General features: G+C 38.1%; 3 protein-coding genes across 7 annotated transcripts in view; all 3 read right to left on the bottom strand.

Moving 5' to 3' along the window:
* Window positions 1-1,047, bottom strand: part of IGF2BP2 (insulin like growth factor 2 mRNA binding protein 2) — a 74,890-nt gene extending 73,843 nt beyond the window's left edge. For both annotated transcript variants that reach the window (XM_015814147.1, XM_015814148.1), the window contains exon 1: window positions 791-1,047. In XM_015814147.1, the coding sequence (XP_015669633.1) occupies window positions 791-965 (175 nt within the window). In that variant the 5' untranslated portion in view covers window positions 966-1,047. The remainder of the gene's footprint in view (window positions 1-790) is intronic.
* A 14,579-nt stretch (window positions 1,048-15,626) lies between these two features.
* Window positions 15,627-40,780, bottom strand: TRA2B (transformer 2 beta homolog). Of its 4 annotated transcripts, XR_001548842.1 has the most exons (10): window positions 40,673-40,780; window positions 31,856-31,989; window positions 29,442-29,604; window positions 27,327-27,515; window positions 26,335-26,450; window positions 22,771-22,854; window positions 20,320-20,376; window positions 19,209-19,282; window positions 16,803-16,880; window positions 15,627-15,979 (listed from the first exon to the last, which is right to left on the bottom strand). XR_001548842.1 is itself a non-coding variant. In XM_015814144.1 (9 exons), exons 1-9 carry the CDS (start codon window positions 40,706-40,708, stop codon window positions 15,969-15,971), a joined length of 906 nt encoding a protein of 301 aa, XP_015669630.1. In that variant the 5' UTR covers window positions 40,709-40,780; the 3' UTR covers window positions 15,627-15,968. The 4 variants fall into 4 exon arrangements, 3 of the variants coding, with proteins under 3 accessions (XP_015669630.1, XP_015669631.1, XP_015669632.1); XM_015814144.1 differs by lacking the exon at window positions 16,803-16,880 and having other exon boundaries at window positions 29,400-29,604; XM_015814145.1 differs by lacking the exons at window positions 15,627-15,979; window positions 16,803-16,880 and having other exon boundaries at window positions 19,201-19,282; window positions 29,400-29,604.
* An 11,647-nt stretch (window positions 40,781-52,427) lies between these two features.
* ETV5 (ETS variant 5) overlaps window positions 52,428-72,089 on the bottom strand; it is a 40,595-nt gene continuing 20,933 nt past the window's right edge. Inside the window, exons 6-13 of the mRNA XM_015814143.1 lie at window positions 70,032-70,161; window positions 68,346-68,639; window positions 64,749-65,005; window positions 61,158-61,220; window positions 59,857-59,925; window positions 59,228-59,397; window positions 54,749-54,850; window positions 52,428-54,472 (exon numbers count right to left, since the gene is read on the bottom strand). Coding sequence (XP_015669629.1) covers window positions 54,251-54,472; window positions 54,749-54,850; window positions 59,228-59,397; window positions 59,857-59,925; window positions 61,158-61,220; window positions 64,749-65,005; window positions 68,346-68,639; window positions 70,032-70,161 — 1,307 coding nt within the window. The 3' untranslated portion in view covers window positions 52,428-54,250. The remainder of the gene's footprint in view (window positions 54,473-54,748; window positions 54,851-59,227; window positions 59,398-59,856; window positions 59,926-61,157; window positions 61,221-64,748; window positions 65,006-68,345; window positions 68,640-70,031; window positions 70,162-72,089) is intronic.

Here is a 72,089-nt window from a genome sequence, read left to right as displayed (position 1 = left end):
ACGGCGAGGTGCGCGTGTGAGTGAAGGGCCAACTACTCCAACCGGTTCTTCGTAGCGGCTTCAGGCCGGCCCGCTCAAACCCGATGGACGGTCTCCCTTCCTGGAGCTGGCCCAAGCGTCCCTCTCCGTCAATTCAAGCCCTGCTCTGCTCGTCCCCGGTGTGACTGGCCGGCCTCAGGGCTGCGCGTCACTCCGGGCCCCCGGGCAGATTTGGGGCTCTTTGCGCCGGGCTCCCGGCGAGTTGGGACAGGGCACCTCGTAGAAAGGTGCCCCAGATCTAGTGGGTGCCGGGAAAACTGAAGGGAGCGGTACCCCGCACTCGGGAGCCGCTCAATAAAATCGGAGAAAAAAATCAGCGAAAAATCCCTCCCTCGCCCGGCGGGCCGCCTGCTGAAGCGCAGCGCGCTCAGGGCGAACGGGAAAGGGCGCCTAGGCGCGGGCACCGGCTCAGAGGCTCTGGGAGCAGCACCGCCCTCCGAGAGGCATCAAGGATCGCTTCGGTTCGGTCAGGAGGGGGGGCACCGGGTCCCCTTTCTCCGTCTCTCGCGGGGGAGCTGAGTAAATACGGGAAACTCCCCCACCCCCCTGCGTCAACATCTCGCCCAAGCGGGGATTCTCCCCGAGACACTCGCTGCCCTGCCGGCTCCAAGGGGCCTGGTCCATCCAGACGGAAGGCGGAATAGTGGCCAGGAGCCAGCCCGGGGAGAGCGGGGGGGGAGGGGAGGTCAAGGCTAAGAGGTATCTCCGCACGCCCTCTCCTTAGCCCTGAGCGCCGCGTTTCCTGGCTTACCGGAGAGAGTTTCGATGGCGCGGATGGCCCAGTTCTGGTCCGGGTAGTCCACGAAAGCGTAGCCGGACTTGAGCAGGACCTGCCCGGTGAGGGGCAACTTCCTGTCCCCGAAGAGCTGCCGGAGCTCCTCGGCAGTCACGGCCGGGCTCAGGTTGCCGATGTATAGCTTCTTCATCGTCCGCCTATCAGGAGGGGGAGAGTCGGAGGGAAGCCAAGGCCGCCGCGGCCACCCCCTCCTGCTTTCCTACCACCCACCCACCTAGTGAAGCTCGAGACCCAGCACCTCCCCGCCGTCGGCCGGCCCAACCCAGCTTAGCCGCTCCTCCTAAGCTGCTTGCAACAGCGCCCCGCAGCCGGGCGGGCAGCGAGTAAGCGAACGGGCGGAGCCGAGCCCAGCCCCGCACAAGCCCTCCCTCCAGCTCTCCGGGTCCTCAGTCCCGCCTGTCTCGCCCGGGACAGACAGGGGGCGGCGGCGGCGGCGGCTGGGGCAGCGGTTATCCTGCAGAGACTCGGCCGGAACACGGACAGAGGGAGGTGGGCGAGCGGCGCCGCGGCCAAGCAAGCCCCACCTACCCCCCTCCTTCCCTCTTAGCCAGAAACACGTAGCCACGTGCTCGGTTGGGGTTTACCCCGCGCCCACCCTGCGCCGGATGGCTCTTCCAAAGCCCGCGCGGCAATTCTGGCCGCTGTTCCTCCCTCTCTCCCTCCCTCCCTCTCTCTCTCGTTAGCTTAAGTAACTCTCGGAGAATCGCACGTGAGTCAGGAAGCCCTCTCCCACACGAAGGTCCCCACGACCGGATGCCTTGAAACCGATGGCTCCGCGCCTCTGCTGCGGGGTGGACGGAGCGCGGTACTAGCGCTTCACCTACGGCCGGAGGGTATAAAGAGAGCGAAGGGCGGCGTTTTTTTTCCGGGCGATCTTTCTATGGCGCGTGCGGCGGGATCGCAAACCTCGAGATTTCCTTTAGTCTCCTGGGTGGCGAGCATGTTCAGAAGCGCTTACCTGGGAGAGAAGAGCCGGGGAGGGAGGGGGGATTTTTTTCTCTCCGTCCATCCTTGCGGTTTACGATCGGAGGTAGAAAGCAACTTTTCGAACAAGTCTCCCTTTTAATGCTGGGTCCGGTCTGATGGGCATTTCGCCTTTCTTCAACCAGGATTAGCCTATCAGAAGTGGCGAGGAGGAAAGCTATCTTGTTAACGATGTCGCAAGCGCCATGGCCGGGCACTTCCTGCTGCTCGGCCCGGTGGAAACTCTGAGGTGCTCCATGTCCCCCTGACTCGAGCCCCGTCTGTCGGCTGGAAAGCAGCTGGACTGAAATCGCAGTGCGCTCGGCGTAAAGAAAGGGATTTGGGGTAGGTGAGTGAGAACTCAGAGCCCAGCCCGTCCGTATTTTCATAGCCACAGCCTCTGCTCTACTCTCGGAAGCGACGGTTCCTCCCTCTTCCCCCCCCCTCCTCCGCCGTTGACCTTAGTGCTACGTGTTTCTGCTGTTCCAGAAAGGCAGAGCTGGGTCTGTCAACAAACGGAGCATTGCTATGAGTTGTATGTGACTTTTTTTTGAGACTTCTCTTAACGAGGACTTGGATAGAGACAAAATGAAGCATTCTGGGAACTTCCCTCTTCCACCATCACTTGTAGTATTTACCTGTATTATGGTATCCGGTGATTAAAAAGCTAAGTAGTAATATTAAAGCAACAATCAGGGTCTTGTCTAACTTTTATACCGCTTTTCAGGCTTGTCGGAATGTCTTTTTATTGCCTGTTGTCACAATTAGATGAGAGAGAGCCACTTTTTTTCTAGCAGAATATGTTCACTAAGCAATACTGCTGCCAAACACTGCTTCTCAAATTTGGACATTATTGACTATTTTTCCACCTCTGTTTTACCTTCTAGAGTTACTTGAAAATCTTTGTGGAAATAAAAAGTCAGTCTTTATTATTGAAACAACAGCATTGCCATACTTGGCTGATCCTATAAGATGTTATAAATCCTTAGTGAAGAATTTGACATTTTGCAGTCCCTGGATGTTTTATTCATTAAGAGTTTTATGTTCAAGGTGCTCAGAAGAACAAAAATTTTGCCCAATATCTCCTCAGTTAACAGAGCATAATGATGTATAAGATTTTGCACAAACTCTTAAGTAATGGGGGTACATGGGTATATTTCTAATGAAGTATGTGTAAAAAGTTGGTGAGATTGATGGCATCCAAATGTAGTATGTGAAATGAAGTTCAATATTAATGTCTGAAGTTGATTATTAGTTCCTACCTCCCATCAGAATTGAAAAAATAGATTGCATGTTTTTACTAATCCAGTAAACAATTTACACGGAACTCTCCACCTTTTCCCCCAAATATTAAAGAAGCTTGCTTTATCCAGAATAATAAATCAGAATTGTATTAAAGTTTTTAGTAGTTTCCTTCTCAAATAAGAAATGGAAGGATTATGCACCCACAAGTAGTAAATATAAATAATTTTGAATAAATTGTCATATTACTTTGCTTATTTATTTTTTATATTATGCCTTGGAACTTAGTTTATCTATGATAGAGATATAACAAGTTTTTGTTCTCTCCAAATTTCCCAGTTTTATTTAAGTTAAATTAAATTAAAAACCTGGCAGATGAGGAGGAATGATAAAAAAAAAAAAGCCAAACCCTAACCTTTTGCAGGAAATTATTTTTGCCTCCCATGTCATCCTACTTTCTCCTATTGTGTTCCTGTTGCAGCCCTGATTTCTTTGGCTTCTCAATGTCCATCCTCCTTTCCTATCTTTTTTCATTTCAGATGCCCCGTTCTCTTTCTCTTTGGCTTCTGGACACTGGGGAGCGCTTTCCTTTTTTTCTTTTTAGATGCTTAATTGAATGTATGGGCTATTTAATAAAAACCTGCTGCCAAAGCTGGGGCCACATATGCCACCTTTGTTTCTGAGCCTCTGCATACTACTGATGATGCACTTGCTTTCTGCTGCTGTCTCCTCTGCCAATTTCTTGTAAATGTGCTGCAGAGTCCTGGCCCTGTGCCCTCTTGTAGCCACTGGATACATAAGTTCATGCTATGCTTCTTTCTTCAGAGGTCACCTCTGGGCTTCATCAGATTGCTCCTTCAGATGGATGCAGCCATCTGTTCACAATTTTGTGATTATTCAGTCTGATGATGGTTACATCATGCTATGGGCTTTTGATTATTTCTTCCTAATGAACTAAATAGCTAAATGGTTTGTAGTTACTTATACATCAATATCTCTGTGTTTATATTTGTTACACATTTAATTTATTATACTTATTTTCAACTTTTCAAGAGAACTGCTTCCAAAGTTATATATGTGTAGAAAAAACTGACAGATGGGGGGGAGTGGCTGATTAGAACATCCTCCCTTCCAGAAGCCCTTTTGTTGATTTATATAGTTATTGTTGTAGAAATTAGCAACACTCTAATTTGCCACCCATATTGTGACTCTGTGTGTGTAGATAGATATAAATATAGATATAGATAGATATATGAGGGTGGGGCGGTACCTTCAAATTAAAGGACCTATATACTTCATTCCATCTATACTATTTTAAGAAAAAGAAAGCACATAAACATTACAGATATGTGACTATGGCAACAGTATTGTTGTGTGCTATTATTGTTCCCCATATTAGTTCTACATGGAAGGAACCCATCAACACATGTTAATTGGATAACCATGATATCCAATTCTACATATATAGAAAGGTAAGATAACACAACTAGGAAGAGGTATAATGTGTTCCCTTAGATCAGTGTTTCTCAACCTTGACAATTTTAAGGCATGTGGACTTCAACTCCCAGAATTCCACAGCCAGCAATGCTGGCTGTGGAATTCTGGGAGTTGAAGTCCACATACCTTAAAATTGTCAAGGTTGAGAAACACTGCCTTAGATAGATCATTATGGAGAATCAATATGAAGATTCCATTAAAAGATATTGTATCAATAGGAATGTATCCCAGGATTCCCTGCAGACAAGTGTGAAAAGTAGATCACTATATGAAACCACCCATTTATAAGGAAAAAATTATATTACCCTTGAGGAAAATGGCATGATGCCCTCTAGATCTTTGGGTTCTTAGACTATTGACCCCACTGATGTGGATTGAGAGGAAAATCTTTGGTCAGCAGTAGGATATGTATATTTGCAAAATAAGCAGAAATACTACTGTGATAATTCCATAGCTTAGTAGTGGATAATCTCCAGGTTTTCGTGAAAAATGTTGTACAACACTTTGGATTTGCTTTCAAAAGGGACACTGCATCATCTTTAAGCTCCTTTCCTGTGCCCATCATACACTACTTTCTGTTGTAATCAAGCTGAAAAAAGCTAAAAAATAAACAGCTTTGAGTCATGAAGGGAGCTGAGTCACAAGCAGTTAGTTTACTTAGAATTTATACTTTTCTTCCTTGTCTTCTCTATATAGGAAGCATGCCGTGCCAAGTTCCTTTGTGTTCTTTTTATGGACAATAAGAGAGGGTTGGTTGGTTGGTTGATTGGTTGGTTTACTACTTCAACTTGTGCTAAATCAACAAGGGTTACAGAACCAAAATGCTTACAGTACTAGCAGCCAAACAGTTTGACACTATTGAGCAATTATGAGATCATCTGAACAGTGTTGCAGTGTCCATCTCTTAATGAGATAAGAACAGAATGGTTGTCAAGGGATCAGAGTCTGAGACATGCTTTCATTAATCTAAAAGGGCCAATAAATGCCATATTACTAGTATTCTGATTTCATATCTGATTCAATGGGTGGCAAATAATGACAACAACAACAGGAGAGGCAAAAATGTTAAGACACTATTGGGATGCAAGCTCACATATACAAAAGGATGGAACTTGAATTGTGACACCACTTCCATTATCTTGCCTTTTTTGATTCCTCCATAGACACTACTGGGGTCAGATGTTAAGACCTTGCTGGAGTCAGTGAAGGTTCTCAGCTTAATGGAGAAAGCATTTATTTAAAACTGGTAACAGCTAAGGCTTTGCAGGTCATGGGTTGGGGAATCAAAGAAAACAATATAATGAAAAATAAACCAGGAAGTGTTTGTATCATGGTTAGGGATACGCAAGAAATGCCTTCAGTAGTTCATTTTGAGTTCAGTAAGTCTCATTTTTTTTATAAACACTCTTGAATCATAATGCATGTTTGTTTGCAATAAGATTGAGCAATTTTTTGTGGTCTGTGAGCTGTCAGCCCATTCAAATATTCCCTGTTCCCTCTTTCCTTCTGTTTAACCCTGTTCAAGACTGTTGGCATTATATATGTGAGTGCAATGTAATTAAGAAAATATTTTCTTGCATAGTTTCATTCAACCTCATGTATTCCAACAATTTATTAACCCTGAGGAATATAATTTCATTCCAAACAATTTTTATACAATTGTGATTATTTACATTCTTTTGAAGATAAGTCTGCAAATGTTCTCACTTCACCTTATCCTCCTTTCAAGCATCTGCATTAGTCTGAGGAAATTCCCACATTGTTAGTAACAGTTTGTTTAAAAAACCTGGAATTCCAAGTTATACAAAACAATCTAATAGCAGCCATTCAGCATTCAAGAATGCCTTTCCAAATGCTGCATCTATATCACATTAGATTCGTTTTCCACCCACATGCACTGTTAGTGGTAGTGGACTTTTTCATTTTTTTCCTACTTTTTCCTCCAGCAAATGGATTTAGTTAATAGATTTTGAGAAGTAATATTTGTTGTCATCAAGAGAAAAGCTACATTCCTAGTTTCAATCAGCTCACAAAAAACCACTGTATCTACAAATACAGACTATACTACTTTTTAGTATAAATGCATATTGCATCCCATTCAGTAACAGTACAGCAGAACTATTTACTGATACTGTAAGAAGTCTTAAGTTGTGCTATTAATACATGTCTTATTGCTTGGACTCTCTCATCAGATAATGGAAAGTGAAGATAAAATAGCATAAAATGTGGTATCTGATTAAATATAATTGTTTAATTTAATTATATCAGTGAATGTTTTTCTGTCTGAGGTGATACCCAGTACCATAAAGAGATACATTGAAGGCCTCACGCCCACAAGACCTCTTCTAGTCCTTCTACTTGAGATTGTGCTTGAAGTCCTGCAATATGAATGAAATAGTAAAGGAGGCACAATGTTCTTAGCTGGGGATGTTCAGCTGCTAATCTTTGAATGGAAACAGGACCCAAAGGCGCTAGAGAGTAAGAATTAGAGAGTAGTTTTTATTAAATGAAACACAAATGATTGGGGCATTTTTATGGCTTATACAACCCAGTTTTTAAATGTTCTATATCAGTGGTGGCAAACCTATGGCACGGGTGCCAGAGGCGGCACTCAGAGCGCTCTCTGTGGGCACGCTCACCGTCGCCCCAGTCCTAGGCCTTCATCTGGGTTTTATAAAACCTTTTCACTTTAGGCCTCCGCCGCCATATGCAAAAAAAAAAAGGTTCAATCAATCAGTCAATTTCAACTTCTCGCAAGAAAAAAAAAGATCTTGCAAAGTTGGAATTGATTGATTGAACTTTTTAGTCCCACCCAGTCTGCTGTTACCACCGCAGCCTTGCCCACCCAATGGGCCACACCCAGCCAATGGGCCACACCCACCTGGCACCCGACGATGCATAAGTGGGTTTTGGGTTGCAGTTTGGGCACTCGGTCTCTAAAAGGTTCGCCATCACTGTTCTATATAGTCCTCGACTTACGACCACAATTGAGCCCATTTCTGTTGTTAAGTGACAAATTTGTTAAGTGAGTTTTGTTCCATTTTACGACCTTTCTTGCCACCGTTGTCAAGTGAATCACTGCAGTTAAGTTAGTAACATGGTTGTTAAGTGAATCTGGCTTCCCCTTTGACTTTGCTTGTCAGAAGGTCACAGAAAGTGATCATGTGACCCTAGGACACTGCAAGCATCATAAATATTAGTCAGTTCCCAAGCATCTGAATGTTGATCACTTGATCACTTGATCATGGGGATGCTGCAATGGTCATAAGTGTGAAAAACGGTCATGTCACTTTTTTCAATCTTGTAACTTTGAATGGTAACTAAATGTAAATCGAGGATTACCTATACTTAAAATTTTCCCTTTCAATAGCTGAGAATAAATCCCATTGAAATCAGTGAAGAACCTTATCTTTATGTGCAGTGCATAAGGTAGAGCTGTAAGAAATAATTTCAAAGTATAGTTATTGCTAATGGCATATTTATTTACCAAATTTTAAAATCACCTATCAGATCTCCTTCACAGTGGAACTTATGTGCAGTGCATAAGGTAGAGCTGTAAGAAATAATTTCAAAGTATAGTTATTGCTAATGACATATTTATTTACCAAATTTTAAAATCACCTATCAGATCTCCTTCACAGTGGAACTCTGGGCAGTGTACAAATAATATGTTAAAAACATCAAAAATCATATATAAAATTTAAAAAGAGGCAAGCAATGTTAAAAATTAATTACATTAAAAGGTGGGGGGATATTACCAAACTTTCTATGTGAACCTTTCTCACACCGCCGTGCCATTGTAAAATAAGCTACTTTGAATGAATGATGTCTCAGGATCCTTATTTGAGGATGAGTTGTAATTTAGAACTCTTAGGTTTTCTTAATATCAAATTAATCTGTGTAATTTTTACAGAATTAATGTCAACTTCGGGTGGTGATGCCAACGTCATCTATCTGAGGCCATTAAGTTATGGATTAATCAGTATTTTAGCGTTTTTTATTCTTGTTAACATGATCTCACTCATTCTAGTATAGCTGCTATACACATAGAATGCCATCAAGTGTACTGTCAAGCACTGCTAACATTTTGATATACTATATACTAACACTTGTTCAGCTATTCAGAATGTTTGAACACCACATCTGCATTGATTTTATTCAGATGACAGGTATTCAAGTAGGAAAGAGCACAACTCTTATCAAAATGCCAATGTTATGAAGAACTAACCAATTATGGAGAAGACATAGAAGGCACAGGATGCTGTGCCTTCTATGTCTATATGAGTCAAAAGGGGGTGTCTTAATATCATGAAATGAGTTTCACAAGTTAATTTGGGCCCATACATCTCTCTGAAAGGGATGTTATTATTACCAAAAATGTGGTTTCTGTGTCTTGTTCATTATGAGAAAGTATCAGCAATTGAAATAAAATACAATAATTGTTTTAGTCCACATGAAAAAAAATCCAAGATACAGTACATTGCCAGGTAAATTCCTTTAACAGGACAAATCAAATGTCACAAAAGTGCATATAAGTGTGCCTGTTCCCTTACTATATTTTTTATTTTGCAGCTTTTAGATTATATGGTAAGTATATGACTCCTAAATATTGTATCTGAATACAGCACCTAGCAATCTTAGACATATAATGCATTATAAATACAGTAAATAAACTGACATTAATAATCTGACAATATTCAAACAAAGGGTTTCCAACAATAGAATCACATTTCTGGAAAATGAAAAAAATTACAATGCTAGACAGGCATATATAGTGAAACTTATTTTAACATTTATTTAGCCAGGAGACTACAATGTTAATACAAAGTAGTTGTTTGACTATTGATGATTACCAGTCCGATCTGTTCATGCTCCCTAAAGGCCTGAAGGTCTACTGGGTGACACTGAGAGGATGCAGTAATGGAAAAGAAACACTTTTTTTGCCTCCACCACCATCATAAAGTTGTATCAATTATGACAAAATTCTATATGAATTTTAACCTACAGCTATCTCCCAATATGCTGCACTATTCTCAGCTGATATGTTTGCCAAGGGCCGGAGTAAGATCTGCAGTATATGAGAGGATACATATATGTTGAATTCAGAGTAGTCAAATTTTTGACAGAAGTACAAATCTTACTAACCAGAAAACACTGCAGAACTTACCAGAATCAATTGGCAATTCATCAGCTTCCATGGGAGGAATTCTGAACCACACCTGAGACCATCTCCATCAACTCAGATAGGGAATCTGTTGGGTAGCTGAGGGGATGGTATACTAGAAGAATCTACATTTTTTTCTGAATAACTAAAAATTCTAGATTGATGCTTGAGTGGACAATACGCCTGGAGAGAGAAAGAGATTCTATGCATTCCAATAATTCCTCTGCCCTGACTACCTTTTCTGGTGCCATACTGAGCATTCCCTAGTTACCCAATTCAGGTGTTTGCATAACATGGTAGAGTGGTCCTCTCATGCATAGCCAAAGATGAGAAAGATCTTATCTGCCAATCAGAAGAGAGGAGAAGCACAAGATCTCTCACCTCCCTTCTTATTTGTCATGCTGTTCTTCCCAGTGTCATATTTTCCTTTTTATGGAATTACAGTAAGATTTAGAGTTTCCCAGAGAAGGAATGCCAGTTAAAACAACTGGCACTTGGCTGAGAAACACAGAACAAATGTTTGTTAAAATATGGGAAATGAAAATAGACAAAAAGAGAAATTGCACTCTCGTGTTGACAGAGGGCAAACAATTGCTTAAATGTCTTTATCCTGCTATGTAATAAAGATTTTTCTGTAGCTGTGCTACGTCAAGTGTCTCGGTAGCTTCAGCCAAGTCTAAGCTGGGAAGCCTGGCAACTCGAGTGCCCTTTCTCTTACCTCTAGATCAGGGCTTTTCAACCTTTTCACCCATTGTACCACTTTTAGGATATGGCAATATCCGAGTACCACCAGTCGCCTAGCAAGGTGTCAAAAACTTGATGACCAAAAAAAAAAAGTGATAAAGTACAGGTAGTCCTCGACTTACAACAGTTCGCTTAGTGACTGTTCAAAGTTACAATGACACTGAAAAGTGCCCCCCAAGCCACAGCCGAGCAAGACACCTGCCTGCCCACCCGGCGGCACTCTTCCTCCTGTCCGAGGTTTTCATTGTTGTGAGCATTTCTATTGAGGATTGGCAACGTAGGTGGTGGTGGGGGTGTTTGGTTTTTATTCTCCCCATCTGCTGGGTGGTTGCAACAGGTTTTGGTCATTTCACATGACCCTGGGACACTGTGACTGTCATAAATATGAATCAGTTGCCAAGCATCTGAATGTAAACCACAAGACCCTGGAGATGCTGCAACATTCCAGCTGATCGGCGCTTCTTCTGGGCTCAGCAGAAGTGCCAGGATCAGTGCTGCTTTCCAGCTCATTGGTGCTTCTTCAGGGCTCAGCAGAAGCACCAGGATCAGCGCAGAGCTCCAGCTGGAGCCTAGCGCTGATCCTGGCACTTCCACTGAGCCCTGACAGCCCCGAAGAAGCGCCGATCAGCTGGAAAGCGGCACTGATCCTGGCGCTTCTGCTGAGCCCTGACAGCCCTGCAGTTCCAGCCATCTCTCGCTCATGCTTGTGTGGTGCTACCACCAGTTCAGCTCATTCCCCTCCCCTGCTACCACTTTTCTAGGATGGTCGCGTACCACCTGCCAGGTGCCAATGTACCACAGGTGGTACCCATACCACTGGTTGAAAAGCCCTGCTCTAGATCAATGTTTCTCAACTTCAGCAAGTTTAAGATGTGTAGACTTCAATTTCCAGAATTCCACAGCCAGTTCTGATCCCAGACTAATGCACCCTGCTGAGGAATCAAAGCAATGTTTGCTAGTCTCCTACATCCTCATCAATAAAAATAGGAGAGGGCAGAGCTGAAATGTGTGAAGGACAAGGAAACAACCAACACACAACTTTTCTGTTTCCCTACAGTTCTGCTTCTGATTTTAAAAGAAACATCTTTTTCCTACCCCAAGAAAGGGGTGAGCTAAGGCATCTGCCTTTGCTTTCTGTGACAGTATTCATGCCTTCGCCAAGTTTGTTTCTGCTTGAGATGAATGAATATGTATCCCCACTCTGGGAAGCCAGTTATCATTCTGTAGGGAACCTTTGGAAATGACGTTGGAGAAGGCATCCAAAAGCTATTAGGACAACAACTGGTACTGAGAAATGTGCTAAGCCCATGGAAATGGAAAAAAATGTTAAGAGAAGAAAAAATACTGATTGGCTCCTCCTTGACTCCGTGGGCTATAGGAGGAGGAAGGAAAGGAAAAATTTAGACAGTATAATCCTTCTTGTGGAATCTTGTTTCTCCTTAACTATTCTACCTCATGGTGCTCTTACATTCTTATAAACTCAGGCTCTCATGACTGGAAAACTGCCTTCATCTCCAACCATTAGAAATGTTTGGCTACTTGAGAAAACAGATCCCCAAGATGCCAACTCTTAGTGCACTTCCCATGTTGTAAATTTTATAGCCAATCACTCTCAGTAGTTTTAAATAGAGGAGCTTGTGTTGAGAAAAGCCAAAGAGGAAGTTGGCATACTGACACTTTTTGATGTATCATGGGCAGAGAAACCTTATTAGTGCACCTGGATGAAATTTGGCCCATGTTATGAAACATGAGATTTGGAAGTTTGGCCGATGTAAGAAATGCCCACCACTTTTACTTGGATATTTAAATGCTGAATTGCAATGTGGTGGTTTTCTTTGAAGGCAGTGGCATTAGACTGATCTTGATATCTATGCATACTCCTTAATGAAAAGTGAGTCAACTAACATGAGCAAGCTTTTGGTTGCTATATCAAAACCCCACAGTCCTGGATCCAGCTCAGGGTTACTGTCAAGTCTGAGCTTGCAACTTTTATGTAACAAAGTAAGTTGGATGAAAAGGGACAGTTCTGAATTTAACAGTTACCTCAGAGAAATTTCCTTTGTACATGGTCACCTGGTACATAAAGATACGGTTCTGTCAAATTTATAGAAGTCATGTTTGCAGGTTGTACAGTAGAGATTTGACCAAACGTGTGATACACCACAATGTATTGATTTAAATCTATGACTGACTATTTTTGGAAATTACAAAAACTATGGAATAAACCCCTGGAAATTTTATTGCGGAAAAAGTAATAACTATGCCTAAAGATGCTTGATGTTTGGTTTCCCTTCACAAGGGATGAGGGCAGATGTAAAATGTTAACTGAGAGGTTGAACTAAGCACTCGGGTTGGAATATAATGAGATCATCCTCTCCTCACTAAAACACTGTGTCATAAATTTAGTTTCCTTGATTTGGAAAATGGAGAAAAATAATCCAGGTAATTCTGAGATGAGATTTAGTGCTGCGGAATTTAGAATTAAACAAAGTTGGCTTGGGAAACATAATTTCTGGTCTCAATAAAACATCCCTCCCCCCCTCCCCTGGGAAACAATACAGTTGGCAGGACTTCTGCTCCTTTCTGATCTGAAGTATCCACCAAGACAGGGTGGGCACCTATGGCAACGACTTATTGACTTCAACTTCCAGAATTCCTGAATCATCAATTTGGAAATCTCTTTTGGCTATCCAGAGATCATTGCCTTTGAAGAAGTGACACGAAACAACTCCAAAGATGGGCATGGCAATATTCAACCTGAATCTCTGCATTATTCCTCCTTCCTATCAGATTGGAAGACATTAGATTTATAGTAGATACTGTAGATTAGCAAGTCCAGTTTTGTCTAAATATTGTATTCTGACCCATTAAGAAATGTTTGAATTTGCATTAATTTTACTTTAAAACCTGTTTTTATTTTATTTTTTGCATTAAACAAGATTTTGAGGATTCTCCTTGTGTTTATATCAGCCAGATACTCTTTTAACAACTCTACTGAGCATTTTTTTGTTATCTGCAAGTATACTTCACAAGGGTGTTGCTGTGGGGCAAAATGACAGGAGAGAATGTTATATATGTTGTCTCAAATTGCTGAAAGTGAGATACAAGTCTAACAAACACATAGTGTACCATTTTAGGGGCAGAGGTGGGAGATAGAACAGCTCCTGCAACAGTTAAGTGCAAGCTATAAATGACTTATTAGCTTTGAAATGGTGGTGACTGCCCTCTGGTGGCCCTTAAAGATCCAGCTGCACTGGATAGCAATACAGTAATAATGCTGGAATCTCAAAAGGAAAAAAGTTACAACACATCCTTGCTTCCCAAAAGGCAGTTATTTGGATCAGGAGACTTTGGAATGGTGTGATGTGATCCTCTAATAGCAAATTGGAATTCTTCCAATTCTGAGGTGTCCCCTGAATAAATAGTTTTGGGTTGAATTGGGTTTTGGTATAGTTGATCCTTGAGCTAGTTCAACCTTGAGATGCATATATTCTTTTCCGTTGGCAAATATAGATCTTTGGCTTGCAATGATTCTTCTTACCAGTATCAAATATATTGTTTTGATTGTACAAAACCTTCTGATCAGGATACCTTAGATCAGGGCTTTTCAACCTTTTCACCCATTGTACCACTTTTAAGATATGGCAATATCTGAGTACCACGTCGCCTAGCATGGTGTCAAAAACTTGATGACGATGACCAAAAAAAAGGGGGGGAAAACGTGAAGTACTGGTAGTCCTTGACTTACAACAGTTCGCTTAGTGACTGTTCGAAGTTACAATGGCACTGAAAAAAGTGCCGAGCAAGACACCTGCTCACCCACCCGGCGGCGCTCTTCCTTCTGTCTGAGGTTTTCCTTGTTGTGAGCATTTCTGTTGAGGATTGGCAGTGGGGGTGGGGGGGGTTTGGTTTTTATTCCCCCCATCTGCTGGGTGGTTGCAGCAGGTTTTGGTCACTTCACATGACCCTGGGACACTGTGACAGTCATAAATATGAATCAGTCGCCAAGCATCTGAATGTAAATCACAAGACCCTAGAGATGCTGCAACATTCCAGCTGATCGGCACTTCTTCTGGGCTCAGAAGTGCCAGGATCAACGCCGAGTTCCAGCTGGAGCCTGGCGCTGATCCTGGCACTTCCACTGAGCCCTGACAGTCCTGAAGAAGTGCTGATCCTGGTGCTTCTGCTGAGCCTGACAGCCTTGCAACTCCAGCCATCTCTCGCTCAGGCTTGTGCAGTGCTGCCCCCGGTTCAGCTCATTCCCCTCCCCCGCTACCATTTTTCCTGGATGGTCGAGTACCACCTGCCAGGTGCCAATGTACCACAGGTGGTACCCGTACCACATTATAGATGTTATAATGGCTGTAAGTGGAATATATCTGTCTTCCGCAGACCAATTCATAGAAAAGTTAAATTTTTTATTTAAATAAGACAGGAAGAAACAAAAACGAAAATAGGAGGTTTGAACAAATCTGATAAAAAAATATTAATGAGTGTGCAGAAAGCAGAACTTTATTATACCCTGGGTGAAAACTGGTTAATGGGAGCAACAGTCAAATCTTGGTCAACTATTTCATGCCTTACATTGTGATGAGAAATTATCCCATTCATGCAATACGTGAACTGGCAACCTAAAGTGTCATTATCTTCCTGCATCCTTATAAACAAACTGCAAGCCCTAGCCAGTCAATGCTACCTGGATACAGGATGATTGTTCTGGAGACATGGATTGCCCTTCAGCACAGAAAGGCGAACAAAAATATTACAGTCACACATTTGTATTGTTAGACAAAACATAGGAGCAGCCACTTTTTAAATTTTTTAGAGATAAAATATTATTAGGTTAACCTCCTACACAACTCACTTTAGTTTCAAAATTATTTATGATCACATTAAATATATGCTCCTGGATTACTACTGGCTATCAATTTTTAAGGTTTTAGGATTATCTGTGCAGTCTGTTCCATAAATCTGCAAAAATACGTACCAATTTTGATACTAGCTGTGGAGTACAGTAGGGACTTTCTTTCACTGTTCTGTAAGGACAGCTTCTAGTGTATTCATGCACATTAGCAGATTCTTGCCATGCAATTAGTCACCAATCCACATTTGTATATCCCCTTTTACCCCTCTGATTGTACTTTGGCTAAATAAGAGATACAAACTTCAAAGTAAGTAAAAAAATGTTTATTATGCCACCATTTCAATGCATATTACACAGGTTTTGATCTTCAAAATACCCTAGAAACTGAAAAAATTGAAGAATTTAGATAACAGAAATCCTTCTGCAAAATTCAGACTAAACACATGCGAAAGACATACTTTTCTCAAAACACAATTCTGAACAAAGCACCAACTACACAAATATGCAGAATGGTACAACACTTTAAAACTTCACCAAAATATTCTCCATAAAAGGTGTAAAAGTCACCTAATTCACTAGGCACCATTCAACTGAACAAAAATAACAAGTATGCAATCACACTGCGGTGTTTGCAGCTATAAAGTCTTCATTTTCTCACTTCAATAGCGACCTGCAATGCCGAAAGAAAGAAGCCAGTTAGAATTTTGAATCTCTGCAAACCTGTCAAAAGACATTGTTATAAACTATACTATTTGGAGAAATAATACAGAATACTATTGGACACTATTGGAGGCATTTTCCCCTTATGCATAGATTCAGATTTCTTTTCCTATTTGCAAAATGTGCTAATAAAGGGGAAGTCACAATTTGTCAATTTACCCATAAATTGCTGTGCAATTTCCCACTATTTTGTAAATGTTTTGGTAATTTAGAGAATGTGTGTGCATAAATGATACAATGCAAGCAGACTTTGAACCATGCCTACATATTCAAAAGCAAAATGGGTTTATGCACTTTTAACTTAGTCCTTCAATCCAATAACAGTATTAATTTCTATTTGGATCAAAAGGGTCTCTTTAAAATATTACTTTTTAATGAAGTTAATGACTAATTTTAAAATGAATCTAAATTTAACCCAGAAAACAGACCTTGTTGGTGTGTTATTCCAACATATTCTATTTATTGAGATAACATTTGTATCAAGAATATAGGTCCAAAATTTTCACAAAGTCACCTAGGAACCCTTGAGGAACAAGAATAAGTACAAGTACACATGCATATATACCAATGGGGTTCATGGTAAAAGCTAATTAATTTAATAGTTAAAATATTTTCTTTCCAAAACAATGTTTTGGTATCAAAGTGAAGACAATTGAGAATAGGAGGTTCAGTTTAAAGTCAGACAAATACTTGGCAGTATTTGTGCTTTTTTTAAGTAAAAAACACAACTATTATTTTTTTTAATAACAGGACCAGGAAAAAAATATACTTACTAAAAATATTAGATTACCACACTGTCCACTGAAGGAGAAATGCAAAGTTTTCCCCCAATTATGTTATGAGGATTTGTTCTGCAAAAAACAGCCTCCAACTAGTAAAACTACTGCTTTATTTCATTTGGATACAACTGAATTAATTCAAACCTCTGATAAACATTATTTTCGTTAACTGAAGATAATGAGATAATGAAATGAACAGTGGACAAATGAGTTTAGTGAACCAGTATTCTAGAAATACTTTGCAAAACATGTTAGGGCAACACTGCTTATCAAAAGATTAAAGCAGGTAGACTTCCGATTTGCGTCGCAGTGAGACAGGACGCAGGAAGGCAGAGCCCTGCCTTCCGCGCCTGATTTCGCCCTGCTGGGGGCCCTAAAAAAGGCCTAAAATCGCCCGGAAGAGGAGGGGTGCCTTGTTTATTATGGAGAGATGGCGGTCTTTCCGTTCGATACAAGCAAACCCCTCCAAACTGGCAGGGGAAAGACCGGCTACATTCCTGTGGCCAGCCATTATCTGCTGACAACCAAAGAAGAAAAAAGCACTACTCAATACATCGTAAACAGCATGTTTGGAACTGGGTGAGAATATTGATCTTTTCTTTACTATTTTACAACTGAATTTCCTGGGAAAGGTTCCCAAGAAGCTAAAAACCTCCATGGGGGACAGAAACATATAATATTGAAGTGGAAGTAACATAAAGCTAGTTTTAATAATTTTGAGAACTGAGATAATTGTTAAGATTTTCTTTGAAAAAAAAAACCACATTGAGGTGAAATATAAGAAATCAATCTTTTGTTTTAAGAGTGAGAAATGGACTTTGAATGACATCTAGTGGTGGATTTGTGCATAGCACTATAATTTGCCTCCTGGCTGCTTGGTGATTCCTAGCTTGGGAGAATAGCTGGCAATAAAGGAAAATATTTTGGCATGCTTATTATCCTGACCTTCTTGGATTATAAATACCTACTGAGCTTGGACTTTTAACTCCAAGAGCTAGTGGGAGAGAAAGAAAAATTGGACCTTGGACTATGCCTGGCTGGGAGAGACTTTTGAGCTGTTTTCAGAGAGGTTGAACATTTTGAACACTTCGAACATTGTGGATTACTTTGCCTGATTGACAATTTTTGGATATTGAGACAAAGGATTACTATAAAATATTGCTTTCAGAACTGAACCTATATACTTTGGAGTCTATTGGATTTTAAAGGATACATATAAAGACTTTGATCTACTCTTACTGAGTCTGGTGATACTAAAGGATCTTCAGGAATGATGCCTCAAGAAAAAACAAACACCTTTCAGAAAGAAATATATTCTATGCTACAACTAATTCACCAAACAATTGTTGAATGCAAAGAGGACATAAAAAGAAATCATAATGAGACTAAAAACAATTTAGACAATATAAACAAGCAAATCTCCAAATTAAATCTACAACTAGAAAGTTCCCAGAAAACGACTAATAATCCAGAAATCAGAAGATGAAACGGAGGAAATGGATTTAAAGATGGAAGAAATAAAAGAAGGGAAATATAAACGACTATATACAAACAAAATACTGCAAGACTTAGCTATAACAATAAAAATTCAAAGACCTTTTACCCCTTAGCTCTGTAAAATATATCTGATGGCAAGGAAGATTTTAAAAAAGCGATTATAGAGCTGTTAAGGGAAATGTCACAACTTTGGAGACAGGGAATGAAAAGAGACATGGAGGGAGAAAGGAACTGGGAGTTGTTTAAAGAATACAAATGGGCGGAATTCCCCCCCCCCAAAATACCCTACTTAAATTGTCTTCCTCATGCCAAGCAATTTTTACAAAAATAGAAAGAAAATTCCTGGGCGATCTAATTGCCCTGGCTTGGAAAACAACTTGGCAAAGAAAGAAAACTAGAGTCACATTTAAAAAACAGAAGATTTGACCTTTTAGAGTTGGGGCATTATACATTTAAATACTTATTTGAATAAGATTAAAAGAACGGATGACCCTTAGATATAATTAGATTTTTATAATGAAAGATATGATTTAGAATTAAGATAGCATTTTTTTCTTTTTCTTTTATATGGGAAATATGGATAAGAGGATTGATTTGAATAAAACTTTTAGCTATATAAATGTAATTAATATTGAGAAAAATCATAACTGATAAAGTTATTTCAAATACTGATGGGAAATCAAACCTTAACAAGAGCACGAAAAACAGGATATGGATTAATAGTTTAATTCTTTGCTTGTAATACTATTCTTTGTAAAGCATAACTTTCAAATGTTTTGCACAGCTCTTAGTTCAAAGAGTTTATTATAGGTTTATAGCAAAATATTTATATACTGCTATGGTCCACATTAACTCTACTGGCCTGTAATGGCAAAATTTTATTCAGCTGAATGTGTTACTTACGAGGTGAGTAGGATCGAGACCGGGAACGGGATCTATAACCCCCTCGGCTATAATATGGAGATGGTGATCTTCTCCTGCACAAAAAATGTGACAGTGATGATGTGCATATGGATATACACACTAACTTGCACTGCAACCAATAACCTTGGTAGCTACACATATCAAGGATAGTACACAAGAATACTGAATCATCATGGATCCTTCAAATCTATAGTTTGTGTACTATTAAAACTCTAATGATTTTTAACTGAGTGAAATGGTACATCATAGGGCAACAATTTTTGAACCCAGGTATCTCAAATGTTTAATTTACAGAATGCACCCAAAGTCTGGGACCCATGATTTCCTGAGGTAATGAAATTTGGAAAAGTTGTGACTGCTCCAGTACTGGCTGCTGCTGTCATGTGTTGTCCATTTTCAATGTTCCATGACAGTTTCCCAGCCAGTTTCACAATCCTTTGCTCCCTCTCCCACCTAGCAGCAGCCATTTAGCCCCTCCTAAGGAAGGAAATCGGATTTCCAATGCTCCCTGCCAGATTTCCACAAAGAAACTCAATAGAATAGCTATCGGGAAGCTGAAAGTCGCTCCTGCTCCACTGCTTTTTTGTGCACCCTTGGTCATTCTTTTTCTGTTTAGGTAAGAAAATACATTCTGGAAAGATAACCCAAAGGGGCTGTTATTATTAAATGCCACTATTTTTACAATCTGCTTAATAATATTGTGCAGTAGACATCAAATCAGGTAAGCCAGGAAGAAAGTTAGAAGGTTAACCTTAGAGCTAGTTTTTAGTCCAAGCAGTAATGTTATTGCTACTGCATCTGAATTAATGTTACTTGAGTAACATATAAATGAACTACAACTGGAAATTAGAAATGATAAGATTGCTCAATATAATACATTTTAATTTTAAATGTGGCAGAATTGTGTTTTGTACTATAATATGTAATAATGATCTGCCTCCACTTCTTAATATAGCTAGATCAAAATATTTATTTGGAAAATAGGTAAAACAGTCCTCCACCAATGTTGGCTTTGAGGATACCCCTCCATATAGATTTTTACCACTGTCCAAAAGAGATTCCCATTTCACCATTGCTTGCATGTACATACCTGTACATCTGATCCCTATCTTGGGCAGCTCGCCATCCTCCTCCACCTCCACCTCCTCTGTGAAAGAGTAGCAGAATATTTTAAAAAACATTTGTTAAAACAACAGCATCAGAAACAACTCATAACCTGATCTTCCATGAAACTGCCAAGTCTCCTTTTAAAAGCCCTGGCCATAGTATTTTAAGGGGAGAAAAACTCTGCTCTATTTAATTTTTCTACACCATGCCTGATTTTACTAGTAATCCTCACTTAACTGTTCATCCAGAGACCATTCAAAGTTAAAATGGCATGAATAAATAGTGGTTACAGCTGGTCCTTGAAGTTACGGCTTTGCACAGCAACCCCATGATTGTGATCAAAATCTGAGTGCTTGGCAGCCTGCCTACATTTATGACTGCACTACACACTTCAACACTCCCACCTACCCCCCTCCCCCATCTCTGCCCTTTTGGTCTCTCTGCACTTCATTCCACCTACATCTATTTTCCTCAGCTGATTCGCCATCTCCTTCCTCTCATTGCTGACAAGGCAGTTGTTGGTCTCTTGTGACAGGAGAGGAGAGGTGTGAGGTTCCCCCTAACAACTGCAACCAGGATTAATAGAACTGCCATTGCTAAGCGGTGCAATCACCTAATGACTGGTTCAGTTAGCTACAAAAATTCCAATCCTGATTATGGTTGTTACGTGAAAACTACCTATATTCACTTTGTGTCTGAGTTGCCTTTTTTCTAAGCTAAAGAATCCCAAACATTATAGCCTTTTCTTATAAAAATTATGTTGGAGCATTCTATTATTTGGACATATTTAGACTTGCAACTTATTTTTGAATACTCATTAATATATAGCTGAAAAATTCAGTCATAGTATCCAGGAGCTGGCTTTTATCAAAACCCTTGCAAACAGAAAATCAATTCTGTTTAGATTTATAGGGCTGTTCATTTCAAGCACCACGGAAAGCTTACAATATTAAAAAAGATAAAAGCATATAGAAAAAAAGTATTTCCATGGCAATAACTACTGTTTTAGTGTGACTATTCTATCTGTCTGAACATAAGCGATAGTTTGGTATACACACCCTCACACAATAACCAAATATAAGCAATACTTTTATATTCAGACAATCAATTGTTCGTGGGTTATCAGTACAAATGATAAATAAGCAGTTTTAAGCACTGTTTAGTCTTGGTTCAGGCTGGGGCACACTAGAAGATGGTACTGTAGATGACTTAGCATGGAGCTATGCAAACCATCCTGGTTCTCCTAGATTTCTAGGCAATAGAAATCTTGGAATTGGGAGACACTGTAGTGGTTTTTCTCCTTCTGTGTCTAGTTTTCAGTCATGTGTTGAGTGGGAGAAACCTAGCCCTAAGGCCCTGCACATGGGGTGCCTTAAGGCTTGGTCTCCCACTGTTCTCTTTTAACATTTACATGGAACTACTGGGTAAGATCATTCGACAGCACGGGGTTATACATCTCCAGCTCTGGCTGGACTATTGTGGTGGTGAGTAGTGTCCAAAAGTTATGAGGGTCTGAATGGGTTCAATCCTAGCAACTTGAAGTGGCTTTAGATATTTGACCCCCTGCGATCTGCTGCTGTGTTATATTTGACTCTTGACAGTGTAGCACACCTCTGAACAGAGTTGGCAATTTGGTGTACTTGTGAATTTACTGCTTCTACCTGTGAAGCAGGGTGTAGCCATGGTTAGGAGGCTTTTTTCACAGATTCGCTTTGGACACCAATCACATCCATTCCTGGATCAGAAGGTCTTGGCCACTCATACCTTTGTCACTTCCCAGCTGGACTATTGAATCATTGGCCTTGAAAGCAACCCAAAAGTTACAATTGGTCCAGAGTGAGGTGGTACATGCTGCACTGTATGTTCCAAGGTTTGCCCATAATAGACTGCCACTGCCTAGGCTGCACTAATTCCCAGGTTTTTTTCAGGTGCAATTCAAGGTGACAGCTACCACCTTTAAAGTCCTACATGTCATGGAGTCAGGCTGATTAGAGTGAGCAAGTTTTAGGTTCCTTCTCTTAAATATTGCCATTTACTGGTATCTAGGAACTGTGCCTTTTTTCCACAGTAACCCCACTTTGTGAAACTTTCTTCCCCCAAGATCTGGCAGGCTCCCACCTTCTTACCCTTCTAGAAGGCTCTTCTCCCCATGTGCTGGAATAGTGTGAATTTGAAGCCTGGAAATGTTGGAAGAGGGTTTTTCTTGTATTGTTCTTTTTTTTTTTTTTACTGCTATTGAGTCACCCAGAACTGTGTTTCATAAGTTGGGCAGCCATATAAATAAACTACAGTTACGAAAGAAGAATATGCAATTTTATCAAGAAAACAATTATACAGATTTGGGGAGATTGCTGGTACTGTTAAGAAAAAAAAGATGGAGAGGATGATAGAAAGGGGGGGGGAGGGGATGAGATAAACAGGCAGACAGGCTCACCTGTATGATCTACTGTAATAGTCACGGTCATCATAGCCTCTATCATAACCTCTGTCATAATAGTCTCTCCGTCGGGAACTACCACTAAATGAGAAGTATATATATAATATTAGAAAGACAAATGGACATATATATATATATATATACACACACACACACACACACACATATATGAATGAAAGTAAAAAGCATTAAATGTTTCCCATTTTTCTATCAAATACTGCTTAAATAATATAGTATATATTAAAAATATAACAACATATAAAATACTTCAATACCAGAAAAATTTGTTAAACCAGTTATATCAAATTTTACATTATGAAGGCAATTATATTACTTGCAGTCACATCTTATCTGCTAACTTTCTTTTTTTCCCTAGATCATTGTTATATTTCTAGATGAGAATGATTTTAAAGCTTTTTGCGGGTCACACAATGCGCTAAATACATAATGAAACAACTGCTATGTGTACTATGCTATTAATGTGGCTTAAGAAATCACATTAATTCTTCCTACTCAATGCCGTATTTGCAGACTGATATGCCCTCAACCTTAAGTTTTAAAAATATGAGATTGTCAATGAGAATCAGTTGGGGAAAGATATATTACAGACAGTCCTTGACTTAAGACTGGTTGCTTAGCAACTTTTCGAAGTTACGATGAATTTACCTCAGGGTTACTTACAACCCAGATTCAAAGTTCTAGTGGTTGGGTCATGTGACCAAATTTCAGTTGTTTGGCAATCAGGTCGCATTGATGACTATTTGCAGTGTCCTGCAGTCACATCACTTGTTTTACAATCATTTTGCCAAAAAGCTGGCATATACTTCCAGTTTTTGGCAAACCTGATCCCATATTGAACCATTGGTTTGCTTAATGACTGTGGCGGTCGCTTTACGATGGTGCAAAAAAGATTGTAAATCAGGTTGGTTATATGACTGCCCTATTTTATGATAATCACAACTTATGATCGGCTTCATTATGGCCGTCAGTCGAAGACTACTGTTACTGCAGCCAAAACAGAATGTTCTATGTGTCTCATATTCACATTTAAAACATAGAAAGCTACAATATTGCTCAATAAAAACTAGGGCTGTGCGCTGATTCAGGTTTAAAGAACACAATGTAACTTGGAACATATCTAGGCAGTCCATGTAGAAACAGTCAGAAATATATCTTTTTCTGTGCTAACATGATTACTCATGTGCATTCCTGAAAGAGATTCATGTATTGGAGGCATCTAATAATTTTCTCTTCAAATACAGTTCTGAGTCAGCCTTATGATTGACTGGCCTGCAGCTGCATGTTGCCTAATCTGCCATGGATAAATCCATCCATAGCTTGTTTATCATGCTGTAGAAACCAATACCTTTTTCATTTCTGATTTGCTAAATTAATCCTTGGTAGAACAGCTTATGGTTTGTTAGTTGTATCCATTCATAAATCAGGTGTAAGTAGAACAACATACAACAGCATTCTGCTTGTCAGTTGTAGGAAAATATTACAGCTTGATATGTTGTAAAACTATAAAGATTTTTTTTTTTTAAAAAAAGGTAAAGGTTTCCGCTGTCCAGTCATGTCTGACTCTAGGTGGTGGTGCTCATCTCCGTTTTCTAGCTGAGAGAGCCAGTGTTGTCTGAAAAGGCTTCTGTGGTCATGTGGCCAGCATGACTATATGCCAAGGTGCAAGGAACACTGTTACCTTCCCACTAAACTGATACTTATTTATCTACTTGCATTTGCATGCTTTTGAACGGCCAGTCGAACAGAAGCTAGGGCAAGAATGAGACCTCATCCCGTCGCACGGTACTTTGGGTCTCACACTATTAACTGTCTGGTGGCTATGCCCAGCATCTTGAGCCCTAGGCCACCTGAGCCCCTTTCACACAGACTATGAAATCCGGATGGCAAAAAAGAATGAGACCTGTTTTGCAATATAATATCTTGTTTTTTACCAATTGATTCTTTCCTTCATGCCTCCCATATAATCTTTTTAAGGCTGAAAGACTTGACAGAGGCAGTGAGGTTTGGAGCATTGTCCTATAAGTAAGGACTTAGTATCACCACAACACATAGCATTGTGTAAAAAGATTCAAATGTAAAATATTTTATATCTGAAAAATATATGTGTGTGCATGTCTATGTCTGCAATGTGCCCATACACAATCATTCTCATATTTCAAATACCCATGATAATGATTTCCTACTTATGGAAAATCAATGCCCATGGGATCACCATTCTCAGGACTCTTAGCAGAGACTGTAATCCAGTGTCTAGAAGCTATAGCACTCCCACACACAGCCAAAAGTATGGATTTGGTATGTAGATGATACCTTTGTCATAATGAAAGCTAGAGAGGACACTTGAAATAGTCAACATCTTCAAAGGAGTAACATTCACTGGAGGAAAAAAACAATAACATACTGGCCATCAGCAGTGGAAATGGCAGCAAACTGAAAAACAGCCAAACTAATAACCAAACAAGTAACAATTCAACCGCCCACAAGAGGTGCTATCTAAGAACATTATTCAGACAAGCACAAATGCACTGAAGCAACCCAGTACAATTTCCAACAAAATGGATAACTAAGCAAATTTATCAAAGAGTGCCTGACCACTCAACCCACTACAACACAACCAACATAAGCTATGAAAAAGACAACACTGCCATTCATCAAAAACATCTCAGAAACAATCAACACACTATTACAACCACACAGAATCATGGTAGCACATAAACCAATGAAAGCCTTCAATACATCTTAAGTAAACCAAAAGATCCAGTAGCCCAAGGGGGGAAAAACTGGAGTCATCAATAATATAGTGTAAAGACTGCAACGGCCACTATATAGTCAGACAAGCAGAGCACATCCATGAATATCAACTAGCCTGAACATATGATGAAAAGTCCTTAATTTCACAAAACATGAAGAGACATAACCACGGTTTCAATTAGGAAACTGAGCTACTTAGATCAAGTTAAATCCAAAAAGTGCTAGGGAATTCCCAGAGGCTTGGCACTCAGAAAAATCAGCCAATCAATAACACAAAATTATAAATAACATTGACATTCTATTCAAAAGTAAATAAAAAAACTAAAAAGGAAACAAAAAGCCCAGAACACCTCCTCGCCTGCAATCAACATGCAGATAAATCAGGGATTAGCACCAAACAATCAAGCAGTAACCAATAGCCTAGTCAAGGAAATACCAAGGAGAAAATACCCTCACCAAAAGCTACTGTATGTAAAAGTGGTCAAAGTGCCCCACTCCCTTTTAGCACTGAAGATGGTTATGAATCATGTGAAAATAATCAACCTAGCTCAGAGAGCACAAGGACTCCATTGTATTTTCTAAAACAGTTCTGCAAAAAATGCAAAATAACTTATGTTTAATCATTATTTTAAAAAAGTTTAACTGATTTCATAATTCTAGATTTTGTATCAAATTTGAATATCTGGTACAGAATGTTGGGTTCTATATTCAAAACTGCCCATGTATAACATTAAACATGGAATTAATGTTGGAAACCTTGACCCAATGAATTAAGATACAAAAACTTACTAAGTAGGTCTCCCCATGTAAATTCCAGGAGTAGGTGTGTGGGGCCTTTTTGTTATTGAGAAATCAACTCTGATTCTTCTCCCATCAAGCTCCATTCCATTGGCTCTTTCTTTTGCCTAAATGAGGATTAAAAATAGATTGCAGAATAAATTAACTTACGGTAATCACAAGTAGATATAAATGTAATAGCTGGAGTGGAAAGCCTATCAGAGTAGCTTTAACAATGTTGTAATACCACCCATAGTATCTACTTGAAAAAAGTGCCATAACTTATACAATTTATTTGATGAATTTATTCATCATAGCCTGGGTCTTATTTTCATAGAAGTTGTGATTTGTCTGTCATGAAAGCAGGCTAAGATTATGTTTGATGTAAGAATAAAACATTTTGTAATACACAAAATTATTTGTGGCACAACTGAACAAAACAGGATAGAATCAAATAAGAGTACAAATCCCTACAACTACTATTAAATTACTGAGATTACCTGACCAATAATCTTCTCTCATTAACTTATTTCACAGAGATAAGAATAGAGAATTATGTGGCTCTTTAGAGAAATGTCATAATAAAGGTAACTTTATTCTTTCTCTATTCTCTGTAACAATTCAAATACCAGAGACAATTAAATATGCACTGAAATTACTTCAAATCATAAAATTCAGTGGACAACTGCACTGTCTTAAGGTAAAATGAGGGAGTAACAGACATGGGCCATTTAATTTAATGGAGGACAAATAGAATATAAATATAGTATGTACTGGTATGTGTAAAAAAATGCAAAAAGGAAAATCTGCGTGAACAAAATTCTTGATGCTTGTAGCATACAAACTTCAGTTGTATTCTCTTTTAAAAGTATATGTAGCTATAACATGAATCTATGTTCAGGAAATATATTCCTTTTTTATTCTGGAAAACATCTGTTTATACAACTTTAATTAGCATAATTTTACACACATTAATATAATTCAATATAAAGACAATTCCTTACCTCCTTAGCATCATCAACACTTTCAAAATAAACAAAAGCAAATCCTCTAGAACGCCGAGACTGTTGGTCATATACAATAGAAACATCAGCAATTGGACCATATTTGGAGAATACTTCTCTCAGATCTCTTTCTGTTGTATATAGGCTTAATCCAAATACTCCAAGACAACAGTTTGGGTCTGGATTTGCCTGTATAAAAAAGAAAAGAAAAAAGAAAAAAATTCTCATAAGAACTCAATGTCCTATAAAAGTAGCAAAAGCTTTTCAGGTACAATATAAAATATTATCTATTTGATATTAAATAATTAACTGCCTTTTCTAGAGTAAAAAAGGCAAACAGAGAGTAGAACACTGTCCAAATCTCCAGAATTTTCTGATGTAGGCTCATTAATATGCAAACTAAATTTAGAATACACTAACAAGTACCCGTAATTATTGGGAACTTGTGATTTCTCATGCTTAACATGGTTCACTTTTGTATTACTAGAGCATGTTTCTTTTGATATTTGGACATTAACAAACTTCCTTTTTTCATGATACATTTGCTCACACATGAGATCTCTTCATCCATGAAGGATTTAAATAAGTGTTTGTTAATTAACAGGGACACTTTTGGATACATAATACAGAAACATGTTTGCACTGAATAAAGCAATAGTACATGTCTCTTTAGCTCAGAGAAGGGATTTTAAACTAAAGGTCCAAAGACACTTGTGATTAGATTTTAGAGTGTCCATGGACCTGTATGAGAAAAAAAATACAATTTTATTTTCAATAACCTATAGCTGAAATGAATCATATTTTATCAATTTAACAAATTAAGAAACACATATATCACTTTTTTAAAAAAAATTGATAACTGTATTTGAGTACAGGTAGTCTTTGTTTAGCAATCTTTGCAGGCACAGTGTTGACAAAAAAGTACAACCAATCCTTCGTTTATGACTGTTGCAGTTTTGTACAGATAGTCTTGACTTATGACAATTAGCACAAGAAATGTATTGCTAAGTGATATGTCATTAAGTAAACTGTGCCTGATTTTACAAATTTTTCACCAACGTTGTTACGTGAATCACCATGGTCATTAAACAATTCATGCTTCCTCCACAGACTTTGCTTGTTGGAAGCTCCCCCGAAAAGTAATCAATGATAATCACTTGACCCCAGGATCCTGCAACTGCCATAAATACATGCCAGGTGCCAAGTGCCTAAAGTTTGATGGTGATCGTACGTGCAAGGATTTGGCAGCAAATAATTTTTTTCAAAATCAATGTAACTTTGAATAATTGATAATTGAATGATGATAAATCTAAGACAAGTTGTAAGGCAAAGGAAAGCTGAAGATCACAAGCACAGTCTTACAACTGTTTTGCTTAATGACCATCCCAATTGTGATTGCTAAATGAGGACTATCTGTATAAATAGTTTTCCCTATAATACAATCTACAACCATGTATCTTATATTATGCATTTAAATAAATTTTCTTAAAAGAGCTCTATAGGTTTCAACAGATTCTCAAAGGGATCCATTGCCCAAAGAACTTAAAAATCTCTGAATTAGAGGATTTTGTGCAATAGTTTTCTTACTATATTTCTACTGAAATTCTTCATGACCTCTGATTAGTCAGTGGAGAAAGTATAATTTGACACATTCATTATAAACTACATTTGTATTGGTCTTTTAACAAACATAGGTTTGTTTATACAAGACATTTTTGTTAGTACATGAAATTTGGATAGAAGTGAATGTGTTTTTTTTTGCAGTGAATCATTAAAATCACTACAATATATAACTATGATCATGTTTTCCATCTTAAAATATATTAAACTATATAATCTATACTCATTAAGAGTTAAAAATATCTTAGCAAACTTTAAAGCAATCTGAAAGATGTAAATTAAGACATAATAACACAAATCATTAGTATACAATATCTATTTTAAATAAAAATTACTAAATACAGTTAGCATCAATGCAACTTAACAATTACATTAGCATTATTTACAATACAATTATAACTTTATAAGATTTCTGGGTAATTTGAAAACTTTAGAACCTCCAAAGACACACACAGCTGAATTATCTCTGGTCAACTGCTGCCATCCCAGCCTTACTCTGTTGCCAACATGACGCCGACGAGTAGACATAGGAGAATGGCTGTGACTATGTCGGCGACGATAGTCGCGGCTATAAGATCTGCTTCTTGATCTTCTGTGGGATCGAGAACGTGAACGTGATCTTGTATAATGTCTGCGAGAACTTCTCCTTGATCTGGATCTATAAAGCATGAAAATTAAAAATGTCATTGTGAACGATAAGCACACATCTTACATCTTATTAATAGCAGACTTATAAAATTGCTACTATATTAGAACTAAAATGTACAACCTCTATACGTATGCAATGCTCCTATCAAAGAATGGAGACTGTAAGCATCTTCCTGGAATTGGTGGAACCAACATTTTCAACTGACTCAGGAAGAATATTTTTTGGAATTAAAAGGCCAAAAAACTGAGTTCACAACATTTCTAGTTACATAATCCTCTGGGAGTTGCTCCCAAAAAAGGATGGGAGCAAAGGGCTAACAGGCACAATAAAAGCTATTCAGGTCATACTGGCTAATTCTGAAATAGATTTTACGTCGTACCTGAAGATTAATAAGGAAGAAATGAACCAGTGCACAAAACATTTCAAGTACAAAATCAAGAATTCAAATGTTCCAAGTTCACAACAAAAATCCAATGTTTGAGTTTCTAACTCAAAGTCAGTTATAGTAGGGCACTCAAATTGCTTAAAGTTTTGATCCACTGCAATCTGGGACATTTGATTAGTCCAAGCTCAGGGTATTTTTCTCATTCTGTGCACACCTTTAGTAACATCAATACTGCAACCAAGGTGGTGGTCCTGTGTTGCCTTCAACCATACTTCTTATGGAAAGGAAACCTGGAGCATGGACTTTTTTTTGAAGAACTCAGTAGGAAAAGTATATATCAGAAACATATCTGAATTAAAGCATGTTTCTGGTGTAAGTGAATCCAAGTGAGGCATCAGGAATTTCAAAGCAAAAATATACAAAGGCAGATTTTTTTTTATTCATTTCCTTGTTGACATAATATTCTACTATTGGTAGGTTAACTTCATGGACAATTCTGGAATCCATTTCTCTGAGTGGAATGTACATTTGTGTACATATATACATACATGCATGTTTTTTACATATGCTGCCAGATATTCTTTAAATCTAGAGATACTAAAATATTAAACTTTAACCTTTGTGTACAACTAATCCTCAAGTTATGACTGCAACTGAAGCAGGACTGCCAACATTAAGTAATGCAGTTGTGTGAGATCATGTCTTACGACTGCATCGCTTAGTAAAGCAATCGAGATTGTTGTTATAACTCAAGATGTGCGAGTCACTAAGGTGAAAATGGAGAGAGTAAGGCAAGGAGCACGGGATGCCACTGTGGGATGGAGAGGTCCTGGAGGTTTTTATTTCCCAATAGTTAAATCAGAAGGTTCTTTCATTTAGTGTGGATCTTAGGATAGGGGTCTCCAACCCTTGGGCTATGGACTGGTACCAGTCCATGGCCTGTTAGGAACATGGGTTGCGCAAGCGAAGCTTCATCTGCACATGCACAAGATCTAGGTTGTGAACACCACCCCCCGAAGACAACCTTTCTTCTGAAACTGGTTCCTGGTGCCAGAAAGGTTGGGGACCGCTGATGCTGTGGTGTATGCAAGTACAAGCAGACTAGAGAAAGTGTGTGCAGGTGAAGGTGCATCTGAGTGAACAGGGGAAGGAGGACATGGAATAAGCAGGTCAGGAGGGAGACTTACCTGGGCAATGTGATCTTCCTTGCTAGATTCCCCACTGACTTTGCTTGTGGGAAGCCAGCAGGAAAGGTCACTAATGGTGATCAGGTGACCATGGGTTGCTGTAATCAGTTGTAAGTATGAGTTGGTTACCAAATACCGGAATTTTGTTCATGTGACCATGTGGACATGGCAATAATCGGAACTTCAAGGACCAGTTGTATGTTCTTTCATTCAGCATCATCGTAACTTCAAATGGTTGCCAAATGAATGGCCATAATTTGAGAACTACCTGTAATGAACTCTAGAGTCCAGTTATATTAAGATCCAGCTACGTTATTTATTTGCCTAGCAAAATTTTAATCACCCATTGTCTCAATCAAGACAAGCCATATTATCCTTATGTACAATACAGCAATTAAACTCACTAGGGAACCCATAGTAACTAAACAAGATTTAAGTAACAATTGAGAATTAATGACTGGGGGACCATCTGAAAATTTTAGCACTAAATTCCAAGATCACTAGAATTAAAAACAAGCTTGCAAACATACATCTCATAAGGAAATAATTGCAAATCACTCATGTTAGCACTGCCAAGAAAACTACATGAATACAGTCACTAAGCTCAATGCAAGAGCATCTTACCTGTATTTAGACAGCCAATTAACATTTGAGATAAATTTAACAAATATACTTCACATAAGCTTACCGAGATTCAGATCTCGATCTAGATTTTGACCTAGATCTCCTTGAACCCTCCTTGGATCTGGACCTAGCAGGGGAGTGCCTTGGAGACTTGCCAGAACCATGAGCACTTCCACTTCTGGAAGCAGAACGGGACTCCTGTGTATAGAAAATGCATAATTTAGTTTAAGTTCACTGTCTTTAGTATTTTAGTCTAAAGAAGTTCTGGTGAAAAATAAAGTTCTTTGTCTCCATTATGTGTCCGGGCAGTTGCCACTAGAACTGCCTAGATTTAGGATTTTTTTTGCCTGTTAAGCACTTTTGTTTTAAAAAAAACCCTGCATGTTTTTTCTTCTATTAAACAAATAATGCATGCATGCATGTTTATCAAAATATACAGGGACACATAAACAGACTAGTAATTACTTAGCGTAGTGCTTTCAGATTCCAGATTACTTCTTATCTTAACTTCATTTTTATTTCTTTTCTTCATTCTTCCGTTTCAAATTCTGACTTCTTTCATCTTCCCCACTTCACACAAATTGCTCAATATTCTATAAGTGGGACTTCTGGTCTGATAATTAGCATGCATTCACTTTCTTTTTTTTCAAATTTCAGCTTCACTTATTCCTGAGCTTCAAATAATTCTCATTTATAAAACTTGTCAAATGGCGACTTCCGCATTTTCCTTCTTCAACATTAACCTTAATAAAAAAAGAACAGGATGAAGAATATTTAAAACTCCAGGATAGATATGTAGTGTCAAAACTGAAACTAGAAAAAATGCTATGTGTTTGCACGGCTTTTAATTAGTATGCAGTTTTGTTCTAGTACTGTGATGCAGGTTTATGATTGTATTTTTTTAGAAAAATGTCAATTCAATTGATAATGATTGACCAGCTACAAATTTTCTTATTAGGCCTATTTTAGATGTCCAAATAGCTGAGGACTTTTTCATATTTAACATTTAGAAATTAGTAATGTATTTCAAAATCACGTATTTACATAATTCCACTCAACTGAGCTATTTTTAATAGAGATAGAGTATATGTATAAACTTAAGAACCTTATTTCTCAATAGCATATGCTTTCATTTCTTCAGCAATTATGGAGAATTCTATCATAGGTAGGAGAGCGGTCTTAATCTATGACAGCATTAAAAAAAACCAGTAAGCCCCTAGCAGCACCTTTTTGACTAAAAAAGAATCACTGAAAAGCATATGCTTGTGTGAGCTTTTATGAAATGCAGCTGATGGACTGAGACATATAAAGCTTATTATAAAAGCTTTATAACATTTTCTTAAGTCAGTAAAGTGCTGTCAGACTTCTGATATGTCACAATGAAAATTTTATGCTAAAAATTAATCATGACAACAGAAAATACATTTGTCTTAAACAATATATTTTCCATATTATTCATATTTTAAAATTTGGTAGCTTTTATGTTAAATAATTAATACATATTATCTTAGAACAAATAATATCTATCTAGTTCCTACAATATTTGCAACGACAATACAAAAATACTATAATACAACTGTTGCTGTACCATATACAAAATACAAATGTAACATCACAGGAACTCTTAGGACAATTCAATCAGGACATTATCATGTTATAAAACTATGTGCGTTCTCATGCAACATTTCAATTTTATCACTCATTCAGCACTGACAATGGCTAAAACTACAACTTATTACTGCTAAAGGCAAGTTCATAGATACACAGTCTCACCTGAACTTCTTGGTATATCTCTTTCTTCAACACCCCAGACCCCATGAAAATAGAAAGAAACCCCAACTCATAAACCTTTGGTACATAATGCTTATTTGAAAAATGTGACCTGACAAAGTCTTCACATTAGAGCTGGAACAAATATTTTTTTAAAAAAAATAGGATCTACCTATTTACAACATTTGTATAAGTTTTTCATTTAAAAAAGAATCCTGAAATCTCAAAGCTTTTGTCTTTAAAAAAATGTACAATATATAGTTTAAATGAAGTTCAATATTTCATGTATTTTCTAAACAATGGTGCAAGATTTTGTAGCAAACTACATTTACAATTACAGCAAGTATTATTTATACATTTTCATTACAGGGCCATATTTTTTTTCATAATGTTGGGGTTTTGTTTTATCACAAATGACTGCAAAATAGCCCTATATAATATTTACTATATCCAGCAGTCATGACAGATTGAGAATGTAGTTATGGGAATGGCACACAAAAATAATTCAACTAAACTGGAAAGTTACTGAGCAAAATAAGAGTTTATTTCCATGGAATAAAAATGGAAAATCTGTTAAGTTATTAACATATGTGTTAGAGAATAAATGAATCATTGTTTGTTTAGACAGAGTATGCTACTTACTTTTCACACAATTACATTCCAGTAACTAGTAGCCTGAGCTTCCCTCCAAATATGGAGTATTTAATGTTTTGTACTATAGTGTCATATAAGCTGCATGAACTGAAATCATGGACATAATTTATACAGGTAGTCCTTGGGATACAAGAGGTCACTTAACGACTAAAGTTATGACAGATGCCCCCAAACTACATACAAACCTGTTTCAATTATGAAGATACAGCGGCCCTGCAGTCATTCACCCTTATGACCCCACCATTGGGACACTGAAGCACACCTCCACCCCATCCTGCCCTGATGTGACCCACAGCCCTTGGGCCTGTTGCCCATGCCTCTGCTGGAAGCAACTGCTGTTTCCCACATGCTGACAATCCCTTGTGGCCTTTGAAGCTTTCCCATAGCCTAGCACAGTGGTGGCGAACCTTTTAGAGACCGAGTGCCCAAACTGCAACCCAAAACCCACTTATGCATCGTCGAGTGCCGGGTGGGTGTGGCCCATTGGGTGGGCGTGGCTGCGGTGGTAACGGCAGACTGGATGGGACTAAAAAGTTCAATCAATCAATTCCAACTTTGCAAGATCTTTTTTTTCCCGCGAGAAGTTAAAATTGACTGATTGAACCGTTTTTTTTTTTTTGCACACGGCGGCGGAGGCCTAAAGCGAAAAGGTTTTATAAAACCCAGCTGAAGGCCTAAGACGGGCGACAGTGCGCGTGCCCACAGAGAGGGCTCTGAGTGCCACCTCTGGCACCCGTGTCATAGGTTCGCCACCACTGGCCTAGCAAAAGCCATGAGGATTTGCAGTTTCTCAACAGCTAGCTAGGAGAGGGTTTGCCATCTCTTAACAGGCAGCTGATCAGCCTAGAAAGCTACAAAAGGTTAGAAAACCGGTCTTTGTTTTGTCCCAGAAAAGCAAGAGCATCTTGGTAGGTGGAAATGCAATGGCAGAACCAAGGAAGAAAGGCAGGCCCAGAATTCTCCTTCCACAGTTTCTCACTGGCAAGACAGACAGCTATGAAGTGTGCATATGTGGGAATCAGTAGGAGGCATTGGGGAAGAACAAGTTCCTTTTCTCTGGGTCCTTTCTCCTTCCCTTCTGGAAGCAAGTGCCATTTTGATAGGCCCACAATTCATTATGGGTACTCTGAAAATGGCATTTGCTTCCAGGCTTTAGCTGTGCAGTCTAGGGACAAGGAGGGACAGAACAGCTTGCTCTCGTTCCCAATGCAACAGAGTTTCCAAAAGGTCTATGTCAGGGGTAGGCAACCTTGGCTCTTTTATGACTCGTGGACTTCAACTCCCAGAATTTCTGAGCCAGTTGAAGTCCAAGAGTCATAAAAGAGCCAAGGTTGCCTACCCCTGGTCTATGTTAAAAGGTGAGCGATCAGCAGGGCATGTGGGACCCCAAGGGACAGGAAGCAAAGCAAAGAATATCTCAGGGGGCAGGCCTTGAGCAGTCTGAGGCAGGTGGACTAGGCCAGAGGTTTTCAACCAGTGGTACAGGTACCACCTGTGGTACATTGGCACCTGGCAGGTGGTACGCGACCATCCTAGAAAAGTGGTAGCGGGGGAGGGGAATGAGAGCGTCGCTGGGTGGGCAGGCAGGTGTCTTGCTCTGCTGTGCCATTGTAACTTCGAACAGTCACTAAGCGAACTGTTGTAAGTTGAGGACTACCAGTACTTCATCACTTTTTTCTTTCTTTTTGGTCATCAAGTTTTTGACACCTTGCTAGGCAACTGGTGGTACTCGGATATTGCCATATCCTAAAAATGGTACAATGGGTGAAAAGGTTGGACTAGGCCTCCCAGGATTACCCTTACTCCTGAGGTACCCCATGCTCCATTTAACAATCCACAGGTTCATTTAATGATTGCACTGGGCAGGGAAGGGATGGCTGGTTGTAATTTGATTCAGTTCATTTAACGTTTGTCCCAAACTTACAACTATAATGAGCAGGATCCATTACGGTTATAACTTGAGGATTACCTATATTTAGCTGCAGGCAACTATACAATTCCAAATGTTATAATTAAGCTTGTTTTAGGAAAAAAATGAATTAGATACTACGTTCAGCTTGACACTGAAATTATATATCAAATATATATCTCATGGGAAATGTAATATAAGTCCTAAATTGGGATCTAGGACTCAGATTCAGAATGACTTAATTCACTATATGCACCCTGTAGCCAAAAAGACCTTTTTCAGCTTTGGCTGGTGCACTCAGTTGTGGCCATTTCTCAAAAAGGAGGCCCTGAATATAAATATTTGTGGTATTGATACCCATTGATCGAATTACTATGATTTGTTCTATAAAGGGTTGCCCTAGAAGACTTCTAAAAGACTTCAGATGATGCAGAATGCAACTGCCTATGAGGTAATGGCCCAGACATTTTACTGTCACATTACCCCATTAGGGGATTTGCATTGTGATAATATGTAAGTACAAATAAAATGTCAGATTCACATGCATTTTCTATTTGGATGGAAGAATGGTATTATATACAAATCAAGAAACCAAGCTTTTAAAAATGCTAGTTTCTCCTTAAGCAAGCTGCTTTTAAAGCATAATTTGGTATCTTAAAAAAGAATGCTAGTTGATTTCCTAGGTTTTTAAAAGTGAAAAGTTCTGCTTGCAGTCATCCATATAGCTTAGTGCTAGAAGACAGTACTTACTGGAACCAATAAACTATTAGCCTTGTTCCCAAACATGGCTAATATTGGAGATAGTTTACGGAAAAGCAAGATTTACACAGAAGCAGTTTTGCAACAGCATTCATAATGTTTGACTTTTGAAAAGTCTAAAAATGTTCACTGATCAAAAAGATTACCTATTTATGCTACATGAGAGCCAACAAATGCATTCCACATAAAAATAATCTGCTTTTAAAACACATTCCCTCTTTCGTTTTGGCAGCAAAAGCTTTCTAGAAACCAGTAAAGCGTGTTCCTCTAGAATCTTAATGGTTTTCAAGCTTCATGCAGATTTTCTTCCACCAATGTGATTCCCAAGTCAGAACAATATCATTGAGTAAAATATGAAAGATAAAACTCTGTATAATTTATGTTCAAAATATGTATGTCATTTATTCATTTTGCTATTTTATGAAAATCCACATGCAGAATAGCTAAGCACAACTAGTAATCAATTTTTAAAATGAAAAATACCGTGAGTTGGCTGCAGTAAGAAATCCCAAATAATTCATGGTATACACATCTCAAAAACCAAGATCATGGTCGTCAGCAAACAACCCGTTAATTTACCACCAATAAATTGGGAAGGAATACCATTAGAAAAAGTTGAAAGGATCACACACCTCGGTTCTAATTTACATGAAAGCTGGGACATGACCACTGAAGTAAAGACAAGGATAGAGAAAGCTTGAACAGCATTCTTCAAAATGAAAAAGGTCTTCTGCAGTCACGACATAAGCCTAAGATTGAAAATCAGGCTTGTCAGATGTTATTATTTTTTCTATCCTGCTCTATGGAGTAGAGCAGTGATGGCGAACCTTACTTTATTAAATCTGGGAAGAGATCAGTAATTTCATAATATACTGTAGTGTGATTGCTTCCTACATTAGGGAAGTCCTGAGCAGAGAGATAATTATATAACTTTGTTTTGAAATTCAGACTATAAGCACTTCAACATTTTTTTTAGTCTGCTGTCTCAAGGAGTGTTAAAGATTTAAAAATATTTTGAGGAAAAGCTCAAGCTATATTAAATTTTCAGTGATAAGTTTACAAACTTTTAAATTCTGATTACATAAAAAGAACATGTGAACCCCTCATCCTTCTGTCTTCACAGATCTGGCACATCCCTTTCAGTTTAACTCCCACACTGAGTTCATGACTTCATAGTTTTATCCCATCTATCCAGTTTCTATGCTTTCATTTCCACATTACTCCTTTCCCCAACATTTATCTAGGCTCTTGCTATACTAATCTCTACCTTGCAGTTAACTGCACCCACAGCTAGCAGCATGTTCAGCAATTTTCTCCAGGAGATAAAACCTTCCCATTATGCATTTCTTTGTCTTGTCTCCATTTATTTAAGAGTGTTTACCATGCACTGTTGCTCTCCAGAATATTCGCAGACCCATTTTGAATATATTGACAAAGATATCCTCCTTTCCAGCTACATTGAATGGGGTTGTTTTTTTTAAAAAAAAAGCCAGAATTATTTTTCTGTGAAGCAAATCTGAATTAGAAATATTTTTCCAAAAGATAATCCTCATACAACTATGCAACTAAGTTTTAAAAAATCCACAGAATTTAGTGTAGAATTATCTTTGGAGGCTGCTCTGATAGTATAAAATACATTTCAATCATTCAGCCTAAAGTCATAAATTGTGAGTCAAACTGCAATTAATTTGCAAACTTAATAAATTAACTTAATGAAGAATTGAATATATATTTCTTAAGGACAGCAAACCTTTTCTTTATTTCACTGCATGTTACTAATTAATTGTGCCAAAGGTGCTTTCCAAAAGACAACTGTACTTTCTTGGGTTTTTTCTTTAAAACATTTCACTTCTCATCCAAGAAGCTTCTTCAGTTCTAAATGAGAAGTGAAATGTTTTCAAGAAAAAACCCCCAAGCTAGTTCATCTGCCTTTTGAAAACCACTTTTAGGACAACCATGATCTGGATGACTGAGAATCTCCATAGACATTACTACTTAATGTAACATCACTTAGCTGACTCTACTGTACAATATATGGGCTTAGAAGATCAATTAGTCCCTACCAGTAGGTGTGATGCTGGGGAAAAAATCTCAAGAGCAAAATTATGGAACAATTTATGCATTGTTGTGGAGAAAGCTATATTGATATGTCCACTTAACTCAAGTTTGGCTTCAGGATACCTTTGTCTACTTTCAACTTATTATTAATTAGCTTCCCAGGAAAGGAGTGTTTTTAAAAAAAGCAAGCAATTTTTTCTTACTCTATAGTTTGATCTACAGCAGTGACATCAATGCAAACTTAAAACTGTAGTGCTAAAACCATGCCTATTAGGAAAATCTACTGCAGCCAATTTTACACAGTAAAAGTAGTACTCATTTATAGGCATTTATCATAATATGTGCTAAATTATATTGTACTACTGAATGCAACAGTCATATAATATTTAGGATTCACAACTACAAACTACAATAATCCATAAATTAAATTTTAACGGATTAAGAATGATGGATACTATATATAAACATCATTTTCTTTGCCATTTCACCCCACTTTCTCAGTACAGAAAACAGAAATGAAAATGTGAAAAAAAACCGAGTGCCATTTTCTTACTCAATTTCTCTTTCTGAATCAGCAATCCAATTTGATTAAAAACATTAATATACCATGGCTGGATTAGAGAATTCCTAAACATGGACCTGAACAGATTAGTTGATTTGTATTTTCCAAAATTCCAGACTCCATTCTCTCTTCTTTTGCACAAAATCTATTTTTTTGTCATGCAATTTTCAGTTGTTAGAAAAGTTGCAAAATGACTTCTCCTTCTGTAATGTTGAATTAATGAAACCCTCTATAAAGCAGCAGCCTAATACATTAAACACCGTATCGCAATTGATGTGCAGCCTTTGCGCACACCTTTTTTTCTGCTTTGTGTTTCAGATTCAGCTATATTAAACCAATGCTTTTATTGCCAATTAGCAGATAAATCAATATTACACTGTTTGAGAAGCCAATATAGTTTGAAATAAAAATTTCAGCTTTTTAAATTATCTACTGCTTCGGCGAAGCCTCACTTATTCTGTGCCCTTCTATTCCACAAACACTAATAGGATATGTTACGTTTACATTCAAAGAACCCATATTGAAAGTTATTGTTCAATGTGTTTTTTAAGAAAACTGTGTGTGCTACAATACAGCTATGCTGGGGTTTTTGGTGACAAAAGCTTTTCCGTTAACAAATCAAATTATATAAGAATTCAGGGTGCACGTGTGCAAGAGCAAAAATTTCGAGCGAAGCTGAAACACATTAACACGAAACGGCGAAAAAGAATGAAATGTCTATCAGAGATGTCTGGATGCAAACACCGGGGATAGCGCTTTGCCATTTGCAAAGAAATCAGCTCTATCGCATTCCAGCGAGGAAAGGTTGCCAATCTTCCGCGGCCATTTTGTCCCCGCGGCGGCGCGTTCCTGCGGGTCAACTGCCCAAGATGGCGTCGGGAGAGGGGCTCACCATAGAGCTCCACGTCACAGCGCGCCCTCTCTACAGGAAACGATGGGCCATTTTCTCGCGCCAAATCAAGCCGATTCAGGCTAAGGGAGAGGACGTTAGGCCGGAGGATGGGGCCGTTTCCCCATTCAAGATCTTTCCCTCTTAGCTCCACGCCAGTCCCAGAGAAAAGGGAAGTCAAGATGCCTTTTCTTTAAAAGAAAAAAAAAACCGAAAATGCGTATTTTCTCTTTTCATTAAACAGGCTGCTTATGCCGCGCTCGCAAGCACTGTATATTACCCGCTCGCCGTAGTTCTGCTCCCCGCTGTCGCTCATTCTCCCGCTTAGGAGCCGTGGACGCCAACCGCGGTTTCTAACGCCAAACCGTCTCTTCGTTAGCCTTCTCCGCAGAGGAAATGACGGCGTTTCCAAAGCCCCGCCCTTAATGCTCGAGCGCCCACTGCCTCGCTCCTACTTCCTTTCTCTACGGTTCCAGCACCTCCCTTCCTTTCGGTGGGGGCCTCTACTCGTCTTGGCCCTGGGAGTCTTTTTAAAAAGAATTTGCCTACCATTCATTTATCATTGTAATCGGGTTAGAAATAGCTCCTTGTGCAGCCCATATGAATACTTTGGTGCTAAACCCGAGAATTACCTTTTATGGCAGGTAACCCTTCCAATTGTGGAAAAGGTTGGAGAAAGAAACAACGACTTCAACCCCAGAAGCTACACCGCCTCTTCCCATCCTCCCCATTCACAGGTTATTATTCCCAATTGTCCAATGAGAAGAATCCTGGAACTTGTTTTTAGTATTTGCTTTGGTTGATATATTTAATAGGATGTAATTTATTCAATTCATACCTGCTGCAGGGGAAGAGACTTTCAGGGATTCACAACATATCGACAATAAATACAATAATACAGTAAAACGTTCACTGTAATCAGTAGAACTAACAACAAATCACACAGATAAAATGAAGACAAGCAGAGCTTAACATACAATTAGAAAATAAAATAGATGACGTGACTACATACCTCAACTATTGGCTACAATAATGCTGTTTTTTTATATTTTGCAGAAAGCAACTGGGAAGCTGATCAAATTTCTAGGGAGAGACTTTCAGAGCACAGAGGCAGCAATAAAAAAAAAAATAGTACTGTAGCCCTCCAGCCACCTCACTTTGCAGAAGTGGGAGGCCATTAGGAGATTTTCTCATGATTTACAAATTGAAACTAGATACAACAGTCTTAGAAATGTCTTGGTGTCAAGTCATATAGGGCTTTTAAGATAAATTTGTGCTAAAATGTGCTAAAAGGGCCATTATGGTGTAATAGTTAAGATGCCAGTCTAGAGCAGCAGCACAGGAAGCCAGTGCAGGTTCTGTCCCAGATAATGCATGTTGCATGTTCTTATTGACCTGTACCAATCAATAAATCAATGCTGCATTCTGGATCAGATATTAAAAGAACTGAGTCTTTCATAGAATTCAAGTGTGCATAGTGGATAGGTCTTCTGGAACGGTTGTAGTTTGTGAGTGGTCTATAGAGGCAGCCGTATGTCAAGTACTTTGCAGTACAGTAGTCTAACCAGGTAGTGATGAGAACACAATTTGCTGTTACTGGGTCCTTTTACTCCAGGGAAATTCACAATTGGCATACAACTAAAGTGGACTATAGACCTTTCTGGCCATGCCTTCCAAGTGCTGTTGAAACGAGCTATGAGTTCAGAAGCAACCCCAAATTAAAGACCCAGATTTTTTCATGCATAGTGTCCATCCAAGGATCACATTGGTACTGATAGAGAACCCCAATGTAGCACCTTTGTCTTACTTGGGGTTTAGCTTCAACCTGTTGTCTCCAATCCACATCCTTAAGCTTGCAAGCATTCGATCAAGGATTTTTTCAAAAGTGATTTGCATTGCCTCTTTCATAGGACTCATAGAAGATGAGTAGCCTAAGGTCATCTGATTTTGTTTCTAAGGAAGGACTAGAATTCACAGTCCCACAGTTTCTAGCCTGATGCCTTAATCACTACACCAAACTGAGTCTCCCAGAACCATTATCAGCCTTTAAATCCCAGTAGAGAAGCCACTGTACAAAAGGCAATGGGAATACCCAAGATATATTTTTGTAAAAAGGGAGAGAATGAAAATTATTCACTGATATAATAATACATTTTATTGTTTGCATATTAATATTTACAACTTAATGTCAAAGCAATCTCTCCCCAAAGTTACTAAGGGGAAAAACTTTTCAAAATAAAAATCCCTTTATTAAGGTTGCCATGAATCTATTCAGTCAGACATATTTCTAGATATACTGTACAAGGTTTAGGATTAAACTGAGAATGTATAAAAGAAAAATTCAGGAATATGGCATAGTTTCAGTATTTAGTGAGAGAGATGGGGGGGGGAAGCGCAAGTGCTTCTCTCTGTCTCTGTCTCTGCAAATGGCAGAGGAGGCTGGGAGCTGCAGGAGAAGGCTCAAAGAGCCACATGCGGCTCCGGAGCCGCGAGTTGCTGACCCGTGGTCTAGGCGCTTCTTAAAAATCTCCAGTGATGGAGCATTCATGATTTCTGGAGGCAGAAATCTGCTTAATCTGGTTAATTGTCCTCACTGAAGTTTCTCCTTAATTTCAGATTGCTTCTCTCTTTGATTAATTTCCAACCACTGTTTCTCGTCCTTCCCTCTAGTGCTTTGGAGAATAAGTTGACCCCCTATTCTTGTGACAGCCCCTCAAATACTGGAATACTGCTATCATGTCTCCCCTATTTCTTCTTTTCTTTAGACTAGTCAAACCAAGTCCTGCAGCCGTTCTTCGTATGTTTTAGTCTTCAGGCCTTTGATCATCTTAGTTGCTCTTCTCTGAATTTTGTCCAAACTCTCAACATCTTTTTTGTGATATGGTGATCAAAATTGGCTGCAGTATTCCAGGTCTGGTCTTACTAGGGTTTTTATAAAGTGGTACTAATACTTCACGTGATCTTGATTCTATGCCTCTGTTTATACAACCCAGGATTGTATTAGCTTTTTTGGTTGCTGCTGCACACTGCTGGGTCATAGTCAAGTGATCATCCACTAGGACTCCAAGATCCCTCTCACAGTTACTGTTTTTGAGCCAGGTCTTGCCCAATCTGTACTTGTACCTTTGATTTTTCCTGCCTAAATGTAAAACTTTGCTTTTCTCCACATTGAAACTCATTGGATAGGGCCCATTGTTCAAGTTTGTCAAGATCTTTTTGGATCCTGAGTTTGTCTTTTAGTGGCAAGAGGGTCTGATTCTTTCAAAGCAGGCTTTCAGTGTATCAACTCTCAGTGAGCTGATCTATGGGACTGAAGAATTGCTGGAAGAGAGCAATCTCTCCCTTCTCCTGTTCAAAACCAAGGTCCAAGATCTTGAACCTGGGATAGTGTATTTTTTAGCTGCCAGTTCTCTGAACCTATGAAGATGAGATCAGGGAAGTGCCCCCCCCCCAAAAAAGAGCCTGATCCCCTCTTGTAAGTATACTATTATGTCTCATGGGAATGACAACAGAAGTGAGGATAGAAACAGCTTTTTGCCAGTTCTGCAATCCTGGGAATCTTTACACACAGACACACAATGTACATGTGTGTGTGTGTCTATTACACACACATGGAAAATAAATAATTTATGTGAACAGCAGAGGGCAATGTTTCTCATTTTTTCTTAATCTTATAAATAAACCTTTTGTTTACTTATCTCTTTGTTGTTTCTCTTATGTAAATCTTCTTGTAGGTTCTTTTGATATAGAAATTGAAAAGAAATTCTCTGATCTGTATAGAAGGCCATTGTAAAATATCCATGACAGTCCTCTGCTAAAACATACGAACAGATGATTAGTGGATGATTAGTTCAACTTTTAAAGTACTCTTGCTGTTAAATGTTACTTGAATGCTAAAAAAAAGAAAAAGAAAAAAAGAATTCTATCTTTCTGTAATTAAAACTATTATTCTATGTCTTGTCCTTTTAGACAAAAAAAGAGACCTTGATTGCTTTCTCTATGACATTCTGTCAGGTACTTGATCTGCACAATATACTGTTATTATCTATAACTATATACATATTACATTAAAATTATTTGAAAACCAATTTGGTGCAACGGTTAAGGTATTAGGCTGGAAACCAGGTGACTGAGTTTTAGATTCACTTTAAGGACAAAGCCAGATGGGGAAACTTGAGCTATTTTTCAGCCCTAGGATGGGAAATAACTTTGTCAAGAAAACTGCAGGATCTTGTCCAGGCAATCTTTGAGAATCAGACATGGTTCGATGGAAAAAAAGAATTATTTGTGGATGAGGTGAGACAACAATATGCAGCAATATAAGTACACGATGTAATTAGCCTCATGTATCCCTGGTGTAAAAATGCATACCTGGGGTCCACATTTCTAATAAATTTTCTGATAAAATTTATAATATATTTCAGTGATTCTGTTCCATAATTCATACTGACTAACCATAATTTCACTTTAATGACATGTACATTTTCCTGTTGGTGAATTTCCAGTAGGTTCACACAGTGTACTAAATCAAAAAAGGGTTTGTTCATTGTTGGTTTAGCATGTTGTGCAAATGTATTGCATCTGGCTTGCAAAAATCCAGACATTCATTATATGGCAATAAAGAGCAACATACCTTCTATCTGCTTCCTTTAGTATCATCCAGATTTCTGCAGCCCAGATATAGTATGCCTACTGTTGTGCGAACTTAATCATTGTGATTTATATGGAAGAGGCGTGGTAGCACAGTGGTTAGAATGTAGTATTGCAGGCTGACTCTGCTCACTGCTAGGAGTTTGATCCTGACTGGCTCATGATTGACTTAGCCTTCCACAAGGCTGGTAAAAATGAGGACCCAGATTGTTGCGGGCAACATGCTGATTCTGTAAATTGCTAAGAAAGTGCTGTAAAGCACTATGAAGTGGTATACACTGTATAAGTCTAAGCGCTATTGCTATGTGAACCTATCAATAATATTTATTCAGTACAGCATTACTTAATAAATCATGATTTAGTGTGATGTATAAATACATTTCTTAGTTTTTCCAGAAGTAGAGTTGTCAGGTAGTGAAATACTGTCCAATTCATTGCATAAAGAAGCAGAGAATTTCCCTGCATGTTAAATTGTATTATGGTACGTATATTTTCAAATAAATACAATGTTAGTCTTTTGCACAAAAACGACCACAAATAAAAACAATCTCATTTCTCAATTTTGTGATACATAAGACTGATTTTATTACCATGCAGATTTTTATGAATCATATCCATTTCTTCAAATTAATGGAATAATTTTATAATTGCACATATTAGTAAGTGGGAAGATTTCTGTAATACTGAAAGTTGTGCCAAATAACACATGGTAATAAACTAAAATGACTGATTGTTAGAGTGAAAAGCAATCTTTATTTTTAGACTCTTGTGCTAAAGTATCAGAACAAAAATTTCATTAAAAGCAAGCTACTTGCTTTTAGTCGTAAGATTAGATTTCAAACCATGATAAATTTATAAGCCCATAGTAGTCTGCATCACCAAAGCCATATAGTGAAGTTCATGGCTGAATGAAGATTTCAGCCTAGCTCTTTTAATTGAACTTGAAAACCCTAGTCTGGCTGGGTTCATATATTTTCCTTGGTCATGTTTTGTTTAAGGACTGTTTGCTGAATAATCTGCAAGTGGAAGGGTTACACATTGTACCAAGCTGTAAATGGTTTATAAAGTGGTTAGATTCATAAAATGTACTACATCAGCCACAAAATACAAAATTATGGTTTGTGTCATATATGAACCACCCTTTGTACATACATATATACATACATACATACATACACATATGTATATTCAAAAACTAAAACACAGATCAGTGAGACTAAAAAATTTATTAAAAACTTAGCTTTCGTCAGCGTCTGCTAACATCGTCAGAGTTCTAGCCAGGATTGATAAATTTTTAGTCTCAGTGATCTCTGTTTTAGTTTTTGAATATGAATATACTTGAGAAAGTCATTTAACTCTGTGTCAAAACTATCTTGTGAATCCCTCAACCTGTAATGAGATCTCCTGTAATGCATCTCTTTAATTTAGTTGTTTTATTGGTTTTTACTAATGGTATTTAATACTGTTATTAACATCTTTTTAACAGTGTTTCTGACAAGGCAATCTGTTTAGGTACTTTTTTGTAAGCTGTCTTGACTGTTCTTTCTAAGTATGAAAGATCTAGTACAAAAATAAATAGGCAACATTGCTAAGAAACACTGAATGTAAACAACATTTCTGGACTTGTAGTGACATGTTTGAATGAGCCCGCTGTGATCACTCTTCCTTTATGGTTGGATAAATTTTAGCCATTCAGTTATTCAGTTATGTATTACACCAAGACAAAAGAATATGAAATACTTTCCTGTGAAGAATATGTGGAAAAATCAGAGGCATAAATCTAATGTAATCTCATAAACAACAGGAGCCCCTAGGCAGGGTCCCCAGAATATAATGAAAGCATCTGCAGTCTGCCATGTAATGGCATCACACATTAAATTAACTAAATCAAATTTAATTAAAAGAAAAATTTCAAATGATAGCTACTTGTTCAGGTTCCCTAATTGGTCAAGCAATTTGGACTCTGATTTACATCTTTGTATATTGAATTATATATCATTCTGGATTAGAATAGAATTAAATAGAATTAGAATTAAAGCATAAGTTGTAACTAAAGCTTGTCACACTTTCCTCCTATCTGATATCTCTTCCTGGTCATCAGATTCAGGCTTGCATGTAAATGAATCCCAGTTAATGTAACCTGATCAAGACAGATTTAATCTTATTCCTTCATGTGCCTTTAACTGTTTGGAAGCACCACTTATCTGGACAAAGCTTCCATTTGTTTGACTTTGTCAACTGTAACTTCACACACAATGAGCAAAATATGAATACATTATGTATATTTACACAGTAATGCATTTTAGGCTTCAGGTCAATACCAGGTGGATATATTTTTACAGTGTTCCTTCTATAGGTAAATGTGTGAAAAAGAACTTCCACATATTTCACAAAGAAAAGTTACGCTCCTGACAGAAATTAAGTGGACAAGGTACTGATTATCTTAATGTGCTTCTTCTGGAATTAACAGCAGAACCCTTTCTTGTATATTTTGTTGGGAACTGAACTTTATTTTCCTATTTTAAAGTATTTCAGGATTGTTAGCAGTATTTGTGAAACTCAAACAGATTATCATTAAGACTTAAACAAATAAACATGTGAAACAGATTTAACAACACAGGAAATAAGTTCTCAAGAGACCACTCAAAAATTTGATTTGAAACGAACATAATACTTTCAGTTATTTCTCTAGATAAAATATCCAAGACTATGTTTATTGGCTTGTAAAAATGGTACACAGTAGTACAGTTATGCAATTTGAATTTTTATGTTTTGGATAATATTGATATGGCCCTTACTGCAAGACATAACCACAGAGTGAAATTTTAGGGAACCATCAGTTGTGTTTCGGTTTTTTAATTTTAGTACACATCATAATATATAAGGACAAACCAGATCACCTAATGTATAATTCATGGCAATCAAGAGAAAGGGGTGTATGTGTCATTCACCTATCCATCTTGGATATATGAACTTGGTATATGCAACATTTTAGAATCACAGCTTCCTCTATTAATATATTGACTTCATCAATTCTGTCAGCTTCTAGATAATACGGACCAACTCCCAAACTTCTCAGCAACAGCAATGTATAAGAGATATCTCTTTCTACTGTTGCTTCTACCCTATTCAGTGATGACAGCAATCCAGGTGGGTGCAGAAGTCCTTCATTTGCTGTTACAGTACTGACTTCTTTCCTCCCATCTTTCAGGGCTGTCAGAACAAGGAAAATACTTTCCCTTTCTCCAATTTGAAGAATACAAGAGCACCTTAACTTCAGTAGCTAGTAATCAAGAGATATAAGCATCAACAGCATAAGTGAATCCCTATCTCCCTTTCTTTCTCTAAAAGCATTAACCCAGTATAATCAGAAAGAGTGCTATAGCATGAAAGATTATACATTTTAATAATATTTGTTAATCAGAAAAGTGTTATGAGTCTCTTTTTTTGCCACAATACACTAACATGGTTCTTCTCCTATAATAGTCCAATATGATGTGAATCTTTAAAATCCTAAAACTATCTGGGAGAGAAGATTTTTTTTGGCTGGGCATTGGAAAAAAATAATAGAGATACTAAGCAAGTCTTCTTAAGGATTCAATAGCTCAGTCACCTTATATTAGGCAGGGGTGTCAAATTGGCGGCCTATGGGCTGGTTGCATCATATGGATGCCATGCCCACCCCAGCTCTGGCAATACAAAAAAAGTCATGATACGTTGCGACACATCACGTGACATGGCGAGTTTGACACCTGTGCACTAGGAAATCTCTCCCATATCCATTAAGAAAAGCTTGGGTTGCCTCAAGAAAGGTGGGAGGTCTCTTCCTTTCCTCTCTCAACAATGCTGTAAACATTATTGTATGCTGCTAATCTTTGTGTCTTTATTTATTTTACAGGGTGCATTTATTTTTTGTAATAGCTTTTGTGGCTTCCAGGTTGAAAAACTATGATTTTGCAAATAATGATTTCAGGAACACTTATTTTATATCTGATATTTAGGACTAGCTGTATCAAACTCCTGGGGATTTAGATATGGTTTGGAGATACTTGTTAAGAATACCCTGGACTTAAAAAGAATAAGTTGTGGACCAAGTAAAGGATGACTGGTCCCTAAAGGTGATGATAAGTAAATCAGAAACCTCCATGTTTTTGGCATGTAAAGCAAGCAGACCATGGGCTAATAAAAATAATATTGGCAGATGTAAATGATAATTTGCAGGCTGATAAGAATTTAGGAGAAAAAATGTAAATAGACACCTGCAGACTCATCTATTAGCAGGGGAAAAAGTGCCACCTTCTCACCATTTCACAGTAGGCTGGAGGAAAGAAATTCGGAAGATTCTAAACTCCTGTTTTAGGAGATAAATTAGTATGAATGGGAAACAGTTTGTGGAAACCGTTGTAATCCTATCCTTTTCATTTTAATAAATCTTGTTAAGAAGATCCATGACTCATGCACGGAAAAGGATTACTTCTGATTTGAGTTTAAAAACACTTGTCTCAGGCCAAGGAAAGAAGATAATGGCAGATGGTTTGAATCAAATAGGTGTCCTGGGAAAACCTGAAGTTATTAGGTATGGAAGGTAAAGATTTTTACAAAGAGTTTTCAGAACTTAAATTGCTACTTAATATCTGTTTTATAATTTTTTATTCAGAGGAGCAGTTTAGGAAATATCCTCACAGTATAATTTATCCTTTATAAGACACATCTTCTTGTAACTGTATTCCACAATAAGGGAAATTAATTACCATGGTAACTCAGACTTCACAAGCTTTTCAACAAATGCATGCAAAGAAAACATCTATTTTTCTTCACTTTATCAAATGGAAGTACTGTACTATAATTTCACTGTTTCAGAAGCAAAAAAGGTTTAAAGCAATTTAGTCTAGTGATTAAGGTGTTGGCCTAGAAACCAGGAGATGCTGAGTTCTACTCCTGCCTTAGGCCTGAAAAATGGTTGGCTCAGCCCAATCCTTCTCACAGGGTTGTTGTGGGAAGAATAGGAGGAGGAAGGACTATTAATTGATTAACTTATAAAGTAATAAAGGTCAGATAACAATCTAATAAAGTTCTGTCTTAGGGGAGCTTACCTCAGGAAAATATCTTCCAGATATTTAGTATTACAACTGTTGTCAAATTGGGTAGGACAGTTACTAGAATGACATCATGTTGGGGATGCTATAGACCAGGCATATCAAACACGCAGCCCGCGGGCCGGATGTAACCTGTGCAATCCCCGCCCACCATGGCCCGGCAAGGGCAAAACAAATCCTGATATGTCATGATACGGCCCACAATGTGATCGGTTTTGATACCCCTGCTATAGACTCTCAGTCTCCAAAGTAATTAGTAGGGTACCAATAGTGTCAAAATGAGAGTAAAATATAGAATTATTTTATAGAATTCTTGAGATCCATGGGATATAGAGATTCTCAAGGCAATATATGCATTATGCTATTGGCAGAAAAAAAAATCTGGTAATTGCTAATGTCTGCATCTTTCATTTCAGGTTCATCACAGAACTTCCTTTCTCAGCAAACCCCAATAAACATGTCAGATATTAAGACATCACAAATAAATGAGGCTTCCATAACTGTCATTGAAACACATGGCATTATATTTAGAAATGCACAGTTCATACTTTAACTTCAACAACAGGTGAATTATATTGTTGAATTCTTTAAAGCCAGGAATGCTGATGTCTTTGAAAGGTTAAATACTGATTCATATGTTCCCTTCCATGTATTGATTGTTCTTTATATATGGGTAAATCAGTATCAGTGCTAGCATTTTGCAAAAAATGTCAGCTTCCAGTCTGTAAGTAAAAGGACTCATTATGTTTTCTAAAGTTTCAAGAAAAAGGTCCTAATATTCACAAATTTAAAACTCTATCTGTACTAAGATTTATGCTGCTTGGGCCAGCATTTCTTTTTCAAAGGGGTTCTCAAGAGACAAACCACACAGATCTATTCAAGCCTATTCCAGTTGCCTAACTTTCAATACAAATGTTTCAGGGTGTAATATGTAATGAGTAGGCTATTCCTCTGCTGCTCGTAGCTGATCAGAAAAGAACGTAGTAAACACATATTAATCCTTATTGCTTCTGCCATTGCCAGCTTGGTTAGAAAAGGGCAGATGAAAAGCTAGAATCTACTAAGGGAGAGAGAAACAGAGCCAGGAGATTCCTTGAATTAGCAATGGAATCTCTGTTTCAGTGTAAGCCTTTAAAAAAGCCAACAGGTCACCTCTTTTGGGAATTTGCTAAATAGATTGGCTTTGACTTCCTGATTTAGGACACAGCTAGCCTTGACCTGTTTTTGGAACCTCATTTGTGGCTATTGTGTAGAGCAGGGGTATTCAAACTTGGCCCTTTTATGACTTGTGGACTTCAACTCCCAGAATTCCTCAGCCAGGCATTAGAGTCATTAGTAAGATCCTTCCCTAGAGACCAAAGGCAACCACCAGCAGATTTGTGAAGGTATAAGCCTATTTAAAGTAGAAGTGGTTTGCTACTGAAGCCAGGACACTAGTAAATGCTCGTCAGCCCAATAATTTTATAGCTGAGTTTTTAAAATGGTTAGCATTCTTATTTTAAAGTAATGAAAACTAGTCAGATACTGGCATCTGGACCTCCTACTGACATAGCAACATCTGTTAAGTATTTACTCTTGAACAAAACAAGGATTTTTCACATTGTTTCTTCATTAGCTACTAAGAAATGGAGAGGATGTTAACCCAACTAAGTGCAAAAGGAATAGCAATAATTTTAGATGACTTGCAGTTAATGTACTACTGTATTAACCATTCCTACCCAATTGCAGAACACATAATTTTGCCTAGCTGCATTACAGCCATCAGTCTGCCCAGTGGCCTAAATTTATGCAAATCATACTGAGTGACCCTGGACTGGCTATGATTATTCAGAGGTATTTTATCTTTGAATTGTCACGAAGATAAATATCTGGGGGACAGTACCATTATATTCTCAGATTTTGCAGGAAGAATAAAACAATTACAGTTTTAAAAATATATTCCAATCATAACATATTTTGGCATGCATGGAAAGGAATCTGTAAAATAAGATAGGTGATGCTGAGGGTTAGTGATGAATGAGATGCTACGGGATAAGTGTTCTGGGAGAATTGCAAAGTTTTGTGGCTGTGATATTGACTGTCCTTGGGAGTCACTTAAATCAGCAAATTCACACAATGATGAAGAAAAATGACTTGCTGGCTTGACAGACTGCAGGGCAAATCAAAGTAGTCAAGAAGCCCAATCACAAAGATAGCAAGGGGGGGGGCTGAAGGAGCAGATCAGCCCATATTTATATGACAGTGCTTGAAATACAAAGAACAAGAAACAATGCTAGCACTGCCTGAACAGAAAGCAAAAGTCCTTTATTGTACACAGTACAGAACGTAATGCAGCTTTGCAGGAGATATATAAGCCCTGCTCAGGCAATAAACATTTCACATCAATCCTCAGATTAACTCTTTTTGTACTAGGTACTCCCAAACCAAATTAAAGAAATTGACAAACAAAAATAACACAGTTAATCCCATTGGTTTGGTTCAGCCCTGGGGCAGAATGGGGGACTGCAGCAGTTTGCTGCTTGCCACCCTGTGCTTTGTGACAGGCCACCTGATACATTCTGGGGAGAGTTGCTGAGTCGTTTATAAAGAGTTTTAAAAAAAAGGAAGTTAGTCAAAAAACCCCCAAGTTATCAAAGCAGAAAAAGGAATCCTATACAGCATTTACAATGAAACATGGAGCTGAGATGCATATTAGGCCAAGCACATTACTGGTACATGCCAGCAAGGCTCACAGGAAAGAGCAGAGGGGGGATTTCTGAAAGATCCAGAGAGGTTTTATAAATATATACATACATGTATGTATGTATACTGTACACACATACACTGAGTAACTGACTTTCTCCCCATTCTCTAAATTTTTACAAAAAAAGTTTTATTATTTCTTAAATCGCCATTCGGCAACAAATATCTGAAAGCGTAACGCAACTTAAGTGAAAAATACATCTGTGTACACATGCTTCATCTCTCTTACTTGCAAGTTCAGCAACAATTGGGAAAAAATAGTTCAGCAGCAGCCAGCCAGCAATAGCGAGGTAAATGCTACCAAGGATCAAAATTGCTATTTTGGGAAAGTTCAGTAACTGGAGTTGCCTTGTACGGCAGACATGCTGTGCTCTAGCAGATAAAAAGCCAAGCAACTCTCATTTGCTGTTGAGAAGGAACACATTTTGAATGCAGAGCAAGCTGTGTAAATGGTCCGGGGCAGCATCTAGTGCAGAGGCAGACGACAAAGCCGCATAGGGCAGGGCATGCATTTCAGCTACTTCCTCCCAAGCTGCAGCACCTTTAGTATAAATGCGGCCAGAAGCAAGAAACTGCCTTTGATTAGGGAGGGAAAAAGCCGAACCACCAAACATTTGGATTCAAAAGTTGCCCCTTAATCTTGGCAGTTTTGTGGCTAAGCCCCCTTTCCTGACTCTAAAAGCAAGCCATTCACATGCAGCCTTTTAACAGAGAGGGTGGCCTGCTAGATTCAAAAAAGTCTGTGTATTTTAAGTGCTGTCCTTTGGACTGCCTTTCTGAGATCAATAATAATAACCACAAAAGAAAAGGAGAAAGACAATCAGAAGAAAAGGTTTTTTCTCAGATTGAAGAGTCGCGCTGAGAACCTAGGGGAAGCGGCCGAGTTAACTCAGACAAGCCAGCCATTCCACACTAAGCCACCACCTCTTCCAAAAAGGCTTTCGTAGCACTGGCTCATTTTCTCTGCAAATTAGAGCCCTTTCCTTTATACAAGGTGGAGTACGAAAAAATTGATTGTTACATAGCATTTTTTCTTGACAATTTACTAATCACACAGTCCCTTGGGAGTCCTGCAAACATGTACATCACGCATGTTCCTAGCAGCAGGACTCGGAAACCGTGGCCTTTCCCCCTTGCTCCCCCAATGCCACCTGCCTAATATTTTCATGACTGCAGCCAAGGAATCAAGAATTGGATATCCTATTCACTAGTCATGTTATAGTCAGTTTTGAAGGATAGAGGGCCTCAAAGTAATTTATCTTCTTCTGATAATATCTGCAAGGAGCAGTTTTATGAACAGAAATTCTTTATAAAAGTAATTTGCCCTTATTTGTTGGAGCTGAAGCCTCCAATGTCACTTGCTGAGTAAGTCAGTAAGCAAAGGCCTCAGCATATGGGAGGCTGCTGCATCGGTCCAGGTCAAGGAGGTATGCGGAATTATCTTCAAAATGTGTCAGAGGTAAGGTGTCGTCTTCATTCACATGGCAGTCCGGTTCAGCTTTTAAAAATGGGCGTTGATTGTCAGGGAAGGCCATGGAAAAAAGGGCATCAGGATCACAAACAAACTTATAGACATACCGCTCTCCGGCCACCTGGAAAGAAAAGGAAGATCCTGTTAGAATACAGACAAAGAATGACAGAGGTGCAAAGTAACCAGCCTTGCTCAACTTCCTTCTATCCTTTCCTCCCAAATAAATGTAAGCTGCTTGTTTGGAATGACACCAAGGAACAGCATGCTGGCAGAGTTCATTCAGTCAGGCAAACAGAATAGGAGGAAAGCTAATCCTAAAAAAAAGGCCATATTTATGTCAAAAACTGTTTCCATGTAACCACACTGTTCTGACAGTGTGGATAAAAGACTTCTTTACCTTTTGCATGATGCCTTTTTCATAGTAATAACGAAGAGAACGACTGAGCTTGTCATAGTTCATAGCTGGTCGATTTTTCTGAATCCCCCATCGACGAGCTACCTAAAAAGGTGAAAAATGCAATTATGAAGCTGTTCAGAGTTTGCCAGTTCTAAGAATATCACTGAAAAGGGTTAACCATAGGGATGGGTGTCAAATGAAAAATGTATTTTGTTTAGAACCTGAAATGAACAGATTGTATCTTGGAAATTCTGCTAACTAAGACCTGTAGTCTGTGGTTCAACAGATCTAATCCAAAATATTTTGATTGTTCTCATTTTCAGCCAAGACAAAAACTGGAAGTTTTTGTGGGGTAATATGGAAAGATGTCTTCCTCTTCCCTCCATCCCTATATGATTTTTTTGACTAGTCTGTTTTCTGATCTTCTCAATACATGTTCCTAATTGGATCTTTGGTACCAAGTTTTTAAATAGAAAAAAATAGCATTGCCAGTAATACTAACATATTCCAAATTATTTTGAGAGAAAACACCAGTTCTTAGAAAATATCTGACATGAGAGTGATCACCCCAGCCCCTGATCTCTCAGTCACAGACTGAGAGAGTCATACAGGATTTGGGATTTTATAGGTACTTTACTCAAACCTGGAATATACATTTCTCACAGTATTGAATCAGGGAGCTACATGCAACCTGCCAAAGGTGCCCATATACAATTCTCAACTCACATCCAAGTTATGCCCTTAATTTTCCCACCTCACTCTAAATATATATTTCCCAACGTGATTGTGGGAGGAAGGTTTAACTTTCATATCATTCAATGTTGACTCCTTTTTGGGAGATATCAACTCCTCCTCTACATTTATATATTTTGCTTTACCAGCTATTTTTCAAACAAGATTAGTATTGCTAAATGGTGCACTTTATAACAAAGCACAAAGTGGTAAACACCTATAGATATTGCTAAAGTGAACTCAGCTTATTTCAGAGATGTAAAGTACCACATCTGCTCTTTTGAAACTTGCTTGTGGCTTCTGAAAAGTCACTGAGAACTATTCCAATATCGTTGGTCAAGTCATAGAGTATTGACCAAAAAGCCATTAGCATGACATCTTTATTGACTACATCTGAAACCACAGCTAGTCAGACATGATCAGGAAACATAACAGAAGAACAGAGAACCTAATGGGTTGCAACAACATTCTAATATAACTGTGCAGCAGTAATATAAAGGAGATTACTCATTTCAGCTCTTTGGGAGCAGGATCTGATGACATAATCTGGTTGCCAACCAACCTGCTGTTTCCCAGGGGATTTATGGAACCGACAATCAGTCAGCACTCAGAGAAGATTAATAGGATTTCCAAGCACTAAGTGCACTAAGGCAGCCTACGTTCACCTGAGGCATTGCAAAAGCCTAAACAAGCAATCTCAACCAAATACATAGAGTGTTTCCAGTGACCTTAACAGCTCTACAGATAATTATGTTCATGTGATGTACTGGTCAGATTATCTCTCTCCATCAGACCAAAGATAAAATGAAAGAAAATTCAAGAGTGAATCAAATACACATATTGTCATCAGAGAAAGCAGAATTTATTCATTGAATGTCCTACACTATTGCAGTTACTGTATACAGCAATTCATGTATCTCCCACAATACATTTCCTTATCTATTGAAACATTTCAAATAAGCCACAAGAAAAGGGACATTAGAAATGAGAGCTAGTTTGTATTTCACATCTCTTTCTCTGCCCCCATTCCAAACTTTGCTTTTGCTCATTCATATCGTGAAGGGGCAAATACAGTCAATAAATCTAGTAGCACTGCAGTATCAAAGCAAAGATAGACACATTGTAGCATACATCTGCTTTTTTAAGCTTAGAGATTTAAGATAAACTCTAAAGTTTCCAGGTCTGAAGTATGCTTGCTAAATTTTGCACGTTTACATAAAAGCTTTTTGCATTGCAGATGACATACACACTCAAGCACCCCTGTAGCAATTCTGACATGATCATGTTCCAGCACCAGACTCTGACAATTTAGATACTATCCATTTTAACAGTAATTTTATTAAAATGTATAATTACAACAAAAATACAAACAAAAAACTAAAAAGAAAAAATAGGTGCAGAAAAAAACTAAAAAAAAAAAGAAAAAAAATACTAAAGAATAGATGATGATGATGATGATGATGATGATGATGATGATAATAGTTGGAAGGGATCTTGGAGGTCATCTAGTTCAACCCTCTGCTCAGGTAGGAAACCCTATACCAGTGATGGTGAACCTTTTAGAGACTGAGTGCCCAAATTGCAACCCAAAACCCACTTAGGTATCATCGGGTGCTGGGTGGGCGTGGCCCACTGGGTGGGCGTGGCCGCGGTGGTAACAGCAGACTGGGTGGGACTAAAAAGTTCAATCAATCAATTCCAAGTTTACGAGATCTTTTTTTTCCCCATGAGAAGTTGAAACTGATTGATTGATTGAACCCTGTGGCGGAGGCCTAAAATGAAAAGGTTTTATAAAATCCAGCTGATGGCCTAGGACTGGGGCGACAGTGCGTGTGCCCCCAGAGAGAGCTCTGTGTGCCACCTGTGGCACGCGTGCCATAGGTTCGCCACCACGGCCCTATACCATTTCAGACAAATGGCTATCCAGTGTTTTCTTAAAAACTTCCAGTGTTAGAGCATTCACAGCTTCTGGAGGCAGGTTGTTCCACTGATTAATTGTTCTAAGTGTCAGGAAATTTCTCCTTATATAATTTTTCCCTTCATCACAACTAGTATAAACAGTTTTAATAACTTAGCACCTTCTCCTATAATATAACAAATGATGTATTATAGGGTTCATTGTTCAAAAATAGCCTTCAATATGTTCAGTGTTAAAAATATTTTGCTCCATTCTGTGAAAGTCAAATTTAAGTGTTCTTCTCTTTTAATTGTAATCTTTAGTTTCTCTTGTTCCCAACCTTCAAAGACCCATCCTATTGGTTTTTTTTTTAAAAAATCAGTTCAAAAGCATTTCTCCATGGGATAGATTCTTAGAATTAATTCCAAAACCTTATTTCAAATTTATCTGGACCTTGGTCTATTTGCAACTTTCTAAAATCCAAGTTTTAATCACCTTTTGCTATTTATTCTTTAAGTTAAATTTTTAAACCTGCAATTAAAATCTCCTTTATGAAGGATTGAAAGAAACTCACCCAGTGTTGTAAAATTTATCAATTCAAAGGATCCTAATAGCTGAACAACAGTTAACAAGCAATTTCCATAAGTGATTAGAAAAGGAACTATGCAAATTTAGTGCCCTTTCAAAGGTGCTGACTACAGTTTGAGCAAGAGGGTCCAGGACAATTTGTCACAGCAAACTCGCCACAGCCATTTCATCATAGCTATCCTGGCATGACCATCTTGCCATGGGACAACCCACGTGGGATCACTCAATGCGATGTTGTCCGCTACCGTTTCTTCTACATTATTTGTATTATTGTCAATGGAAATAATGTTGAAGAAACAGTGGCGGATAATATTTATCACATTGAGTTATCCCACGTGGACTCTCCTGTGGCAAGTTGTCCTTTGGTAAGTTAGCTGTGGCGAGTTGTCCTATTCCATGAGCAAGATGATAATTTCTTCACTTCCCAGAGATCTAAACCCACCAGGGACCATTAATGGTGTTTAATGGTATTCTTGTGGTATTACAAACACCTTATACAGAGGTTGCAGAAATATTTCAGAATTAATGCCATATGTAATATACATTTTGCTTGGTTCAACTGCAATTTTGTCTATTGAATGATATAATCATAATGGTGAGATAAGAGAAAAGTCTAAAACTGAAAGATAATTGAGCCAATTAAGAGAGAGAATTTCTACTGGCAAATATTCGGGGCACTGCAGCAACCAAATCAAGAGATTTTCTGCTCAATATATTCAGCAAAAGATGTGGAACTGACTAGCACCATATCCTCTATATTTGACTTAAGATATTTTGGAGAAGACTGAATAAGCAGAGTCACATGAAGACAGAAATGTCCTTATTTGCAACTTTTCATCCTGCTATTCCTGTGGAAACTATTCGTAATGAAACTGGCCATTTGAAAAATACTTCTGAGCTAACAGTTACAGATAAATCTACTTATGCAGGTTCAGTCTTATTGAGGTACTGCTAAGGTATTCCTTAGCAGTAAATAAAACACTCTGAGATACTGTAGGAATGCTAACAAAAGTTCTGTATTGTGGCAATGTGGAAAGAAACTATAAATTCTGTAATATGTAGAAACTATCTCCATATCTAATTACTTTTTATGTTTCAGTCAAATATAGCAGCCTTCCCCTGAAATGTTGAGAATACAACAGAATTGGCAAAAGGCTTTGCAATGTCCTTGGCTGAGATTCAACTTGGCCAACCTCTGATATTTGACTTATGATGGCTACAACAATAAAGGTGATATAGAGATTTCGTTTATTTGTTTTTACCTCTTCTGGCTCAATCAGCTTGAATTCCATGCCCCTTCCAGTCCAAGCAATGAAATGAGAATTGGCTGGGTCATCCAGGAGGGTGACAAGAAACTGCCACAATTGGAGAGACCCTCTTCTCTGATAAGGAGGCCCTTCCCGATATACAGTGGGTTCTTGCTTCACTTTACCTATTTGCAACAACACATATCAATTAGAATTAACAAGCTAGCATCTCCACCATTGGCTCATGAAGATTCAGGTACTTAAAACAATTTCAGTGTTTCTACAGAAAGCCAAATGTATGGCTGCAAAGCTGACTGGCAATGCCTTTTTTTTGTTGGCATATACTATAGTGAGGAGATGTCTGTTAGTATCTGAAGATGAAAATCTTTATGCAGCTGGTTAGCAGCACTTTTTCTGTGTGGTACATCATCAAAATAACAGAAAAGGCTTTAACACCAAGGTGTCCTGCCTTTCAGCAAATGTACCCATGATCTGTAGATTTGACATTCATAAAACAAATGGGATGTATACTAGCTAATATAATTCAATGGATTTAAGCAGCTCTAACAAATTTGAATAAATAATAACACCAATTCTGATTTTCAACTGCAGCTATAGCTCTCCACCACATAGAGTGCCTTTACCTTCCATTCTTTCTGGTACAACACAAGTGTCATCAAAGTACAGTTGGGCATCTTTCTCATACGAGAACCCTGGGAAAAGAGAAGACATATTCAACGGGTGCTGCTCTGCAATCTCTCCCTCCCTCCCCCACAAACACAGACAAACACGGAGTAAACTCTTCCATTAAGAATAGTTTGATAGATAGCATCGCTTTGCTTGTTGGCAGCAATAATATTCAGCTGTTCACTAAAACTGAAAGGTAAGGCCTTGAATTTATCTGCAAATATGCCAGCTGCTATTTTTGAATTCCTGTCCAGAGAGTTGGCTTGCACATAGCTGGATTCTCATGTTGGTGGCAAAATGAAAGTGTAGAAAAGCCAAAGTACTTCCAAATCAAGCAAGCTTACAGAACCTTGGGGCTAAAGTACTTCAAATAGAGTGCATCACCTACATAGATTCTGCCAGCTCCCAGTCTGCTATTTAGACTGGGAGGAACAAACAGTACAGTCCATTTCGGCACAGCCCACCAGTGTTATAAAACATATTTATGGCTTAACATTCCCCCAAATCTGTTCCACTAATTGAATTTACCTGACCTAAACAGTTTCAATTAAGCTATTCTAAAAAGAAGTAACCTTTGAAGTGCTCAGATTGCATTAAACTTGCCAAATATCTAAATTGTTAAAACTGAATCACTCCAAAACTATGTGCAGATTTCTGTGGAGTAACTTCTACATATTTCCTGTATGGCTGGCCCAATTATGAGTACTAAGACAACACTCTTTTTCTCCCCACACCCATCACTTCTCTTTATTTCTACATTTTCTACTCCACCTTTTATTTTTTTTAATAAAGTCAACATAAGAGACCCTCTTATGTAGTCTCTTATGGTGTGGACGATGCTGCAGAAAGAAAATGTTTTTTTAAAATTTTCTAAATTGCAGTTGCTTCTTTTACATGGCATTTCCCCCCCAATCTAAACTGGAATTTTATGCATTCAAATATTTGCCATGTGCTGTTTTTAATAATGTATAAATCACCAGAAATGAATTACAATTACAGTGACATATAAATATCATTTATTTATTAATTTGAACAATGCTATCGCCCTAAGACCAGGAACAGTTTTCTTCACTGAAAGCAGATCATGTAATATCTCTACTCAGAGTAAGCCTTAAAAGATTAACCACATTTGTCCACCAGTAACAATGCGTAACTAGAGGTGAGCAACATTCCCCATTTTCTTAGTATTTGTATAATTATTCCTTATCCTATATTACTCTGAACTGTGCTTTGTGAGCATATCAATGTGACTGCTTACCATCATGGTTGTTGGGAAAGTATCCCCCTCCTGTAGCATATGCCGATTGGCAGTTAGGCACTTCTAAAAAACAAACAAACACGTTGAAGTCCAAGTGAGTTCCAGACTAAATTATACACACTTCAATTCTTGTTCAAGTGAAGTAGTGAGCAAAAAAGGCTGCATATATAAAAACTATAAATCTAAGCATTTCTACTCTAGTTAGAGAAATAATATTAAACTTCATTGTCCAATTCCTAAGCATTTTTCTTAATATAGCTTTCATCCAAGAAAAAGATATCCAGTTCCTGTGAAAATATTGATGTGTATATTTACTTGAAAGAAAGCCCAGTAGAAAATTATATGGTGCATTTCAAATAAAAATGAATAGTAACAATTCTGAAAGATATGAGAATCAACCAAATTCCAACCCAAAGAAATGGAATGAGACAGTAGGATAGCCTGGCTTTCCAAGTTACATCAGGCAACCCATCTGCCCAAATTAGTACATGTTAGATTCTGGTGAACCTTCCCTTAGACATCATTCAGACTTGTATTTTTAAAATATTTTTTAAAACTTTGTGGCATCAGATATGTATTGAATTCAGCCATGTTTTGAAAAGATCTTTCTCTTACCATAGTATCTCCATTCCCACCCCCCAATATCACTTGTCAGCTGTAGAAGTACATGAAGATTCAAATTATTAATAATCTAATCAGACTAATTGGTTTGTTATATCATTTGGCTAACACATAGAATATCTGAGTGGCACTATGGCACAAATAGATGTTTGGAAGCAATTCCTGTAATTAATAACTCATATTTTCTCAACACCAATGATAATAAAATTCCCATAATCTCAATTTTCACTTAACATTCCTCAGATAAACAAAGTTGTAAAAAATATATCCAAACCAGAGATGTGAATATTTAATAGTGAAATCATGTTTCAACTTTCCATGCATGAACAAGAAAAACAAATGAAGCTGTTTTTATGCAGAATCAAACCATTGATTCATTTACTGTAATACTAGTTTACTTTAATCAGTATTGGCTTTTCAAGCTGAGATCTTTCCCATTGCCTTCTATCTGATCCTTTTAATTATAGATGCATGTTATGCATCTGAGGCATGCATTAAAAACTGGATTTCATTCTTTCCCTTAATACCTCCATATTCTCCGAGCATAAAAGTTTAGGCCTCTGATGAGAAGTATTTGACCTTCCTCCTTTGTGCTTATTTACCTACTGGGATATTGCAGTGAATCATGATGAATCAATGTCTAAATAGGGAATACCTTGGATCTGTGAACAATAAATAATACAGTCCCTTGAAAATCAGGTGTGTCATATTATTCCTGGAAGTGGTAATGCAATCTGCCTCCCTACTGCAGCTGTCTTTCCACAGAAGGCAAAGCCTCCTGCATCGCTTTTCAACAGCTTCCCTAGAAGAAGTATTTATGAACCTGCAGAATAGATTGGCAAACGGTATTCAAACTGCACATTTAACACAGGGGCTTCATGTTTTGCATTCCACCTGACAACACATGAGAAGCAGGGAAAGAAGATAAAAAAATCCTTTAACTTTAGATCTTCTGCCATCTGTTCCACTTAGCTTCTAAGAGTTCCTGGTATTTTTAGACCTAAGGAGATTTGTAGCAATGTAGTCAGCTTTGCATCAGGAACAGCTGCAACTAACACCTAATCAGAATTCCTTCCCCATCCCCTTGACCCAAGGTGAGTGGTTTAGGAGCAATCCAAAGTCCAATACAAGTTCAGAGATATTCTATGGCAGGGGTGTCAAACAGCCGGCCCGTGGGCCAGGTTTCATCATACCGGAGCTGCGCCCACCCCATTGCCGGCAATGGCGAAAAAGCTCCGATATGTTGCGTGACATCATGTGACGTCGCGGGTTTGACATGCCTGTTCTATGGCAAACAGAAGATGGAAGATCTTTTGCACACAAATGTGCAACATTGCCCGTCTCCTTTTCCTTCTTGGTAATGGCTTTTCAGAGTAAGTCCAAATCCTGCTACATCTGTTGAATGCCTCTTTTCACAAGATAGAAAAATATAATCTTATATTTCAACTAGGTTAAATGCTGCTACAAAAACCAGCTTTTCTTTTTTTCCACTTCACCAGAGGGATGGACCGAAACAGAAGGGGAAAAATCCAATTCAACAGATGGAAGAGAAGCAGGTACACTGGCTAGAACAAGTATGTTAGGATAACAACTGGTTTTTTTTCATAGTTCTCTATATTATTTATAAATATGAACAATAACTGGAGCTGGCAACTCAGTTGTTAAGCAAAGTGGTTACTAAGTGAAATCAAGACTATGCTTATGATCTTACTTCAGCTTTCCTTTGCTTTACAGATATGGAAAAGTTATAAATGCAAGAACTGGTTGCAAAGTTACTTTTTCATTACTATTGTAACTGTGAATGGTTGCTCAATGAGTCAGTCACTAAACAAAACTATCAATATCCCTGTTTTGCAAGAATGAGAGAAGGAGCAGCTACTATACTTTGAGCTCTGGCATGTGCCATTCATTTGGTGGAATGCAGGCAACAATATTGCCTTCTATATTAGAAATCTTTTTTCTATTATTGGGATAACCCTGAGGTTTGGCTGCAAAAGAATGTATATAAAAGAAATGAATATGGTGAAAGATGGAAATAATTAGTAAAAGGTATCAAGGTGATGAATACAGGATGGAACATTATTTTTGTGTAGTGTCAAAGGTGAATCTTGAGGAAAATAGAAAAGAAAGTGAAACACAGAAGAATAAAATCAATAACAACTGCAGGAAGAGAAGGTAATGCTGAAATAAATTTATCAAAAGCTAGAGTAATCTAACAGAATAAATAGAAAGTGGATGTAAGGCAAAAGGATGTGGAAGCTATTTTATACAAAATGAAAAAAAGTTTACAAAGTGCCACAGAAATGTGTAGAGCTATAATTATAGGAAGTATGAAAATGATTGCTTAATGATAAAATTAAAGATAATGTATAATTGTCTATATATAGAAATATGTAAGATGTCACCAGAGAGACCATGGAATGGCTAAGATGAAAAGAGACAAAACACAACAAAATAATTTTGATGGAATCTTTTTAAAAATTCTGTAGGTGGTTGAAGAGGGCTAAACAACGAGCCCTCAGCAGAGTGAATATCACTGAGAATAAAAGTGATGAAATGATTTGGGATGAATCTAAAGTGGGAGAATCCTGAAAGGAGCAATTTAGAGATTTGTTTTCAAGATAGCAATATCTTGAAAAGTAAAATAAAATTTATGCTATGTTAGTGTACAGGAAAAAAAACATTTTACATACCTGTAAACTACATGAATTTGTGTATTTTGGTAGAATGTTTACTAATGATGGAAAAAATGGAAATAGTTTTAAGATATGCAAATGCTGGTGGGAAATGGCGGTGGATCCATCAGAGGAAGAAAAATGGTCAATCCTTGTATTAATGGTGCAACATAGTTTATTTTAAACTCCATTAGCCAATTGCTGAACACCAGTGATAGAAGGATTGCTTCGTGTGCTACAGACTAAGGACAAGTCTCCTTCATGCAGCTTGGAGGAATTCAATTTTAATGCTCACCTGAATCAATGCAGTAGTCTCTGGGCTCTTGCTTGATTCCCATTGGAGTCTGGAATCCATGAGCTGGGGGGCCTGGAATACCTGGTACCCCATGATCATAGAGTGGGTCATGGTACTCTTGCTTAAATCCCTGAGGAGGATGGGCAGGAGGAGGGACAAGAGGCTCCGACATCTGCCGGTGGTAGACAGGGCGGTTGTCTCCGGAAAGCCCTGGCTGAGGATATGGGTGGCAAGGTTCAGACATCTGCCTCTGAAACCTTGATGAGAATGAAGAAGAGAGAGAAAGAATTATCATTACGGTTAACAGAATCCAGATCTATTAGAGTCTCACTTCTGATTTACGTAAGTTACCCACGGAAGAGTTTGATAGTGAGATGAGCAGCATCTAAACTGAATAAATAAAATCCTGATTAACATAGGTGCACAATGCAATTTCAGCTGAGGCCCTTCATAGCCTACTTTTAGTAACAAGAACCTGGTGCAATGTTGCAACAGCAGCTTGTTGTCTCTGAAAGAAAAAGTGTTATGGTAGATATAATGGTAACACGACCAAATGGAGGACATATAACTTTGCCTTCACTAAAGCTGCTAAATGGACCATTTTGCGGGCAACCCTATCTTTTTATGTTGGTTTTCTCAGCTGTAAATTCGACCTAACAATTGTCTGTTTTTAAAACAAGAACACATAAAAAGTATATATAAATGACTAGATGACCTCCAAGGTCCCTTCCAACTTCATCATCATCATCATCATCATCATCATCATCATCATCATCATCATCATCATCATCAAATACTTTTAATGAATTAGCACAATAAAATATAGGGTAGTTACAACAAAAGCTGTACTCTAGTACAGAAAAGGTCTGTTGTAAGAGACACTATATGTTGCTCATTGGCTATATCTGAGGGGCCTAGATTGAAAAGTGGGGGACATCTCCTGAATCTCTCTAGGTCAACTTCTCAGTAATTAGACAAACATTTAAGTCTAGAAAATTTCTTCCTTCCCCAGAATCATAAAACTGATGCTTAATGTCATCCATTTTACTTTATATACCTGTTTTATGTGATACACAGAAAAATATTCAGTGATTAAATATAGAAATACATTCATATTCAAAGGAAAACAAGGCGGAAGAGTAGATATGAAGCAGCAAAAGGTATTCCAGATTTTTTTGATTGTCAATTTTCCATGAAAGAAAGGTGAAAGGAAAAGGCCCCAGGAACTATATTTTTCAGTAATCAGGGCAAAAATGGATAAGATTTGCCATGAAAACATCCTCTTATCTCGGAGTCAAACTATATAATATGATACAAGATAGTAAGATTTTCAGTGTTTAATATTTATTTATTTATTTATTTACTTTGCCTCCCATCTTGTTTTAGAACAAAATCTGGATGGCTAATATTTGATAAAAGCAGCTGAGTTGGATCAAAGAAGCAGTATCAAGAGAGACAACTAAATTTTCAGGCTGTGTAAGGGAGCAGAATCAAGAGAAATGAACTAACTTATCTGTAGAAAGCATGACCTTCATCTGCGCAAACGTGTCTTTGTTTAAAGGAACAAGCAGTTTGTTTTCACCAAAGGAATAGGAAATGATAAGTTTGACGATATGCATTTCATTTCAACAAACAAGCTTGTGTCTATATACTGTCATTCCAAATTTGCATAGCAATTTATAACAGCTGCTAATCTGCCTCAAAAATGAAGGATTAAATGTTTTAGCTGTCACTTGGTGCAAAAATTATGCCTGATCCAAAATGCTCATGGAATCAATCGAATACACAGAAGTTGCATTCATATGCACCAAGAATTCTTTTTATTGTTTGCAAATATAACCAGATGCTTCACAAAGCAAAATGCTGGCATTAAAAAAAAAGTAACGTTAGAATGTATGTTTTTGCAAAAAATATATTCAACAATTGCAATCTTGGTTTTGAGGAATCTGGGTGAACCTTAGTGGAGACTAAACAAATATGCAACCAAAATGCCAATATTCTTGGTTCTGAACTCCTAGAGACTACAGCAATAAACTGGCACACCCGTTCACATCCTTGCACCTTGAAAAGTGATTGTGATCAATCAATTTGTTTCCCAAGCCTCCAGAGGCACATGACCTTAATTTAGCTTTGAAATATGACCTACTGCAGCTGACAGGCCCAGATTATGCTACTTCCGATCTGTGTCCTTCTAACCTTCTCAAATGTAACTCTAGAACTGCACTGGTATGTTTTCTGCAGGAAGAGGAACTTCCAGATGGAATCATGCCGAATAGCTTTAAGGTCGTTGGGAACTCGGGGCCTGGGGGATATGGGCGAGAGTCTTAAAAGCAATCTGAGGTCCTGGCAATAGAGAGGAATCAAATTTATTTAAGGAACTTTGATGGAGATTGGTCATAAATATGAAAATACATTTTTCTGGAAGTAATCCCATCTGGTTAAGTTTTAATATGTCTTGTCTTTCAATTACATGTTAGCCTAGGGATTTTGAAAACACAGCCTCATATTTGGATAAGAATGTCCAAGTCTGAATCACTGAAATTGTCAAGCAGACCCAAGTGGAAAAAAATAGCGTAAATTTCATGAAAAATCTAACAATAGTAAGAGTCACTGTGCTTCTTAGTATTCATATGTTTTGACAAACAAGACATAATATTTTAAATTATTTCAATCTGTTTGATTCTCATTCTGAAATGTTGAAGCCTCTTGAAAGTTTCACAGAAGGACAGGCTATAAAAACATGTTACATATTTCAAGTGGGAAGATTCAAATATTAACTAGTAAATATTTTATAAGGTCAAGATCATGTTTTCCTGATAGTTGTAAATAAAATAAAGTAATAAATGTAGTAAATTACATGTAATGCAATGTGTATAGTGAAGAAAAAGGCCAAGGGCCCTTGATTAAAATGATCTATTCAGAATGTCAGCCACTTAACTCTTTAACAACCTCAGATTATATATATATATATATACTGTCCAACAAAATAGCTGCCTTCCTCAACTACTGAACAAGGAAAAGAAAGTATGACACATTGATCTGAAATTTGAATTGATTCCATTTTAGGTATATTTCCCAACTTAAACGAATCACAGTGAACATTCTTGAACACCCTGGGAATACAGAGATTAAAATGTGTGCATTCCCATAGTAAATGATTTCTGGCAATAATTCAGGGGTTTGAGCAGTCCTGATGTATCGAAAGAATGATACACTTTCAGTAATGCTAACAAACCAGTTTCAGTTTTACCCTCAGCCTTAGCATCTCAGTGGGTAATTTCAACCAGTTTACCCTCTCACAGCCTAACCTGTCTCAAGGAATTGTTGTGGGCAAACTGGACAAGATAATGTGAGGAAGATGATCTCTCTGTCTCTCTCTCTCTCTCTCTCTCTCTCTCTCTCTCTCTCTCTCTCTCTCTCTCTCTCTCTCTCATACACACACACACACACACACACACACACGAACACCATTTTGAACACAACAAATGGGATGTAGAATTAGCAAACAAAATAGGATACTTCTGTCAGATCACAAGGCCTCTGAACAAGACAAATATTATCCAAGTGGGGGGAAAAGTCATTCCCTCCCCCGTTTACCTGTGTTCTGTTGGGTACTGGTTTTCCGGCATTATCTTTGGCATCTGGATAGGCTGATGAGGTGGTCGAGGTATAGCAAAGGGTTGCTGCCTTGGTTCCTGAAGAGGATGAGGGGTGGGAGGGGGAGGAGGGGCACCCTGCAAAGGGCCTGCTGGGCTAACATGTGCAGAAGTCTGCACAGGTGTGGTGGGCAGAGGTGGGGGCGGAAGGGCGCCACTCTGAAGTGCAGGTGAAGCTGGGGCAGTGGGTGGAGTTAATGGCTTGAACCCAGTGGGGGGCTTCCTATCATAGGCACTGTTCAGAGAGCAGAGGAAAAAAAGAAGAGAAAAGAAGCACAATTTAAAACAGGCAGGAACCATTTACTCAGCTTCAGCTTCAAGTCCTTGACAGTTGAGGATTGTTTGCATTTCATGGTTGTCAGGAAGTTAACAGTTAAGGCTGATCACAGGCCCAAGGGAATCTTTGTACTTCAAGCAAGCGACAAACAGGCTGAGTCATAGGGCTCATTTTAAAACACTTCTCTCACAATTTTCTTAGACATAATTGTAGCTTCCGATTGTGTGCATTCTTTTCTTTCCTACGGAAAAAAGCCCAAAGTGCCTTCCCTTCCCCTTTGTCCCCACCTCAAATAATTAAGAACCAATTCTAATCAGGAGAGCAAACAGGACCGATACCAGTCATTCTGCAGGTTGCCCGGGTGTATTTCCTATCCCCCCCGCCCAACATGACCATGCACTCATATACACTCATGTGTGAAAGTCTTGCAATTACTTGCAAAAAATAAAGGCAATTTAAACATGTGGCAATGTACAGAGCCATTGCTATCAGTATGAACAAGAGTGCTAGGGAAATTAGCTATTAAACCAGTAAATATTGAAATTATTTCTTGGGTTATAGTAGCTCTCCCTAGCTTAATGGCTTTTAAAAGTGTTTAATGCTACTTTGGCATCTGCCACTAACATACCTGAAGAGCACTAGGTTGAAGGATGCTATTTTAGAATATCAGAAGCACCATGTCAGAACTTACAACAATTTGGGGGTGGATGATGTTCCAAAAAGGCATAAGGTTAACAATGTAAACAATTCAGGGTACAGAATAGAGTTGTTACAATTACTCCCCCATCGAAACAGCTTCCCATTACTTAAGCTATCTGATTTGAGTTATACTGCATTGGAAGAGGCACGAAGGCCATAGGAATCCAAATCTATGCCCAGTGCCTTACAGCTTAGCATAGGCACTAATATCAAGTTGCAAATAGCTTTCCAGGTAAATAATTAAGCTTGTAAGGTTTCAGGAACAGCTCCCCTGGGAGGTGACCTGTCTTGCCAAAGTAGTGGTTTCAATTTGCAAGATAAAAAGGTCTGAGTCTACTGTCTGCAGATTTCCCCCCAGAAATCAACTAATTCAATGTTAAGTTATAATAATTATCTTTCAATTATGCAAGCATACAAAAAATACTATCATGGGGCCATCTTGTCAAAGCAGTACCAATACCATTTTTTATTTTCCTGATCCAACTCTCTTTCAAATGTTTTTAATCGGTTGTTGATTAAACTGTTGATGTAATTGATTAATATTTTTAATCAATGGATGGAATTTCTTTGATTATTCAAATGGGTCTGATTCAGTTTCTAGGCACTCTCAATCATTTAACAGTGTTACTTTTGCAAACTGATTCTACATACCAATAATTGTAGAGGCACTTTTCTCCATAGTTAGCACAGAGCACTTGCTCATGACTACAGGTGGACAGCTCTGAAGATGGGCTATGCAGTTCTCTCTTAATCTTAGCTGGTGGTGGCGCATGAAATACCACTGGATTAAAAACAATGGAAGAGAATCAACACGTGTGTCATAAAATAGCTACATAGTTTATAATTTAAATTCCTATAGTTATCATCACATACAAACAACCAGATGTTACTTATAGGTCAGTGGTGGCGAACCTATGGCACGGGTGCCAGAGGTGGCACTCGGAGCCCTCTATGTAAGCACCCACGCCGTCACCCCAGTCCTAGGCCTCAGCTGGGTTTTATAAAACCTTTTCGCTTTAGGCCTCTGTTGCTGTGTGCAAAAAAAAAAAAAGGTTCAATCAATCAGTCAATTTCAACTTCTTGCGGGGGAAAAAAAGATCTTGCAAAGTTGGAATTGATTGATTGAACTTTTTAGTCCCACCCAGTCTGCCGTTACCACCACAGCCACGCCCACCCAATGGACCACACCCACCCAATGGGCCACACCCACCCGGCACCCGACGATGCATAAGTGGGTTTTGGGTTGCAGTTTGGGCACTCGGTCTCTAAAAGGTTCGCCATCACTGTTATAGGTCCTGAGTTACAGCATATATAGTATATCTTATATTCTTACTTTAAAATTACTTTAGAATTAGAATCTTACAGGAGTGCACATTTTAGTTTCTGTAATTATAAATGACATAACATTTCTTCATGTTAACACCCACAAAGAAAAAAAAAGTGCTGAGTAGCAGCAAACAGATCTAGTTGCAGCAGCAATATGAAAGGAAATAGGGGGGGAGGGAATAAGGCTACTAATAAGAATTAGGTTGGCAATTGTCCAGAATAAAAAAGATTTTTGACTTCTCATTCCTGAAGTTAGTTCTGATATTGCTCAAGTTAAGAAAAAAGGAAACCAAGATCACAGGATTGTGAACACAAGAGAATTTGGAATATGACAGTGTACGCTTTGACACTACAGTTAAAAGCAAATTTGGAATGAAATTTCAGTAGAACCATGGAGTTCAAACATTTTTTCTTTCTAATGCCAATCCAGCTTCTCAACACAAAGCACAAACTGAGTACTACTAGAAAATAACACCATGCTTGACTGCAGCTGAGTATTGGAGGAAAAGATTAATAGTGGAAAACAATGGATTGAATAAACGCACTTTGAACAATTTATGCAAAATATTAAGCTCTAACCTAACAATGAAAAGGAAAATATGTTAAATCCACAAATTCCAGTTCTCATAAATAACACTTTATTAGGCACACGGATTTCTGAGATCACTGTAGGTATGTGTGCATACATTTTTTAAAAACAAACAAACATATGGCTGCTTATCTCACAGAAAATGACTGGGTGGCATACAACCAACAATTAAAACAATGCCACAGCTGTTTAAAACTTAAAAAAAATGAAAGGAGGATTGTGGGAGAGGAACATTCAATTAAACACAGTATAACCATTGCACAGGGTGCCCTGAATGCAATATATGTGTCTTTATGCGGATGTAACAAAACACTGTGGAAATGCCAGGAGACCTAACTGATTTGAGTAAGTGCCTCATTTGCCACGGAAAGGAAGAAAGATGCTGGCAACTGCATCTTTCAAATAAGGTATCCTGACATTCCCACATACCTCTGAGAGGGAATTATTTTTCACGGCATTGACATTTCTAAGCAAGATTTGACAAGAGCAATAATCTATCTATGCCAAGTCTGGGAGATCAATTTCAAAGTAGGAAATTACCTCATTAGGAAGAAACACCTTGCTTCAATACTAGTCATGACAACTCCCAGATTAACGGGTTCTAAAAATACACAGCTCTGAATTCAACAAAAGTTTCCATGGGATCAGGTTTTTTGAAAAGTACTTTGAGCATGCAGATCACTACATGGACAATGATATTTTAACGCTGTATTATTACACAAGACAGTGTGAGTGCCAATGCAAGTTGCATAAATAGTTTCTTTATACTAAAACTGCATCAACAAAAAGCAGGC

Source organism: Protobothrops mucrosquamatus, unplaced genomic scaffold, assembly GCF_001527695.2.
Source record: "Protobothrops mucrosquamatus isolate PMUCROS unplaced genomic scaffold, P.Mucros_1.0 scaffold225, whole genome shotgun sequence".
Lineage (NCBI taxonomy): Eukaryota > Metazoa > Chordata > Lepidosauria > Squamata > Viperidae > Protobothrops > Protobothrops mucrosquamatus.
Note: the sequence above shows the minus strand (reverse complement) of the source record. Positions and strands in the feature narration are given on the sequence as shown.

Bases quoted from the DNA above. Each gene is read 5' to 3' on its own strand.
- TRA2B (XM_015814144.1), bottom strand. From the start codon at position 40,708: ATGAGCGACAGCGGGGAGCAGAACTACGGCGAGCGG. The intron at 31,990-40,672 runs GTAATATACAGT...TTCTATACACAG, and splicing joins AGCAGAACTACGGCGAGCGG to GAGTCCCGTTCTGCTTCCAG. The intron at 27,516-29,399 runs GTGTGTGTCTTT...TTTTTTATACAG, and splicing joins TGACCAGAGATAATTCAGCT to GCAAATCCAGACCCAAACTG.